Source organism: Polypterus senegalus, unplaced genomic scaffold (assembly GCF_016835505.1).
Source record: "Polypterus senegalus isolate Bchr_013 unplaced genomic scaffold, ASM1683550v1 scaffold_285, whole genome shotgun sequence".
Lineage (NCBI taxonomy): Eukaryota > Metazoa > Chordata > Cladistia > Polypteriformes > Polypteridae > Polypterus > Polypterus senegalus.
Window position 1 is genome coordinate 22,449 of NW_024386005.1, and position 72,089 is coordinate 94,537.

Below are 72,089 nucleotides of genomic sequence, written 5' to 3' on the forward strand. Positions count from 1 at the left end.
TGTCTTTAAATTCTATTTAAAAACACATTTTTACTCTCTGGCTTTTAACCCAGTATGAGATGTTGGCTCTCTGTATACTTTTTATTAAGAATCTCCTCAGTTCTTATGTGTTTATGTGTTTCTGTTTCATTTACCCTTTGGTTTTGTGTGTCTGATATGCTGGGTTTTAATTGTACAGCACTTTGGTCAGCCTTGATGTTGTTTTTAAAGTGCTTTATAAATAAATAACTAAATAAATTAATAAATACATAATTAAATAAATAAAATACTGACTCAAGTGTGAGAGAGCATTTTGAAAAAGATGGAGCAGAAAATGAGAATTAGTCAAAACACGCTCAAAACTGAAAATCAACTCAACACAAAAACAAAACTCAGAAATTGGAGTGAAATAACATTTGTGAAATCACAGAGCACAATATAAAGTTAAAATGATACCAGAAATGGTGCAAAATATTTTGTGCAAAAGTGAAATAACCTTTTTGTACAAAAATAATAAAGATATTTGGAATCTTCACAGCCAAAACTACTTTTCACTACATTGGAGAAATTTGGGTTAGGCCCGAACATTTGTCCATGGATCAAACTACTGTATACCAGTACAGAAGCTTCAGTTTGTATTAACAACATTAATTCAGATTACTTTAAAATAGAACAAGGTACCAGACAAGGATGCCCCTTGTCACCACTACTTTTGCAATTGCCATTGAACCACTTGCAATTCACTGTCGAAATGCTGATCAGATAAAGGGGATTATCAGAGAAGGACTGGAACAGAAAGTTTCACTCTATGCAGATGATATGGTACTGTAGATATCAGACCCAGAAAATTCTGTACCTGCAGTCTTAGCAGCACTCACAGAATTTCAAAGGATCTCTGGTCTCAGAATTAATCTGAATAAAAGTGTACTCTTTCCAGTGAATTCTCAAGCACACAGTATCATATTGGACATCTTCTCTTTTATCATCATAGATCAGTTTAAATACCTCGGGGTAAATATCACAAGTAAACATAAAGCTCTTTATCAACAAAATTTGCCTTCTGTATGGACAAAATTAAGCAAGACTTGCATAGATGGTCAACCCTTCATCTCACTCTAGCTGGAAGAATTAACACTGTTAAGATGAATATTCTTCCTAAGCTTCTCTTTTTATTTCAAAACATCCCAATATACATTATTTTTTTAAGCAATTAGATTCAACAATAACCTCATTTATTTGGAATTCAAAACATCCACGGCTCTACCTAACTTCCAGTTTTATTACTGGGCAGCAAACATACAAGCTATAAAAACCTGGACACAAATAGAAGAACATACACAGGCCTGGTCCACAATAGAAGTAAAGTCCCGCAGTACTTCTTTATATTCCTTGTTTTGTACCCCAATAAATACAAGTTATCACCAATATACTAATAACTCAGTTGTGCTTCACTCACTCAGAATATGGAGCCAATGTAGGAAGTATTTTAAAATAGAGAAGCTTTTATCTGTGGCACCACCTTTTTCCACCCTCTCAAATGTACGCAGTTTTAATGTCTGGAAAACATTTGTGATTAAATCACTTAGAAATCAGTACATAGATGCCAGAAAAATATTGATCAGTTTCGAGGACTCAGACACATTTCTGCAATATATAAATCCATTTTACACTCCCTCCCTTTCAAAGATCCAAGAAGACACTGAGACAAAGATCTCTCACTCAACATCTCAGAATAGAAGTGGAAGGTAGCAGCGCACAGAATTCACTTGAGCTCCATATGCGCAAAGCATACAATTATTCAACTCCAAATTATATATCGAGCACATCTGTCTCATTTATAATTGTCTGAAATGTTTCCAGGCCAAGAGCCACCCTGCGAGCATTTCAATCGAGCTCCAGCCTCACTGGGTCACATGTTTTGGGCCTGCAGCAAATGAACATCATTCTGGACTGAAATCTTTAAATGCCTTTCAGACAGCCTTGGTCTCACAATCCATCCTAACGCATTAACAGCTGTGACTGGTGGGCTCACAGAGGGGCTTAAAGTTGAGAAGGACAAACAAACTGTCATGGCCTTTACTACACTACTGGCACGTAGACTTGTCTCGCTCAAATGGAAGAATCCTAACTCTCCTCTGTTAAGTCAGTGAGTAACTGATGTTTTATATTATCGGAAATTGGAAAAAAATCAAATTCTCACTTAGAAGATCTGTGCAGAACTTCTTTAAAACCTGTCAGGATCTCATCAATAAGATTTTAGAACGAGATCTTAAAACACTGAGGAAGCAGATTCTCTGCCCTCTTTTTGTTTTTTACTCTATTTATTTGTATTTATTAATTTATCTATTTACTTATTCTTACTAGGTTAAAGTTTTACTCTGCTGGCCATGCTGTCTTTCTCAGGGGGGTGGAGGTTGATTTGTTTTTGATCCAAGTCTTGTAAAACTTTACTTATTTGTATGGAATGTTATTTGTTATTAAAATCAATAAATGACATAAAGGGAAAAAAATACTTGCAGACAGACGGTCAGAACTTGAAACTGATTGTAGTAACATACAGCATGTCTCACAGACTTGAATTTCTCTAACCCTGGCTGAGTGCACCATTGAGACTCCATGTCCTGCTCTACATGATATCTTCATCAGGCGGCACTTGGTCAAACCTCCCAGGATACTCAGGGACTCCAGCCATCCTAGTAATAAACTGTTTAAGATGCTGAAGTCAGGCAGACGACTCTGCAGCCTGAAAACTCAGGAGCCTTTACCCATATGCCATTAGACTGGTAAAAAGTGGAAGTTTGTAATTTTAAAAACACTACTTAAATTAATTAGGTAATGCAAAATAATCATGAAATAAATGTGTTTATTTGCACACCCTGCCTGGTGTCAGCGCATGTTAACATCCATTAAACATTGCTTCTGACTTGTTCTTGTTTCATTTCTGTGTGAAGGCCTCTATCTGCTCAACGAGAGGCGCTGGCCACATGAGAGTCGCTGTAAGTCTTTGATCGTTTGCCAAGCTGGTGACCTGAGGCTGCCCATTAATTGGTTGCTTTCTGTTTTTTTCCAGGGACACTGCTCTCTGTGCCTCAGACACTCTCACATTTATTGGCAGCAAATTAGTACTGTTTTAGTTGTTTTAATTTAATGGGACTGGACAATCTTGACAGACTCTTTTAAGTTCACGTCTATGGTTCGCAGTTAACAACTGCCATTAACGTAACTACAGATGAGCGAGCGCAACATTACGGCAATGGCAACTTCAAGTCAAACTAGAGAAATCAAAGAAAATTCTGTCACTTTTTTAATGAAATACTCCTTCATAAAACTTTCACTTGAAGAGAAGGAAATAAAGGAGCTTGGACAGGACCAACCTGACTTAAGAATTCAGTACTAGGTTGAGTTTTTACTCGGACGTTTTCCACTCTCGTTATGACAAACAGAGTTGGCTAACAGGGTGTGGTGTAAGTGATGCCTTTATTTGCTTTACCTGTTGTGAGCGCTGATCCAAACACCATCAGACAAACACCACTTCCTTATAAAACACACGTTTATTAACCAAATAAAGTCCGCACAACACACAGTGCTCCCAGCACCAATCACCCTCAACACGGGCCTTTCTCTCAATGTCCGTGGGCCGCCTTACTTCCTTCTGTCCCTAAAGCTTCATCCTGCTCCAGCTCCCGACTCTAGCACCTTGACTGTAGAAAGGCGGCCCCTTTTAAATTCACCCGGATGTGCTCCAGGTGTTTGATGACATCTTTCCGGTGACACTTCCTGGTGTGGCGGAAGTGGCGCATGAGCACCCGGAAACACTCCGGGTGTCTCTAGAAGGGCCTTCCCCTACCTTTCCAGGTGTGGCGGAAGTGTAGAGCTCCGGCTTTGGAGACTTGGGGTGCCCCCTGGCGGTAGCCACGGGTCCCTACAGGTTTGTGCCTCCTTGCTTCGCGGTCTTGGGGACATGCTGACTGCCTTCCCTTCCTTCCAGGCATCCTGGCTGGGTCTGGCCCCCAGCCTCATGTGACACTGTATTGCTGTTTCAAAGTGTTGGTACTGAAGCATTGTGGAAAATGATGAGGGTACGACACCTAAAACATATTTCTGAAAAATGCAAGCACCATGGAAATAGCCGCAGTCATCCAGAGCACTGCTTTTCAACCTTTGCGTCAAGGCACAGTGGTGCGCCGTAAGAGCCACCCAGGTGTGCAGAGGAAGTAAGAGTGTAGAGCATCTGGATCTAAATCTGAGAGGGACAACCCCCTTGGGTGGTCGAGACTCCTCTTGAGAGGATAGGCCTATCTGGAGAATCTGGCATAGAAGCAGCTAAGTGTTGAGAATTGGTCTCACCCAATGCGAGATACGGATGTCTGAAGTGAAGCTTCGCTAGCAGCGGTGTTATTTTTCATATTATTTGCTTATTATCCAGAGATATCCTGTATTTATTCAACCCGAGGGCCACTGCTACAGTATATGTAAGCAATACAGTATATGTATTCGAAAGAATCGAAAACTAAGGCTGCACCCAAGTTAAGATCAGCAAGCCCTAGTTCAAGATATGGCCTTTCAGAGACAGACCTGGCGATGGGCGAAAGTACAGACTCCTCGGGACCACGGTCTGCTACATCAAGCCGCCAGCTGAGAGCGAAAAGGGGAGCAAATGTCGATCGTGAGAGCAGACCTCGATAGCTCGCCGATCAGAGAAGATCACCTGAAACTGGAAAAGGCCTTACAGTTCGGAGCTTCAATTACTCCCAGCGGCGGGAACAGCGGGGACACCGGCTACAGTAGAGCCTGCCGCTTCACCTACGGTACAAGAAAGCACAATTGAAATGTCTGAACTGAAGGTGATGTTCGCTGAGCTCATGCAAGATATAAAGAAAAGCGAGAACGCAAATAAGAAGGCAAGGGTAAAGGCAAATGAGAAACTGAGACAGGAGTTGCAACAGGTAAATGAAAGGCTGCAACAGGAGCTGCAACTGTAGCTGCGACAGTTGCTGGGTAAAATTGAAGAGCACATTCAGGAAAACTCGCTTAAACTGAGCATGCTTACTGATCAACTGGAGGATCTCAAGGAGACATTCGCGACTTGGATTGAAATGGCCGAAAATTTAGCTGCCAGTGCTGAGGAAAAAGCAGTAAATGTCAGCTCCGAATGCAAAAAACTCGGAGACAGACTGGCTGCTTTGGAAGATGGAAGAAGAAGGAATAATGTCAGAATTGAAGGTCTGCCTGAGAATCGAGAAAGTTCAAACCCAGTGAAATTCGCAGCTGAACTTTTTTCTAAAATAATCGGGGAGGACTTTAAAGCAGATTCTGAGATAGCAGCGGCTTACCGCGTACACGGATCAAATACCGTTAGACCTAGATCTTTTAAGGTAAAAAGATTATCATTTAAGCTAGAGGTGATGGCACTCCTCAGAAACAAGCAAAAGATTATATATGAAAACAACCACATTTGTATCTTCCCTGACTTCTCTCCAGCAACAGCTACTAAACGCGTGAGCCTTCTACAACATAAACAGCCGTTTACGGTAAGCCAATGTCAAATACAGCCTCTTGTATCCGCCAAACTGAAAGTATAATTGAAGGGTCAATTCTATGTCTTTGCTAGCAAGGAAGAAGCAGAAAAGGAATTAAGAAAGCTGATCCCGGGACTATTCTGATACATAATAGTGAGTCATGGCCGTTAATGATATGCAAGGATTAATAATCTACTGTCTGATCTATTTGTTTAAAATACGGGTTTTATCATCATATATTCTCATTATTACTTATTATTACTAGGGCTATCTGTTGATGTTTTATTGTGCTTAATTACTTTTTCTTTTTTCTCTTTTTTTATTATCTAATTATTTTCTCTCTACCCTAAACGAGACTGTTCAACATCATACCCTTGGTTTATTGTTATTGCTATTACTGCTTTAAGACTTATTATGCTTATTCTGGACAAATTTCTAACACCATTCCCGGGCTTATTATCCGGGTGTATTATCTTAATACACTGAGATTGCTGAAGATTATATATATTTTAAGTGCACAATTTTTTAGACTATATTGGTAATAGATATCTCTATCTTTTAACCCTAAAATGCGCTGCATTGGGGCTTGTTTTGCTTTGAACGAGCTCTGTCTCTGGAGTATGTCAGAGCACGGGACTGTGTGAAGTGGGCTTTAGCCTCATGTGGGGGTTAAGGGGAGAGAAAGAGAGAAGGCTTGATCTATACCTAATCTATCCTTTTAATCTTTATAATTATAACTACCAACGTAATAATAAGCTGCATGGCAATAACTCTAGGGGAAATAGGAAATTAAGGCCGAAGCTGTCTCACTTCCAGTTAAGACTATAAAATGACATCAAAAACTTAGAATCAGTGTCTCCATGATGGGACAGTTAACTTCGTGAGCTGGAATGTTAAAGGCCTGAATCACGAATTAAAGAGAAAGAAAGTACTTTCTCACCTAACAGGTCTAAACGCTAAAATAGTATTTTTACAGGAAACCCACTTACTAAGCAAGGATCAGTTCCGGCTGCAAAAGACTGGACTGACCAAATGTTCCATTCTAGTTTTACAAAGAAAACTAGAGGGGTGGGAATTCTCATACATAGAACAGTACCATTTGTAGCATCAGATGTAGTATTGGATCCTGAAGGGAGATATGTAATGGTCATAGGAGACTTATCTAACTGTAAAATGATTTTGATAAATGTTTATGCACCTAATGTTGATGATAAGGAATTTATACAAAATTTATTTGCATCCATTCCCAATCTGAACACTCATAAAATTATAATGGCTGGGGACTTTAATTGTGTTTTAAATCCACTGTTAGATAGGACTTCTATAACAGGGGAATGGCATCTAAAACCGCAAAGATAATTACAAAGTTTAGAACTGATCACAACTTATCAGACCCTGGAGGTTTTAAACCCAAATTCAAGAACATATTCTTTCTACTCACCAGTACATCATTTCTTGCCTATGATTAAATCTTGCAAATACGATGCTATTGTTATTTCTGACCACGCACCTATGATCTTGGAGTAAAATTACTAAGCCCCATACACTCACCCCGCAGATGGCGCCTCAACCCGCTTCTATTAGCAGACGAGAATTGTACAGAATTTATATCCAAACAAATCAGTTTCTTCCTAGAGACAAATACATCCTCAAAGATTTCTACAGGAATACTCTGGGAAACTCTTAAGGCCTTCTTAAGAGGACAGATTATCTCATATCTTTCCCACAGAAATAAATTAGAAGCCAAGAAAGTAGCAGAGATAAAAACCGAAATTACTAGAATAGTTGAAGAACATGCCAGACTACCAAGTGAGACTCTACATAGGAAAAGGCAGGCTTTACATTCAGAACTAAACCTCTTGAAAACTAAAGAATCTGAACAACTAATTTATAAATCCAGACATCATTACTATGAACATGGAGAGAAAGCTAATAAGCTTTTAGCTCAACAAATTCACAAGCAAGAAGTGCGCAACGCAATCTCAGTAATCACCAATGCGAACGGAGACAAAATTGTCGACCACAAAATATAATGCACACTTTCAGAGACTACTATAAATCCTATATACTACTGAGTTTAAAGAAGACAATACACAATCTAATGCATTTCTGGATACATTACAGATACATATTAGTGTGGAGGAACTTGATAAACCTCTGCCGTTATCAGAATTACTAGATGCTATAAAGTCACTCCAAGGCGGGAAAGCAGCAGGCCCTGATGGCTACCCTGCAGAATTTTACAAGAAATTCTCCGCTCAGCTAGCTCCCCTCTTTTACCAACATTTACAGATGTCAGAGATAACCAAACTCTTCCTCAAACTTTTCGCCAAGCACTAATCACTGTTTCTCCAAAACAAAATGAGGACTTATTACAATGTGCATCATACACACCAATTCACTTCTGAATAATGATGTTAAAGTACTCGGTAATATCACAAGACCAAACTGGATTTATTAGGGGCCGACACTTATCTTCAAATCTTCAACACCTGTTTAACACTAGAATTACCAGAGCCTACGAAAAAACTCGTAATTCCGTCCCACCTTAAACTGCTTCTTAAATCCCTTCACACCTCTCCGCCAGCGTCCTTTGTTCTCTAAATGTGCTGATAAAGAGAAGCTAGGAGCAGCCGGCTATTCCATCCCCCACCAATTTAGAGCGTGCACGAACTTCTCTCAGCTCATGCCTTGATTGAGTATCTGGGAGTGAAGTGGAGTTTTAGAGTGGAAATAATAGATCGTTGTTTGGAACACACGCATTTCATGTCTGTTCCGTTTCTACAGTAATCTGTGTCAACACATTGTTAAAACAGAAACGTTTTTTATATTCTAGTAGTAGATGACAAAATGTAGGCATAAACTATATAGTGTATGAAGCCTGAAGTCCAAATAGCAAAGAAACATTTTCACAAGAATAACACAATTGCACTTTGATTCAAAATATAACTGCAGAAACAAAAGCAGCCTTAACATGCGACATTGACAGCAGTTTATTGTAACTGCCTCCGTGAGTTCAATAGACTCAGCCCCGCTTGGGAATCAAGAGGTCACAGTTCGATCCTCGCCCCTCCGTTTTGAGAGTAAACTGCTCTTAGTCTTACTGTTTTAGAATAAAAAGCATACATTTGATTTCAGTCTGTAACAGCCGGTGCAATTTATGATCCTTGTAAAGGTTAGCTTTTTTTTTTTTTTTTATTCACTTTTCATTCTCTCAGTCGCGTTCAGAATCAATCCATACAACCCCATCTGACACGGCTGTTTTCACTAAAGACGCGCTATAGCTCTGCAGTGTACCACGATGCATACTAACGACCCCAAGGGTTCTGACACACAAAGCGCTGGAAGCTGCCTTCTTAAGTATCTCACCGTCACTTGCTTTTCTTTTTATTCAGTTTTACTGAGTGTTCCTGCCAGTCCCCGCATGTTGCTGTATGCTGTTTCTTTTGTACTCCAGGACATGCAGAGGAAAGAATGGTAAAGACCAGTAACTTCGCTATATGCAATCATCAGACACTCCCCATCTGCCCGTGTCGTTCAAACACAGGAACATATATTGGTGTAAAAGTATAACAAAAGTGCACTTTTATTCAAGTGCACTTTTTCCATCGCTTTTCCTGTAAGATGCAATGTACACACTTCTCTCTATGCTGTGGTTTCTATTACACACCTGAAAGAGACAATATATGTGAAAATATCATGCACTAATGCAATATTATTTGAAAGCGAACAGCGTCAGATCGGTGTGAATTTATGCAGGAACTGGAAATTCTCTGATCGGACCTTCCCTGGGAAGAAAGTACAGTGTCAGGTGCTCATTCAGTGTAATATGAACCATAGCACAGAGAGTGTGTACTGCGGCAACAAGTACCGCGTGTGTCGTAAATGTAGGAAGGACGGTCCTTGGGTGTGTGGGAACTGTTAATATTTGAATGTGATGATTTTATATAGCACAGAATGAAAATCAGCACTTCTTAGCATTGCACCATGCAAGCTGTCATATCAATCGCCTACTGTAACTTGCTTTCTTTTTTCTTTGGTTATACAGGTAGTCTTGAATAAAAGTGCACTTGTTTTGTTTGCGAAATAAAGTGTCTGTGTGCACTTTTCGTGGCATTACGTGTATTTTTGAGCATGCCCGTTTGAGCAGTATAAAAAGTATTGAAAAGTATAACAAAACAACGGGCAGATGGGGAGTGTCTGATGATTGTATATAGCGCCGAAGTTACTGGTCTTTACCATTCTTTCCTCTGCATGTCCTGGAGTACAAGAGAAACAGCATACAGCAACATGCGGGACTGGCAGGAACACTCAATAAAACTGAATAAAAGAAAATCAAGTGGCGGTGAGATACGAAGAAGGCAGCTTCGCCAGCGTTGTGTGTCAGAACCCGGGATCGGAGGGGGTTGGCGTAAGTATGCATCGTGGTACACTGCAGAGCTATAGCTCGTCTTTAGTGAAAACAGCCGTGTCAGATGGGGTTGTATGGATTGATTCTGAAAGAGACTGAGAGAATCAAAAGTGAATAAAAAAAAAAAGCTAACCTTTACAAGGATCATAAATTGCACCGGCTGTTACAGACTGAAATCAAATGTATGCTTTTATTCTAAAACAGTAAGACTAAGAGCAGTTTACTTCTCAAAACGGAGGCGCGAGATCGAACTCGTGACTCCTTGATTCCCAAGCAGGGGCTGAGTGTATTGAACCACGGAGTCAGTTACAGTAAACTGCTGTCAATGTCGCTCATGTTAAGGCAGCTTTGTTTCTGCAGTTATATTTTTGAATAAAGCGCAATTGTGTTATATTTGAACCTTTTATGAAAATGTTTCTTTGCTATTTGACTTCAGACTTCATACATTATATAGTTTATGCTTTCTACATTTTGTCATCTACTACTAGAATATAAAAATGTTTCTGTTTTAACAATGTGTTGACACAGATTACTGTAGAAACGGAACAGACATGAAATTGCGTGTGTTCCAAAAACGATCTATTATTTCACTTTAAACTCCACTTCACTCCCAGATACTCAATCAAGGCCTGAGCTGAGAGAAGTTCGTGCACATTCTAAATTGGTGGGAGGATGGAATAGCTAGCTGCTCCAAGCTTCTCTTTCAGACACATTTAGAGAACAAAAGGAGGCTGGCGAGAGGTGTGAAGGGATTTAAGAAGCAGTTTAAGGTGGGGAATTACGAGTTTTTCGTAGGCTCTGGTAATTCTAGCGTTAATGTGATATACTCACCAACTAAATCAAACACCCCAGAAATATTATTATCATTGGATGCAGAAAAAGCATTTGAATGATTGAATGGAAATACCTTTTTACTACATTGGAGAAGTTTGGGTTTGGCCGAACATTTGTGCATGGATTAAATTACTGTATACTAACCCAGAAGCTTCAGTTTGCATCAATAACATTTGCTCAGACTACTTTAAACTAGAACGTGGCACTAGACAAGGATGCCCCTTGTCACCCTACTGTTTGCAATTGCATTGAACCACTGGCAATACATTGTCGAAATACTGATCAGATAAAGGGGATTAGCAGAGAAGGACTGGAACAGAAAATCTCATTATATGCAGATGACATGGTACTGTATATATCAGACCCAGAAAATTCTGTGCCTGCAGTCTTAGCAGCACTCACAGAATTTCAAAGAGCTCTCTGGTCTCAGAATTAATCTGAATAAAAGTGTACTCTTTCCAGTGAATTCTCAAGCATATAATATTAGATTAGACACCCTACCTTTTATCATTGCAGAACAGTTTAAATACCTCGGGGTAAACATCACAAGTAAACATAAAGCTCTTTATCAACAAAATTTCGCCGTCTGCATGGAAAAAATTAAACAAGACTTGCATAGATGGTCAACCCTTCATCTCACACTAGCTGGAAGAATTAACACTGTTAAGATGAATATTCTTCCTAAGCTCCTTTTTTTATTTCAAAACATCCCAATATACATTAATAAATCATTCTTTAAGCAATTAGATTCAACAATAACCTCATTTATTTGGAATTCAAAACATCCACGCATCTAAAGAGCGACCTACAAAGACAAAAGGCAGAAGGCGGCATGGCTCTACCTAACTTCCAGTTTTATTACTGGGCAGCAAATATACAGGCGATAAGAACCTGGACACAAATAGAAGAACATACACAGGCATGGACCGCAATAGAAGTAAAATCCTGCAGTACTTCTTTGTATTCCTGCTCTGTGCTCCAATAAACACACGTTATCGGCAATACACTAATAACCCAATTGTGCTCCACTCACTTAGAATCTGGAACCAATGTAGAAAGCATTTTAAGACGGAGAAGCTTCTATCTGTGGCACCTCTGCAAGAGAACCACCTCTTTCAACCTTCACAAACATATGCAGTTTTAATATCTGGAAAAATTTGGAATTAACTTGCTTAGAGATCTTTATATAGACAACGTCTTTGCATCCTATGAACAATTACATTCCAAATTTAACATTCCAGCTACACATTTCTTTCACTATCTTCAAATCAGGAACTTTGTTAAACAGAACCTTCCAGATTTTCCTCATCTTGCACCCTCATCCATGCTGGAAAAATATTGCTCAATCTCAAAGACTTAGACTCCATCTCTACAATATATAAAATCATTTTACAATCCCTCCCTTTCAAAGATCCAAGAGGTCACTGGGAAAATGATCTCTCAATTAATATATCAGAAAAGGAGTGGAAAGTAGCAATGCAGACAATTCACTCGAGCTCCATATGCACAAAGCATACAATTATACAACTCAAAATTATATATCGAGCACATCTGTCTCGACTAAAACTCTCCAAAATGTTTCCAGGGCATGATCCAACCTGCGAACGTTGCAATCAAGCCCCAGCCTCACTAGGTCACATGTTCTGGGCCTGCACCAAATTAACATTATTCTGGACAAAAAATTTTAATTACCTCTCAGACAGCCTTGGACTCACAATCCCTCCTAACCCATTAACAGCTGTGTTTGGGGTTCTTCCAGAGGGGTTTAAAGTGGAGAAAGACAAACAAATTGTGATCGCCTTCACTACACTGTTGGCACGCAGACTTATTCTGATAAACTGGAAGAACCCAAACTCTCCTCTTCTAAGTCAGTGGGAAACTGATGTGTTATATTATTTAAAATTGGAAAAATCAAATACTCAGTTAGAGGATCGTACAGACTTTTTTCAAAACATGGCAGGATCTAATCAGTAATATTTTAAAATAATCTCATAAAGCACAGAGAATTTATTAATTTAGGTATCTCTACAGGTCTTAAATTTCATGCTGTTTGGCTTGTTCTCTCTCTCAGGGGTGGGGATCGATCTGTTCTTAACTTAATTTTTCTTCATGTAAAACTTGATTGATTTGTATGGAATGCAATAAAATTATTCAAAATATAAAAAAAATAAATAAATAAAGGCTGAGGCGGACCCAGCAGTGGTGATGTCACGGTGGCCCAGCCCCTTGAGGTTCCACCCATAAAACATGTGAAATATCTGGACAGTTAAAGGCAAAGTATCTGTTTAACAAAATAACAGGAATAACATACAAAAATAACAAATAATCATTTACTATTATATGTTGATATCTATATATATAAAGCAATAGGACTTGTGCCTGCGGAGTTTGTGCCCGGCATAATGTTGTCTGACATCCACAAGAGTGCAGGAATGTCCGGCAAAGAAAGGCAATAAGAAGCACAAAGAAAATGAGATGGAAGGGTCGGCAAATCCAGTGAACAAAGGTTCACAAATACAGGACACAACAGAAACAGACTGACTTACCATCGTACCATTAAGTCCGTTTTAATAAACGATATATGCATGAGTGTGTCCTATGTTAGCCATTCAAGGGCAGCTCCTGATGCTGCTGCAATGTCCCCTGGTGTCTCATAGCCTTTTACTGGCATAAGTGACTTCACAAAATGGCAGGATGGATGGATAGGTGATTAGTATTGTAATATATTGTCTCTTGGTGCTCTTGCTGACTCTAGTTGGACCCCAGGCTTAACAATAACAACATTTAATGTAATTCAAAGTGCTTTACATGATGAAGAAAGAGAAAAAAAGACAAAGTAAGAATTAAAATAAGAGAATACTAATTAACATAGAATAAGAGTAAGGACCAATGGCCAGGGAGGACAGAAAAAACAAAAAACAAAAAAACTCCAGACGGCTGGAGAAAAAAATAAAATCTGCCAGGGGTTCCAGGCCATGAGATCACCCAGCCCCCCCGGGCATTCTACCAAACATCAGTGACCTCAATCAGTCCTCATGGTATTCAGGGTTGTCATGGAAGGACTTGATGACGGTCATGTAGACTTCTGGCCTTCAATCCATCAATGGAGGGACATCACAGTGGTTTGATCAGGTGGTGATGGCGCAGGTCACCACCACAGAAAAGAACAGAAGAGAGTAGGGGTTAGTACGGATTTGAGAGCCAACATACATAATAATGATAATTAATTGAAGATGCAGAGTATCATGATTAAATTAAAATGAAGTTATGAGAAGGCCATGTTAAAGTAATGTGTTTTCAGCAGTGTTTTAAAGTGCTCTACTGTATCAGCCTGGCGAATTCCTATTGGCAGGCTATTCCAGATTTTAGGTGCATAACAGCAGAAGGCCGCCTGCCTCACCACTTCTTTTAAGTTTAGCTTTTGGAATTCTAAGGAGACACTCATTTGAGGATCTGAGGTTACGATTTGGAATATAACGTGTCAGATATTCTGATATATAAGATGAAGCAGATTATTTAAGGCTTTATAAACCATAAGCAGTATTTTAAAGGTACACTTCCTCCAAAGATGATCCACCTCAACAAAAGGGTAAGTGTCTATCTGTGGCATTTTATTATTACAAATGGTTGTGATTTGCCATCTGTCGGAAAGGCAAATGAAATGTATTTCATTACTAGTGGCATTAAAAAATAGACTTCATTAGATGGTGCACTTTAAATATTAACACTGAGGTCCACGTTGATTATTTAGATTTCAGTCATCTTAGATGGGCAGCACAGCTAGTACACTGATATCTCACTGAAGAAATCCTCCTGCTTTGAGAATTTAGAACAAAGAGACTAATGTCAGGCTGTTGGTGAATACGTGAGGTGTCATTCAGGTGTCGTAATGTACTGAGACATAACACGTGTTCTGTTTATTTTATACAGTAATCTGGGTCCTGAAGTTTGTTAGATGCGTTAACATATTTGATGTTTTTCTATCAATATTTCACACAGCGTGAATAAAGTTGAGAAAGTGAGTATTCTTAAGAAATAATTATGTTTTTATTTGTTTAATATTTTACAATCATGAAAGAAAAAGCAATTATGCTTGAAATTAAGTGTGAGCTGGAGGGCTGATCGCACCCAAGAAGATACAGACGCCCGTGGGAAAACCCCAACCCCTGAAACACAGACTACCCTCACATTGCTCCTTACCTACTCACTTGCGCTATAACGCGTAATAAAGACCTTAAGCGTAGTACTCCGTTTACTTAAAAGCCTTGTGCAGCAGCGCCTGTCAGCTTTGGAATTGATTGTTTTGCTTTTATCTCTCTCTCTCTCTCTCTCTCTGACGTTCTCTGCTCCTAGCAGAACTGTCATCTCTGACTTGTCATGAAGCGTGTTTAAGCTTTTGAAAAGAAACAAATGTTTGTTTGCAGTGTTTGATTAAAATTCCTGTTTTCTACAACCACCTGTGTCTCTGTGCAAATCTGTGACCCAAGCATGATATAAGATAAAGATTATGAAGCACATACAGATGGAGCCACGCCAAATAGCGCGGCCGTGTGAATGGCGACGGCTGCCCTATGCACGCCGTGATCCCCTCCCCTCTACTGACAGAAGGCGTGTCAAGATTTCACAGTAAACACGCCCATTCATGCCCTATTTATTCATTTACCTGGTTCCACCACTAGATGGTGCTTTGTTCTCAACAACACGCTTAACACACGCCAGCAATTTAGCTGCGCTAAGTTGCAATCACGTGATTTTAACAACCCACCCCCCCCCCGCCGAACTGACGCTACCAAACTGCACTACAGAGATTAAGATGGCGGCTTAACAATAGAATTACTAGAGCCTACGAAAAAATTCGTAAATCCGTCCCACCTGATATCGCTTCTTAAAATCGTTCACAGCTCTACACCAGCGTCTTTTGTCATCTAAATGTGCTGATAAAAATCAGGCTGAAGCAGCCGGCTATTCCATCCCCCACCGACTTCTCCCAGCTCATGGCCTTGATTGATTATCTGGAAGTGAAGTGGAGTTTTAGAGTGGAAATAATAGATCGTTGTTTGGAACACACGCATTTCATGTCTGTTCCGTTTCTACAGTAATCTGTGTAAACACATTGTTAAAACAGAAACGTTTTTATATTCTAGTAGTAGATGACAAAATGTAGGCATGAACTATATAATGTATGAAGCCTGAAGTATCAAAGAAATAATTTCACAAAAGATACAAATCTAACACAACAATTGAGCTTTTATTCAAAAATATAACTGCAGAAACAAAAGCCCCTTAACATGCGACATTGACACCCGTTTATTATAACTGCCTCCATGGCTAATAGAATCAACTGCCGACTGTGAATCAGAGGGTCACGAGTTTGATCCTGCACCACTCTGTTTTGAGAAGTAAACTGCTCTTAGTCTTACTATTTTAGAATAAAACATACATTTGATTTCAGTCTGCAACAGCCGGTGTCATTTATGATACTTGTAAAGATTCCCTGCTGGGGAGAAAATGTATTTATTTTAACCTTCGCCGTTCTGCCTGCCTGAACTCCTGTCTATCTACTATAGTAATAACAGTCATTTTATTATTATATAGGAGCTTCCCTGTCTGCCTATCATATAGTGCCTTTCCTTCCTACCTATCTATATATCTATCCCCTTAGCTGTTTTTTATATATCTATTATACAGTGCCTTCCATGTTTATTTATATATCTAGTGCCTTCTCTGTCTGTCTTTCTGTCTGATTGCATATAGCGCTGAACTTACTGCTCTGTACTATTCTGTCCCTGCATGTCCTGGAGTACAAAAGAAACAGCACCATACAGCAACATGTGCGAACTGGCAAGATCTGGGAAAAACACGCGTCACTGATTACAAACTGCAAGATGAATGAAAGAGACAATATATGTAAAACATCATCAGCACTAATGCAATATTATTTGAAAACGAACAGCGTCAGATCGGATTTGAATATGCCCGATGTGACGCTGTTCGATTTCAAATAATATTGCATGTGCTGTGTTGAAACTGCTGCACTGAATAAGCTGACTCCTTCTGTAACAGCGCCAGCGTGTATTCAAACCCGATCTGACGCTGTTCGTTTTCAAATAATATTGCATGTACTGAACTATTTTAGAATAAAAACATACATTTGATTTCAGTCAGTCTGTAAGAGCCAGTGTAAATGCATGATAATTGTAAAGGTTAGCTTTTGTTTTAATTCAGTTCCATTCTCTCAGTCGCGTTCATGATCCCCCACCCCCTTCTGATACTGCTGTTTTCACATAAAGACACGCTATAACTCAAATGTGATTTATTTGGAGACGCGCTATAACTCGAATGTGATTTATTTGGAGACACGCTATAACTCAAATGTGATTTATTTGGAGATGCGCTATAATGAATGTGATTTATTTAGGGAAGAAAGTACAATGTCAGGTGCTCATTCAGTGTAATAGGAACCATAGCACAGAGAGATGTGTACACTGCAACAAGTACACATGTCGTGAATGTAGGAAGGGTGTGTGGGAATTGTTAATATTTGAATGTGATGATTTTATATAGCACGGATCGGAAATCAGCAGTTCTTAGCATTGCACCACACAAGCTGTCGATCAACCGCCTACTGTAACTTGCTTTATTTTTCTTCACTTATAGTCTAGAATAAAAGTGCACTTGTTTTTATTCTTGTACACCAACATATGTTCCTGTGTTTGAGCGACATGGGCATGCTCAAAAAATAGATGTGTAATGCCATGAAAACTGCACGCAGGCACTTCAGTTCGCAAGCATTGGTACGAGAATGCAGTCACAAGTACGCTGCAGAGCTACAGCGCGTCTTTATGTGAAAACAGCATTCTCAGATGGGGGGTAGGGAAGGATCCTGAACACGACTGAGACTGAGAATGAAAAGTGAATAAAAAAAAAAAAACTAACCTTTACAAGTATCATAAATTACTGGCTGTTACACACTGAAATCAAATGCATGTTTTATTCTAAAATAGTAAGAATAAGTGCAGTTTACTTCTCAAAACTGAACCATGTGGGATCAAACTCATGACCTTTGGATACTAGTCAGTGGCTGATACCATTATGCTACCGTGACAGCTGTAGTTTGGAGCTCCTGGAGGAGCCTGATCAAGCTGATTGAGGGAGCTGTAGGAGGGATGACGTCACAGTGCAACAGCTTTACAATGATGTTTGGTCAGGTCTATATTCTGAACATAGAATTGCAAAACGTCTGATACTTTGAGGGGAAACAAAGACTTAAACTGTTCCGTCTTTAATAGTTTTTAAATTTGATATTTTAATATAAAAGAACCAGATAGAGACTGATAAGTGGCTGGTGTTATTCGGGTATTTTAATGACCTTTAAGCAAAAATAAATAAAAGTATTCATGTTTTGTACAAATTACTGGTTTTAACTTTGACTAGTTTTGGAAGAATAAATTTGATTTCTAAAGTCGTGTGTGCGTGTTTTAATTGTTGGGGGATTGTTTGGGCATTTAAAAAAAATTTACTTGAACCAACTACTTACAATAAATGGGCAAAAATGGGAGACGCCTGTGTTTTAAATAGTCAAAGAGTTGGGCTAACAATAATAATTATTATTAATATTATTACTGGTCATAGAAACAAATGAAAACAACTTGATCATATGTATCTGTGCTAGTTTGTGTTTGTGATTATGTGACCCATAATCATTTTTTCTCAGTATAAATCATTTTTTGGTTTTAAGAACTCCATCAAAAGAGCAAAGACAAACTTAGGAGTGGAAGGTGAGAAACCTCAGTGGAGAATCCTGACTATGACACGCTGCTAATTGCTCTGTGTGTGTTTTATTGGCGGGGTTCTTTAGACCTGTCTGCGCAAATGTGTTTGTGTTAAAGCCAACGGAGAAAATGCCAGGAGCGCACACACACACACACACACACGCACACACACGCACACACACACCTCTCATCCACAAATGCTTTAACTGTTGTCTTGTAAATTGTTGATTAAACCTATGAACACAGCTGTTCAGCAGTCCTAAACACAAGCGCATGGTCTATTTTTGTCCTTAATTAAAAGACATCAATACGTTAATAATTAACACAAAGATAACGTTGTTTATTTTGCTGAATAAGGTAATAAGCTATATTAAAATAAAACAAATCAGGAAGTAAGTGTTTTATACATTAAAGTATAACCAAGTGCCTAACAAACAGCACCAGCGTACAGTACAGACAAAGAGTGCGTGTGCTGGTGGGGATTGGAAGGTGAATTAGGAGACCTCATTTACAAGACAAAAGACGGTCTGAGGTGTGAATGCGTAGCTCCGCTTTGCTCTTCGGTGTGTGTGTGTGTGTGTTTTTAGGTTACTAGGGGTGCATTCTTAAATTCAGTCTGTCTGAATCTTTATAAACGCCAAGTTGGAAATCATGTTTTTATAAAAATATTTTTCTTAGTTTTCTTAGAACTTCATTAAAAGACAAACTTAGGAGGAGTGGAATGTGAGAAATCTCAACGGAGAATGTACTGACTTCTCCTTATTACTCACTGTTAGATGGTGCTAAAATGGTTTTTCATCCTGCCGGCATGCAAATGTGTTTGTGTTAAAGCCAGCTCAGACAAACCTGACGAATGCCGGAGCGCATATACACACACACACACACACACACACACACTGGTGGCACTTTAGCGTTAGTGCTTCAACGTTAAACGAAGCCCGTAAACTTGATCCTGAACAGCCACGGACTGACTTGAACAATAATAGTTGATTGTTTTATATTTATGTTTTTGTATATATTTTTAAATGTTCAAATGAACGTTTCAGAGTATATAATTTCTTGTGTCATCTGTTTACTGTGTTGGCTGATTTTGTGATTAAGACCCATGGGTTGTTACATTGAAATGTTTTTTATTATTAGTAGTGCCAGGCTTTAACCGTGCACAAATCACAATATAAGCCCTCTCGCACACGCACTCTCTCTCTCACTCTTTCTTGCACACACACATACACACACACACACACACAAATATATGATATTGCGTAAAACCAAATGAAACTATGGCAAAATATATAAGCAGTGAAAAATACAGTAGTATCCTGTAGGTGATTCCTGTCCTGAGATAACAGGCGCTAACCCTCTGGAAATGTTTAGTTCTGTTAGTATTGTTTTCAAGTGTAAATGTTTATGGGGATTTAATCTGTCTCTGCTGCCGCATCTATTCACAGTTGTGAGAAGTGATTAATGGCCCATCAGATCTTTGTTGGGGAACGTTATGCTGGTTAAATGACTAAAGAAATAATGATCCGTATGGACAGATATTTGTTCCAGATATTAAGCATCATTAATTGATTTGTTATGCCATTTTGACTATCAGCGAAAAAAACATCAGCGAAAACATCAAAAATATAACAAAACCAAACCCAAGCAGAAGTTACATTTAAGCTTTACTTTACAGCAAAATATTATCTACCAGTGTATTGAACAGAAATAGATCAAATACACCATAATGTTAAATACTGTACATAGCTTGTACACTTGTATTCCGTACCTACAGCGTCGGTATAGATAAATTGCAGATGTTACCAGGTCTTTAAGGATTGTTAACCCAGATAGCACACACACGTCGTGGAGATGTCTATGCAACGTCATCTTTCTCATCTGGCAGATGTCTGGCAGAGGGCGTTTGTTCAAAACGAATGTGATGTTTACCAGATGATACACTCTTTAGCAGACGTCTCCGCGACGTACCTGTGCTATCTGGCAAGGATGTCGTGAAAAATATTTTACTAACTAGTTTTATTAATTAATTAATTAATTAATTAAAAATAGCATGAGCATCATGGGTTGTGTATTGAGTGATTTAAATCTGTTTAATTAATCGTTTTTCCCTTTTTTACCACATCATCTATTTATGAAACTATGTTAACGTAAGTTATTTTAATTATTGAACTTAGTAACCGGCTGCTTGGACACTACTGAACATTACAAAACTGCCATGTCCCACAATACAGTGCATCTTTAATAAGACATGTTTACAATAGAACAAACCAGGACATACGTGTTTAATGTCGAATGACAAAATGGAACAACAGCTGGTCCAAACCAAGGTAGTGGGGCCGTGTGAGGGTGTGCTGGCCCTAAAGACTCAGCTGGAGGCTATCACCCAGAGACTGGAACAGCTAGAAAGCGAGAGAACCCCCATTCCTCCGATGTGGCAGCAGCTCACCTCTGCCCCCACGCCCCTCTTGTGGACGTCAGCTATTTGGGTCTCCAGACTCTGATGAGGGCAACGCTGAACTGACCATGTCACCAGCATTTTTAACTTCTACTTCAGCCTGCCATCAAAGCATCAGCTTCAAGAAAAGCACACACCTTCCAGATGTGCCTCTTAGGCCTCTGACTGCTGAAAGGGAGGAGACATTTTACAAAGAGTGTTTCCAGCGAGGAGAGCGTCGCCCAGATGTATATGCAGCGTCTTTATGGCACTCTGTCCATTTGAGGCCTACCAGAGCTGGGCAAAGCAGGTGAACTGGAGTGGGACAAACGGCAAAGCCAAATTGCCCAAGAATTTAAAAGACAAGGTGCACGAGACTGTCATGTAGAGATTTCCGGATCTGACAGCGGACCACTGGTTCCGAGTCAGAAGTAAAATCAACGAAACACTGAGAAGCCCTCGTAAACTTGACCCTGAACAGCCACGGGCTGGCTTTAGCAGTAATTTATGGTTTTCATTTTTTTTGTGTGTATATATTTTGCAAATGTTCGAATAAAACTTGATTTTTAGAATGTATAATTTATTGTGTCATTTGTTTACAGCGTTGGCTTAATTTGTGATTGAGACAAATGGGTTTTAATTGAAATAATTTATATTGGTAGGAGTAAGCCAGGCTCTAGCGACCTTGGACAAATCACAATATACTGTACTGTAAGCTCTCTCGACCCTCTCTCGCGTGCGTGCATGCACAAATAACACATGAAATTGCATAAAACCAAACGAAACTAGATAAAAAATATAAGCAGTAAAAAAATCAGTAAAAATACATTGGTATAACAGGCGCTAACTTTTTTACTATTGTTGCCAAGTGTTTATGGGGATTTAATCTGTCTGCTGCTGCATCTATTCGCAGTTGTGATAAGTGATTAATGCCCCATCAGATTTTTTGATGGGGAGGCATTATGCATGATTAAATGACAAAAGAAATACTGACCCATATGGACAGATATGTCTCAGGTTGCATGCGCCATTAATTGCCTTTGTTATGGCAATTTTTGACCATCAGTGGAAAAAAAAACATCAGCGAAAACATCAAAAAATATAACGAAAACAAACCCAAGCAGAAGTTACATTTTGAGCTTTACTTTGCAGCAAAATATAATTTATCAGTATATTAAATGGAACTAGGTAAAATACACCGTAATTTAAAATACTGTACATAGCCTGCATTTGTATTCCGTACCTACAATGATCGGTATAGATAAATTACAGACGTACCGTGTCTTTAAGGATTATTAAGGATGTCTTAAAAATATTTTACTAACTAGTTTTATTAATTCATTATTTAATAATAAATAGCATAATCATCATGGGTTGTGTATTGAGTGATTTAACAAATCTGTTTTATTAATCGGTTTGTTGTTGTTTTTTTTACCACGTCATCTATTTATGAAACTATGTTGACAATACAAGAACTGCCTGTACAGTATATTAAAGATACGGTATAGGGCTTCCTGGACACTGCAGTTAACTGAAGCAGTCAATGCTCCATCTGGCGGGATTATACAGCATTGCAACCATCTTTTTAGAAAGCGCATGGGGGCGTTTATGGGGCAGGGCATCGTTAACTGTGTCATCGCGGGGGATCACATTCCGTGCACGGATCGTGCATGGTCCTGTCATGGACCTGTCATGCTCCAGGCGGCTGTTTGACGTGGCTCCCACTGTATATTTTATTTCTTTTAGTTTGTTTCTCACCCATCCATCCATTTCCTGGACCTTCTTTTCTATTTCACATTTTCAAGATATTGCAGTTTCTACCAGCAGCAGTGGGCTCAGAGCAGGAAAATACAAACCCAGGATGGCAACCCACAGGGTGACGTCACTCACGAGTCAGGGTCTGGTTCTTTGAGAAGAAGCTTAAGAGAACTTGGAGATGGTCATCAGGATAACACACAAAGAACACGCAGGCAGTGGCTGAGGCAGCAGTGAGTGGACATGTGAGGTGATGGCACCACCAACTCAGAGGACTCTGTGACTTGAATATAACGCTCACATCAGATTTAAAATCAGTTCTAAAGTGACTATAAATGACAATTTAACTTTTCTGGGCATATTAAGACTGCACATTCCCACAAACACTTCACTTTACATTTATTAACATTAAAACTGACCTGACTGCCATGTGAACTGCCTCCTTGATGTTTTTCTTTGCCATCACTTCTTGTCCCCATGAGTCAGTGACCCAAGCTGATGACGCCATCGTTGATGTTGGGATTGTATGGCACATGGACTGTGTGACTGTGTTCAGTGTGTCCCCTCATGTTTGATATTTCATGTCCCACAGCTAAGTGAGGTGTCATCCACTCCACATAATGAATTCAAATTTGATCACAACACAAAGTGACCTGAAATGTCTGACAGCGAGTGGGACATCAGCCTGGTTGACAAACATTTCTTTATTTCTTTTATTAAATGCTAACTGTTCTGTTCATCTTTTCTAGAACATTCCCTACTGGTGCTACCGGTCCCAGTGCTCTGACTGGTGTGCTTGTAAATGTGTCACACTGCATTGACTTTCTAAAGACACCAAGAACACAGACATGAGAGTCCGTGTGTGATGTTAACGTCTCTTCAAGTCACCAGCAGAGCTGTGGATTGTAAAAGTGAGTCCAACACACTGGAGACCACCTGCCCAGCCGCCAGACACTCATTACAGTTCTCCCCTGCGTTAGTGACGCTCTGTGCCATGTCTGTAAGAGAGGACAGTGGCATCAGTGACTGAGCAGTGACATTAACTCTGTGCATTTAAATAAAGTTCACAATGCTAAAGGATCTGCAGCAGGCTGAGGAGCAACAAGAGACACACTGAGTGCGCTGGAGTGACAAAGTCACACTTCAGATGGACCAGCTGACCTGCACGCACGACCATTCTGTGTCTTATTGTCTTTAAAACTAGATAAACTATAACAATAATGGCATTTAACAATCAGACTGACTTGAGTGGGTGGCGATTTGTCAATGTCAATGTCAATTTATTTATATAGCACATTTAAAACAACATAGGAATGCTGTGGCCAAAGGGCTTTACAATAAAAGAAGAAAAACATACAATTAACAAAATAACATAAATAGAAATAAAATAAAAGAACATCAATAAAATACTGTAATAAATGACCAAACAATAAGAACAGGAGGACAGGCCATAGAAGAAGACGTCATGAGAAATGACACAAGGAGTCTCATCACAAACAGCGAGAGGCAAAAGGCGACTGAGAGGAGAAGAACGCGTGAAGCAAAGGTGTGTGAGTCAGCTGAGACAGACAGACATGGACAGAAGAACAGACACAGTGTGACATCCTTAAAGCAGCGGAGATACAAAAGGGCTGTGGGAGGCCAAAATCTGAGCAAACATTCAAGTTCAGGTTTACTGACAAGTGTGCAGATTACAGGAAACTCTGACTTGTCTGCTTGACAAACACGAACATCACGTTTAGAGTTTCATTAACATGTGAGAAAGTCAAAGATACAAACAGTAAGACCACCGACATGTGTGTGGTGTGCAGACGAGAGCAGTGACTGTGATTAGTGAGAGGAAGAGCATGAAGATCACGCTGATGACACGAGTTTATCTACAACTCCAAAGTCACTCAGCAAATCTCATCAGTGACTCAACTTTCATACTGCAGGCCGACGTGTATTTATAGAGGCTTCTGTTCAACAAATGTAACTTTAGTATTATTATTATTATTATTATTATTATTATTATTATTACATTAAACCCCCCAAGTGGCCCAGTGCCTCACAACTCTAACATCAAATCCCATCATGCTCAGCGTCTCTGTGGAGTTAACGTGTTCTCCTGGTGTCACATGACTCTTCTCCCAGTTCTCCCAGTTGCACATCCCCTGGTCACTGGTAACACCAGACAAACACACTTGCAGCTCTGTCCCTGACTCTATTTGAGTTCATTTATAAATGACAGACAAAGTGACATTTCTGAGTCTCACATACGCCTTCACACTCAAATGCACAATAAATAAACTGATTCAGACGAGGACTGGATTGATGAATTGGAGTCCATTTTGAATTATTTTAATTACACTTCATGACCACAAGAGGTGCCATTCACACACAATTCTGTATTCTGTTGTCATTTTTAATTGTTCTGATTTGTGTGAAGTCGTCCATTTTTGAATTCTGTTTCTTCAGTTCTTTTCTCACGTCTAGCACTCTGTTCAGTAATTAAACTTATTATTGTCATTTCTGTCACACACTCCGACTCCAGCACTGCAGCAGACCACCTGTGTGTGTCACTGAAATGACGTCGAGTCTGCCGGAGGTTCAGGACTGTGAGGTGGACCCTCAGAGAAGTTCACGAGAAGCCATTTTCTTACAGAGGACAGCGCCGTGTCACCTCACTGATGTCGATGATTTCTTTTTGTAATTCCTGCCTTTCTTTATTTCATTTGACGTCCCTTTCTGTTTTATTTCATTTCATCACAAACTCATCTCAGTGTTGATGAACTTCTCAGCAGACTTACAGTGTTGTGTATTTCAGTCCACGTTTAACAATAGAAGTATATAACGCTAGATAGGAATTCAGGTTTGTCTGATCGGTGGTCTCGTAGTAGCACAGTGATTGGTGGTCCGGCCTTCAGCTCTGGTGTCACAGGTTGGTTCTTATCCGTGTTGCCCCCACATTGACAGCCCCTGTGACCCTGAATTAGATAAGCGAGTTACAAAATGGACGGTGGTCTCGATATTCAGGGTCTCAGATTTCTTCTGCTCAGCTCACACTCTTCATGTCTTTTAATGTCACAAAGTGGGCACCTCAGGGTCATCAGGACTGACCACCAGCAAGTGACGTCACACAACGACTGAAGAAAACCAATCCAGTGCTGTGGAGAACACGACCATCTTTGTTGAATTCCTCTTTGAATGTCAAATTAAAGACGCGCACTCAGGATTTCTGTTCATTCTCAGACCCTCAGATTCACATTTGATGATGGAGCCGATGCTTTGATCCGACGCCATTTAAAAATCCCAAGTGTTCAGTCCTGATGTCTCATTAAAAATGAAAATCAGACGAGCAGCAAACAGCAGGACACCTCAGGGGGGCTTTGAGTTCGGTGGTCTGATGTTAAAGAAAGTCTCCATCGGCTTTGTGCTGCTCAGAGATGGACAGACGAAATTAATACAGAGGGGTCAGTGTGTGCGCAGGGGGCAGATGACCAGAGGGGCCGGTTTTTACCACCGTCATTAAGACAAGGACTGAAGAACGGATAGAGGGGCTCAGTGAAGGAGTCTGTGAAGGTGTAGAGGTGAGAGCGGGACTGGGCATTGTAAAAGGAGACCTGACCTTCATCATAGTCCAGAAAGACCCCCACAGTCTGCGGCTTCACTCTCAGGGGGAGGGGGATAGGACGGCCAATGTTAGCTGCGTACTTGTTCTTATTCATCAGCCCTACAGTCCAGTATCCATAATATGGGATCAGTGTAATCCCCCTTCCTGTTGGCCGACTCTCTGGCGACTCCTAAATCCCACGCAGTCTTCCCCCGACCTCCACCTCCCAGTAGTGTCTCCCTGACGTAAATCCTTCTCTGGCCAGGACATTAACACAGTGGTTAAACCTCTTTGGATTGTTCGTCACTCTCTGCCATGTGTCTGTGTCTCTCACTTCTTTCCCATCTTCAGACACAATGAGACATGGATGTGCAGTCTCAGGGTCAAAAGTGACATCAGCTGAGGAGAAGAAGAAGAAAAGAGGAAGACGTCAGGAAATCAGGGGACTTGAGGAAGACAACAACACATTTACACTCCTTGAAGGACCTGAACATTAAAAGACAAAGACGTCAAACAGCACGTGTTCAGTTCTCAGCCCACCAAGCCCCTCGTGTGTCTCTCTGTGTCACTGCTCGGCCCCCCTGTGTAGTCGCACCTCTGACCTCCTCCATTTTATCTTCATTTAACCCTAAAGAGCCTGATCACCACGCTGTGAACATTTTAATAAAAGACGAATCACACAGCGAGGATTTGTTAAAGACACAAACAAGAAGACCACCAGTGAGGCCTGGCACTCGTTCACAGACTCACCAGCAGCTCTCAGACTTGTCGTCACTAACCTGAGGGTCTCATGTCCCCCCTGGCCTGTTGTCCTGTTCCTGTCATTCCTGTCCACTTTGATTCATTTTGCTCTGCTCTGCTCTGCTCTATTGGTGACTCTGTCACTTTTCTCGTCCTTACACTGCGTTGGTGGCCTTTTATTTAGCAGACCCCCCACTTTATGTTTCTCAGTTCCTTGTCAGAAGTGACAATGGGGGGCACTGAATTTATGACCCTGAATCTAACAACACAAGATGGCCGCCTGTCAGTGATGAGGATGAAGTGTCACAAGTCATCAGTCAGCAGAGACACCATGTGACCAGTCAGTACAGGTGAGGGGGGCTTTAATAAGGAGAGGGGACGAGAGGACATACAAGGTGACAACACTGATAGTGATGACAAAGGACAGGACAGCAGGACAAAACACAAAGTGGCACTAAAGAGGGGACAGGACTGGACACTGAGGGGCTGAGAATGGACAGCGGGCCCTGTGAGGACTCAGCAGCACTCAGTTTACTTTAAAAAGAGCAAACGTTGGGAGTGAAAACCTCAAGTGTGTCCTCAGTGTTGTCATCTCACAAATACTTCAACATCGACATGCTGGAAATCATGGGGCCTGAGAAAGGGTCTGCACTGAAACACAAGAGGGTCCTAAGTGACAGAAGGGACATCATGGAGTCTTTAAGTAGCAGGATTAGTGACAATGACACGCAGTGCTAATCGGTACGAGACCACCGAATCAAAATGACCTTCTGAGAATAAAGTCTACAAGACAAGAGCGTCCTTTGTACCGAGGAAGACATCTGAGGAGTTGTGTCTGCACGAGGAGGGTCCGGTCTTTAGTTCTGTCTTTACTGACTTGTCTGACGTTCTTGAAACACAAAATAAAGTAATGTCCGCCTGCCAAGGAGAATCCAGCTGTTTATGACAGAGGACTGTTTAGTGAACTTCATAGGAATAAGAGAACTAGCGATATTCAAAGAGACCACCAGGGGGCAGTAGAGGCTGAGGTCTTCCTGTTCCTTAACTAGCAGCTCATCTGCCTTTAAACACACAGAACAAGCAGCCATCCATTGTCATAACCTGCTTATCCAGGGCAGAGTCGAGGGGCAGATGGAGCCGATCACAGCAGGCATCAGGGCAGGGCAGGAACAACACATGGACGGGACGCCAGTCCATCAGCGGGCAAACACTCAGACACACATCAGGGCTAACTGAGCGTCACCGGACCACCTAACCTGCATGTCTTTGGAGCACACGGAGGAGACCCTCACAGTCACAGGCAGAACATGCAAACTCCACACAAGGAGCCCCCAGGATGTGAACCCCAGTGTCCTTACTGGGAGATGGCAGTGCTACCACTGTGTCACCATGTCACCCACACAGAGGGACCTCAGCCATTAACTGAGACCTGGGGGACAGTCACAGAGCTCACAAGGTGCTGCTTGTCATGGTCATGAAGGTGACACGTTTAACATGAAGACACAAAGACTACAGACACAGAAAATGAGAATTTCATGAGCAGCTTATCAACCGTACCTGCTGAGCTGCATATTCTCCTCCATTCTGTAAAATAAGAAATAAAGAAATAAACTTAATGAGTCCAATAAAGAGTGAGACTTGAAAGACCCCCAGTGACCCCCAGTTCAAATATTGTACCTGCATTGGTGACGCGTTGTGACTTTTCTGCAGAAGAAGAGAGCTGCGTTACTGAGTGAATAATCAGGTGGGTCAACTTAACACATCATCTCTTCAGTTCTCACTCGCTACTTTCATTTACTTTCATTTTCCTCTTCTGAAGTCTTAAAATATCTTTGCATTTCAAATTTCCCTTCATAAAGACCCCTTATAATAGACAGCAGAACAATGGACATGACAATAGCTGGAGTGCCAAGCACAGACTGAAAGTGGATTTGCAGAATTAACAGCCTACTGGCCTTTGGCTTTGAATCTGCGTGACGTCTGATGAAGAAGGAACAGAATTATTTATGATTATTAGGAGTGGAGGTCCTACTGTGAGACTTCTGACCGTGTCCTCGTGACCACAGAAACACAGAAATGAACGCTGCAGGTGTAATTAGTGTGACTGCAATACAATAAGACACGTGCCAGAAGACCCTCGTCTTGACCAGTTTGTCTCCTACTGATGGCCTTGCTATTTGTCTTCTCCATTGTCAGTTCAAATGGCTCCTCAGTGCCAACTGTCTGAGTGTCGGTGACCAGAAACAAACTGCTGTGTGACCTGAGACATCAGAGTGACAGTGGAGGACTGAACTTCTATCAGGTGACATGTGATGCCCACTTCACGGGGTCCTGCTCACTCTTAGGGGTTCACAGTTAAAATAATGTGGTGAATCCAAATGTGAGGACAGAAATCCAAATGTTTAATAATCAGACTGAGTGGAGCAGACGGAGCTTTAGAATAAAAACAACAGCAAACAAAGGATAAGGAGGACTCTTGTGTTGTGTCCAGTACTACTGAGGTAGGGTCTGAGCCCCAGGACCCTCAAACTGATGGACCAACGATAAGAAGAGTGGACTAAAATAAAAGAAGAAGATGAGAAGAAAACACAAGGCACCTTACTGAGTGGCGTAAATAAGATACGAGAGGACAGCACAGTGGGCACCTCAGGGTGTGTGTGAGCTAAGAACGTTCAAACAGTTCTTATAAAATACTGATTCACTCTCAGACATGGAATCAAATACAAATCATATTCATAATAATATTATCAGGAAAGCATCCTTAGACTCCAGAATGTTTCTTAGCAAAGTGCCTCTACTTGGACTTGTCATTTCTAGCACTAATGTTTCACGTTCTTATTGTGTCCCTTGAATTACTAAACTCTCTCCCTCCATTTAAATCTTTAACAGTTTTATTTTGCATTTTAATACAAAGAAGAAAAATCTTTTCTTACCAATTTCCTTGTGCAGGAACCAAATAGGAAGGAATCCAACTGTAGACACAAAGAGAAGAACAAAGTGAACATTTGAGAAGAGAAGTGGGACTGACAACACCAGTCTCTCCATGGATGAAGGACACCTCAGATGAATATTTATATATACTGTATATTGTGAACGTCATACGGATGGAGTGGCGTCCCAACTGGGGTGAAGGCTGATACTTTGTCCAGCTGGGAGGCCACAATGAAAGGCTGTGCCACCTGCCCAGGATGGCTTTTGGTTCTTGTCCTACGTGGTGGAAATTTAACAGATGGACTGGATGAAATATCAAGGACAATACAGCCTACAATATGAGAGACGGCAGTGATCCACTGGCTCAGTTCATATGACTTGTAGTTCAGAAGGGCAATCCTGCCAGGGTCTGTGTCTGCCACCAGAGGGCACTTCCATAAGAGAGCCTACAGTACCTGATCATGTGACCCCCATATGTGCTTTCAGAATGCAATGTCATGACACCAGAAGTACACCAGGGTCCAACATACAAGAGAGCGTCTCCTTCACTTGGAGAGTCAGAGTTGGGAGGAAGAGGATGACACTCACTAAGGAGGAGCAGAGGGAGACAATAAAGCACTTATTTGACGTATTGTTTAAAGTAAGAGTTGTGAGGTGTTGTCATGTAATAAAACATGTTATGTTATCCTCCGTTGGTGTCTGACGTGGTTGTATCTGCTGTTCAGAGCTCTGGGGCACCCCTAGTGGCCACAAAATATACAGCAATATGTCTGCTTCTGAGGTTGACTAGGGACATTGTCACAAGTGAAGACTTTTCAGGTGACATACGTTACATACGATACCATATTTATATGTAACCTTTAGGGGAAATGACAGAGATGTACGATTTAGGAGATCATTGTTACGCAGATGACACTCAAATCCATATTGGGGTAAACTTCCACCACTACTCTCCTCACAAACTGACTCCATGAAACAAAGTCAAGGGTGCAACAGACGTTCCTTCAATCAAATTGCTTAATGACTGAGGTTCTTTAATGGGTCCTTCTTCTTCTGTACAAAAAATAAATCATTTGAGTTCATCTGTTGATAGAATTCTGTTATCACCTACCATTAATGTCTGTGACCTTGGAGTTATTTATGACAGTCAGCTCACGTTTGATGCACACATTAAAAACATTACCAAAATGTATTTGTTTCATCAGCACAAGATGGCAGGACCCTGAATATTTCTGTTACTATCTGCTTCTGAAAAGAGAATTCATGTCTTCATCTAAGGCCCTTCATCATTGAGATTATTGCAATGCTCTTCTCTTTGGTCTACCAGCAAATTCTCTTAAGAAGCTCCAGTGTGTGCAAAACTGTGCTGCTCAGACTCGTACCCATACGTCACTGAACCGTCACATCACCCCTGTACTGGCGTCACTGCACTGGCTCTCTGCTCACAAACACGTCACATTTAAAACTCTCATTCTAACACACAAAGAAGTCCACGGCACAGCCTCTCGTCACATCTGTGGCCTCGTCAGACCCTCCATTCTGCTGGCTCTTTGTCCCTGCAGGAGGAAACTTCAAGTCATGGAGGATGAGAACTTGATTTACAGAATCTAATGACGTTCTGTTTGACTCTCCTGCTTTGTTTGGATTTATTACTGGATGTCACAAATTGGTTTTTACTTTGTTATTTACTGCTTGTGTAGTGGGTTGGCGCCCTGCCCGGGGTTGTTTCCTGCCTTGTGCCCTGTGCTGGCTGAGATTGGCTCCAGCAGACCCCATGACCCTGTAGTTATAGCGGGTTGGATAATGGATGGATGGATATTTACTGCTTACTTTATACTTTTTATTCTTCTGTTCTTGCTATGCCTTATTGCACTCTGGTTCAAGAAAAGTGTGTTAGAAATAAAATGTGCTTTTATTATTATTATTATTATTATTAAGTGAAGTGAACATGCTGGCACAGAGGTTGACAGTGCTGCCCAGCCCAATCAGTGTCCATGCTTCTCTACTGTCTTCGTGGCATTATCTGCTATTCATTCCAAAGAAGAACAATAAATATGTTAAGAGTATTAGTGTGTGTTTGAGTGTTTGAGTGTGTGAGTGTGTGTGTGTGTGTGTGTGTGTGTGTGTGTGTGTGTGTGTGTGTGAGTCACAGACTGGCACCTTACAAATGGATTTCTACTGTCGTGTGTCAACTCTCTGCTACCGTTAATTGGAATCAGATAACAGATGAATGAATTTTAGATTCAAAATCATAAAATAAATTTAAAAAGCTGTTTATTTTTTATTGTTTTTGTTTCCTTCTCTATTCACACATGAAGCACCAACACAAAGGAGACACAGAAGACTTCACTGAACGTGGTGGGCCACATTGGCTCAATGCTGACCATTTTCAAATCGTCTCCTCTTCACATTCAGGCTGGCCGGCCTGATCTCCCATTTTGAATTTCCTGACCAGTTCACGTTTATTCAGTCACACCAAGGCCTTCACTAATTGAACTGCTCAGATATTCATGGACTCTGAAGACCCCTGAGAAGCCACCTCACCATCACAGGAGACAGATGAGCAGTGGCCAAGTAGAAAGAGGTAAATCAGCACAAGTCGAGCTCATCAGACCAGTCCTTGATCAGAGTGTCTCATATCTACAGCCCTGTGCTGACTCACGACTAGAGAGAGGACTAAATGTGTAATGGAGGAGCCATTTGGCACTCAGAGCACACGTGACGTTAGGTTTGTCAGCCCACAGCACTCAAACTCCAGGTCAGCTCCTGGTATGATGTCTCCAGTGGACAGTCTGCATGTCCTTCCATTGTCAGTGGATTTCCAATGTGGACTCCTACAGCCGCTAACTGTGAATTGTGTGATCAAAATACAAACTGACTGACACGTCTCAGGATTCACCGATGACAGTAAAAGCCACAAAGTAACTGAAATCAAACTGTACTCACCTATTGAATCATATCTGGTGTTTGTTTCTATGGAAGACAAAAAAGAATATAAAGATGAATTATTTATGAATAACTTTACCATTTACTGAGCAGTCAGTCTGTTCTGATGTCGATGTGAGATCTTCTGTCCTCACCTCTCATTCTTCTCCATTGAATGACCAGCAGGGGAGTCACCACTAAGCAAAGAACCAACAAGACGCAGAAAGCCACCAACCAGCCAGAGACCCCTGGGGAGAAACCTGCAAAATGAGAGGAAGACGTGTGAGTCTGTGAGACAGGAATGAGGTTCAGGTGAGGAAAACACAGAAGAATCCATCAAGTGGGACTCCTTCATGCTAAGGGGAGCATCATGAGACCCTGCATTTACACCACAGATGATGTGCTCCTGTAGCTGGAGCCTGGGACCAAACACACCTTCACAGCCATGTCATCAGCGTGTCCATCAGCCCTCTCGTTCTCCATCATTAATTATCCAGTATCTCACCTCCATTAATGTCCACTCAGTGTCGTTCTCCTCCAGTGTTTGTCTCCTACGTCTTTTAATCTACAAGTTTACTTTTCATTTCTTTGAATCACGTGACACAGATATATATGGAGGTCCACTCCTAGACTGAGTCACAACTGAATTTTCTATTTTTCTATTTTCACGATGGCCTTGTCTCAAAGTCGCACTGCTAGCCAACTGTACCTGACATTGTAGATTTGTTCACGTGTGTGTGGTGATGTGAATTCCTGTATTTCAAAGTTCCAACTCTTATTCATATTTCATTTCCACTTATGGATCTTTTCTTTTAATGTGCATATGGCACATCGTTTAACACTAAATTAGTTACTACATTGATTTTCCAGGTAATTAGTAAATGGGAGCCTAGCTTTTAGAGCTGAGCTACAAATATGTGCTTTAGTGCCACATTCTGTGTAAAAATAAAGTGTCAATGCTGCTAGTGCCACACTATTCAATGACGTACTGTAGATGCCAAGTCCGGAGTGCCAGTCTGGCTTTGGTGCTTTACTTCTCATCAGACAGCTGAACACGTTGTACTCCTCCTTCACCGGGAGGACGCTGCTCACTCTCAGAAGACCCTCGGAGTCCCGCTCTGACTTTATTGTGGACTGTGACGTCACGTCTGCCCCATTCATGTCCCTCCAGGTGACTTCTGGTTGGGGGTTCCACTTCTCAGCGCTGCACTCCAGTCGGGTCTTCTGGCCTTCAGTGGAGCTCATAGAAATGGAGGGCTGAGCACCTAAAACTAATGAAACACAAAAGAGTGGAAGATCAGTGAAGAGAAGAAGAAGAAACACTTTAACATCAGCTGACATGGCATACGGTTAGGAATGAACTGCTCAAATAAAGGAATTTGGTTGTTTTAGTTTGGAGTGCAGGCTTTGATTTTATTTTGTTTGACTTGTTTCTGATCATTTTATTTATTGCTTATATTTAATGAAACTTGGCAGAGCGTCAGTTTGTAAATGCTTGGGACCAACTGAGGTAAGTTGGCAGGTTTGGAGACTTTGAGGACATTTCTTTGAATGTCTTCACACTCATAAATAAAGAGACCAGCTATTGAAATATTACTGGCCTGGACCTGAGGAGTTTGTCACCTCAACAGTCCTACAAACCAGAGGAGCAGCACCTTTGACCTCTGGACTCCAATTCCTTGGCATGCTGTCTGTGCTGGGAGGCTTCTCAGGTGACCTGCTGTCCCACTTGATGTCCCACCTGATGGCGTCCAGTGTCACGTTTTAGACAGGGTCTTAACCCACTTTAGGTGTAGTTTAACCATCTGTGATCTTCTGGTGATTTTTAAATATTATAATTGTGTATATTTCATTGTTTGTGTCCTTATGTATGTTATGTTTATAATCTTGCTCTGTTTATTACTTACCTGTTATGTTTTAGCATATCTAGTTATACACCTTATATCATTTATAGAGTTTCAGGGCTGCAGGACCACCTGAGATGATGTTTGTTTGTATCACACAATGTTACTGATTCAAGGTTTTCTCATTTTTAATGGTATTTTTGTATTTTATTCTGGTTTGTCAACTTTTATTTTACTTCAGTTCTTTGTATATTCTGTATTTGTCTTTATTTAGTGTTTGTTTCCAATGTCATATATTCCCTGTTGTTCTTTCTGTGAAGAGCTTTGATAAGGAGGAATGTACGACATGAATAAATTGTTTCATTATTATTATTATTATTATTATTATTATTATTATTATTATTATTATTATTATCTTCCTTATCTCATCATGGGACCCGGTCACTCATATTGGCCGACTTTAACATCACCAGTTAACCCAATTCATATGTCTTTCGATTTGAAAGGAAAATCAAAATACTCAGAAAAAAGTAAAACCTGATGAGGAGGTAAAAGTGCAAACTCTACACTGACAACAAGTGTTCATGGGAAGTGGACATGGACTTCATCAGGCAGTAGATCTAGCCACTGAGTCATTGTGCCATCCCATAATACAACTAGAAACAAATGCACACTGACCTTCAACAGTGAGTGAGACCCGAGTCTCATCATCTCTTTGTCCTAAGTACACATAACACCTGTAGAGTTGATCATCAGAAACACGGACATTTCTGATTATTAGAGACACGTTGCCATTCTTGAGGTTGTCTCTGCTCAGAGTTCTTCTTGTGTCAGTCTGTCTCCCGATATTGTAATTGGTGTATAACAGCTCTGGTGTCCTGAAGTCCGTTGTAAACCACCTCACTTCAAAGGCCTCAGCATTAAGAGCTGGTGAGAGGGAGGCTGGCAGGACCACATCTTCACCGACATAAGTGACGACGGGCTTAGAAGGACCAACAACGATGAAGCTGTCTGGAAAGGAAACCACAGGAGTGGAGTGACGACCAGGATGTGATTTGTAAATTAGAAAAAAATGACAAAAGTTAATGAAAACCATGTTAGCCTACTCATAAATGTTTCATTATCATTTCATCTTTCTGACTTCTTGTAGAATAAACTGTCCTTAAATTATTTTTCAAGGTTTAAACTATTGCAAGCCATAAAACAAAAACAATTAAATTCTTTCTCTTACTTTTCTTTGACAAAAAGCTTACAAATAAAAATAAATATTCTTTGTAAAGAGACTTGCTTCTGCTGAACTTTGCTATGAAGAGAAATGTGTAAATAAAGAGTATGAAACATTTAGCACACCTAAAAATTAACAAAATATAACCAGCCATCCATCCATACCTGCCCAGGAGATATCTGTGTTGTGTAGAAACAATAAGATAAGAAGAGTCCATCGCATCTGAAGGTTCATGGCTGAAACACAAAGAAGAGCTCATTGTACCTGTGAAGTCAGCTCCTCTGACAGACTGGTGTGTAAAACAACTCACAGATAAAACTTCAAATGACAGGAGCAGAGACCACCATTTATATCATTTGTGTTTACGTGTTAATAACCCCGGGGCTTTAACTGACATTCTTTAGCTTGATTTACTGCCTGAACACTTTGGTTGACATGAAGCTTTTCGACTCGACTCTCAGCTCTTTTATTTTAATATTTTCATCCTTTACCTAATTGATCTTTACAATAAGCGCACTTTCTCATCCCAGTGAACTCACAGTTCTTCACCTATCTAGTTCTACCACAATGACACAGGAATGGCACTCTGTCATCAAACTGGCAGACATCAGTGGTACAGCTGTGGTCTGTCACCTCCACCTTTGTCTTATTGTAGCCCCCAAAACACAACTGCATCAGACTGGCCCACCCAGTGGTCACCAACTAGAATTTGTTCTCTTTTTCTGTTGTTATTGTTCTGGACTGTTGAGTCCTAGAAAGTATGAGATTCACTTTAGAGAGATGACCAGGAGATGAAAGAGGAAAGTAAAGCAGTTCTGAATGTAGGAGGACATTTCCTAAATAAAGAACTGAGGCCAGAAGAACAAAAAAGGGAAATGGAAAAAGTTCATTAGCCTAAAAACAAATGGTGCCTACTTCGGCTATACGGTATTAAAAGGTATTTGTGAAAGGTATTCCTTTGCTCTTTCTACTGTAATTATAATTTACAAGCTGGACACCATTATTTTATACCAGAAGAATTGTGACATCGAGTGACATGTCACCAGTAGTCATAGAATGGACAATGAAAATCTGCTGTCAACACAACATGGTGGTAATCAGGCCAAAAATGATACAAAATATATAAAAATAAAACATTGAGATAAACAGTATGGACAATAACTAAACCTTTGAAAATGTAAAATTGATGGCCTAAATTCAGGTAACAGTTTATTAACTATAAAGGTCTACCTTGGGTTGGTTGCCATTTTGTCATGAAAGTCACAGACATTGCAGTTTCTCCAGAAGTGACAATCCTGATCTTTTAAACGCCTCTTTGAACTCAGACAGGCCTTCAACACTCGACATCTCCAGCGTCAGATCACACAGCCTCTTTGGACGGGCACAACTGGTTCTCTCTCTTAGTGATTTCTCTTTCTTATTTAAAATACATTTTCAGCCAATTCAGATGTAGGCTAACCTACATCTGTAAAATCCTGATCAATGTTCATAATGTTCATTAATGTTTGTTGTGGTGGTCTTGACTTGAGTTACTTTTACTGGTGAAAACTCAGGGTGGACAAGCTAATTGATGACAGCACCCTGATCTCATATGAAGGCCTTCTGCTCTGCTCATGGCTCCTTCATTAAACACACACTTCATCTGCACGACCTCAATGTAAACTTGTGTAGCATAAGCCAGTTACACGTTACTGAGTGAGTGAGCCTCCAAATTACAATTCTTATCACTCACAACCAAAGGATTCATTAACAACAGCAATGAAATAAACGTCCATAATGTCTCCACTTACCTGCTTTCACTTTATTTTCTCTCCACTTTCTCCACGTTAGAGCTCACACATCACGAGGATTTGTCCTTCATCAGCGGTCTGTGAACTTCATGCCCAATATGTCAGTCTTTCATGTTCTTAATGTCTTATAAGTCTGTAGAAGGAGAAGATAGCGTGCAATAAAATAAAAGGAGTTGTATAAAGTGTTCCTCCTCGGATTACCTTCTCTTTCGTTTTTAAACGGCAGCCTGCCAACACTGACACGCCTGAGTCTTAAAGTGACAGAAACACATTAAAATAAAATGGCCTGTGATCTGACAATAAGACCCTCAGCTTTTATCAGATCTCATGAGAATTCTGTGCTTTGATGATCTTTTTAGATTTTTTAACAAAGCAGGGCACACACTTATCACCCTTTGTTCAGATTAGAAGCAGACTTGTGGTGTGAGGATCACGTCAGCCCAAGGAAGGAGAGGAGACCAGCAGAAGAAATCAAAATGGAGTCAGGGCATGCACTTGATTTATTAGAGAATAAAATACATTGCTGACCTCCTCAAATGGTGCAAAACAGAAACACAGGGAATAAGAAAAAGATGAGGAAGTTACAGTCTGTGATAATCTGATTAAATCCAAAGCCAACAGGATATCTTCAGTGGGCTTCTTCTCAAAACTGGAAGAACAAAATGTATTCATGAAATGCAACAAAAACAAATAAAGTTGTAGAAAAGAGAATCTCACCTCCTGCTGGTGAACAACATCTCAATAAGCGTTGGGTTTGATTTGACGGGACTCACGTCTATGCTGTGAACTCAGAAGAAGTGAAATCAAACTTAACACTTCTAGAAAATCAGAATCCACAGAATGACATCTAAAGACGGCAGGAGTTTGTTAGCAGGTACAGGTTAGGGTTGTGAGGTGGACTGTCACTAAAACTGGAGAACTTCACTGGTAACACTGAGGATGTGTGAGAACATGTAAGCAGTCGTCATCTTTTACACTCGTTCAGTTTCAGTGCTGATATTATTTTAGATTTGTTATTAACTCTGAGGTTTCAGTTAAAGCTCAGTGTGTCCTGTGGTCACATTCTGACTCGCTGGTGTCCTCCATTGCCTTGCAGCAATTCACATGCAGCCTTTATTAGGCATAATAACATTATTATTATTATTATATTATTATTATTAATAATACATTTTATCTATATAATACCTTTTCCATGTTCAAGGAGTTTTCTGTTAGAAGTTGCTCTGTAGTTGTGTCTGAAGGTTGACCGTTCTGAAATATGCCTCAGTTTATATTGTCAGACATTTCAGACGTCACTTCCATGAGTGCCTTTCCACTTCAGCACACGTTCTCATCCTTGATATGAAGACCTTGTTGGAAGTTGTCGGAGTTCACTAAAAAATATTTTAGGAGCATCTTTAATATTCACCAGGAGATGGAGGACACCAAATGGGGCAGAAGAAGAACCTGCAGAAAATACAAACAAATGTTCTCAGCTAGAAATGAAAACCAAACTGAGTAACTAAACACGAGAACACACCAAGAAATAAAGTCAAAACAAATGAGGTAGAAAGCACAAAACCCCAAACTGTGTGAATCAACACTAACAGCTTTGCTCCAACACTGGGATACAGAGATGTGTGCTCTGACATCTTTAATTAGAAAGCAAGAAGACGATGACCAGTGTTGTGCAGAATCCTCTAAAAGAGTATTTAGATACTGTGGAAGACTGCCGGCTTCGAGGCGTCCGCACCCCAGGCCGACAGGAGGAGCTCTCCAGACAGCGGGATCGTGCTCCGAGGTCCAGCAGGGCCTTATGGACTCTGTGGTGTGTATACACAGCCCTGCTGGATACCTTGGGCGCCACCAGGAGTCGCTGTGGGGGACTTATGGGCTCCGTTGTGCCTTATGACCGGGAGTACGTCACGGTCATGTGACAGGAAGGTATGGCGTGCTCCGGGTTGAAGTAATGGACTTATTGCCCTGACCGGAAGGAGTAGGGAACTGTGGACTCCTGGGACAGGAACACCTCCGGGTCAGGGGCTATAAAGGACGCTGCCTCAGTCCAGACACTGAGCTGTGCTGGGTGGGAGAGGAGCAAAGTGTCTGGGCGAGGAGGAGAGGTTATTGTGTGCTTATTGAGTTTATTAGAGTGTGTGTATTTGTAGTTAATGAGTAGTGTGGAAGGTGCTTGGTGCACTAAAGAAAATAATAAAAGAGTCTTGGACTATTACCTGGTGTCAGGAGTCGTACCTGAGGGTTCGAGGGTGCACTACTGCCCCCTACTGCCACAATACTGAATATACAGTATTCAATTACTTCAGATTTGTATTCTTATTGCATACTCAAAATATGTGATTTATTCTGAATACTTCATGAATACTTTTTGAACTTACTGTCAGGAATCGATATATAGCCTAGCTCAGCGTTTCTCAACCTTTAAGTATTTATGACCAATTTTCATAAAAGTTTTAATGGCCCCGAAACACTTTTTGAAATGTAGATGCATATTTTATTATACCTACTTAACTTTTATCGACATTTATTTAACTCTATATTTATTGTTCTAGTATCAAAATGTTGTTTAAGTTAATTTGTTTTGGTTTCAACAGATTTTTTTCATATTTTTGATTTTTGTTTTCTTTTTTCATATCTTGGCACCTAGGGGCCGCCCCACAGGTTGAGAACCACTGGCCTAGCTCATAAAAATGATATAACAAGTCAAACATATTGACATTAACTTGTGACCTGAAAATGCACTTCAGTCATTGCCAGTCGAAGCCCATTTGGAGCCCTAGGTGGAGTGGACAGACATGGCCTCTCATTGTCCATAGCAGGTACTAGTGCTGGGCGGTATACGGTTCATACCAAAAACGTTTTTATTTTTGTTTTATGATATGGATTTTTCTTATACGAAACACCGGTTTAAATAGCCTAAACAACGTTCAGAATGTGGCGCAAGAAACTGTTTAAGGGGACCTTTTTCACTGCTGCATCGTTAAACGAGAATACAGCAGAGTACATGCGTTAGTGGAGGTATTGAGCAGTGAAACCTGACAGAGAACATTCCTAAATGGAAGCTGTAGCAGGCGATAAAGTTGAACATGATGTTGCAGAAGAACTTTTGACGAAGAAAGCTGCCATGTTTGTTGTCTAAAGATACTTTGGTTTTAAAAGTTTGGATGCAGACTATTATGTTCAAATGTGTGAATATTGTTTCTATACTACTGGATAATACTGCAAGCCAAGTTGTACTTGTTTTATTTTCTTTCAATACTATGTAATGTACCTAGTTACTGCGTAATAGTGTGACGATGCCGGTCCCCTACAGACTCCCTCTTCCCACATGGGAGTCTGTTGAACCAACACCGTCGATAGTTATGACTGAGATGAGCTGAGAAATCTCATTGAAGTCAGGTGATGGTGGAAAGTGCTCAAGTGCTTTTCTTAAAACAGTCAAAAGTAAAACCAAAAGTGTCCATTGTGCAGTGTTCAGAAAAATACAGCCCCAAATAAATAGCAAATCCATAAAACCAGTGAAAAGTGGGGATAAAATCCATAATAAATAAATCCGTTAAAATAGAGGTTAAAATGCAGTCTCTCTCCTGCCTGATCGCAGCACACCACCTTCTGTCTCCAAGTGCTCACCCTTTATGGGCGTTGCTGGCGGAGCCTTTGCAGCATGAACTGCTTTCTGCCAACTCCTGTCTTGGCTGCCGCCACACGGCGCAGCCAGACCAGTCCGAGATCGACACACCTCCTGTCTTCCTTTGCGCTCACTCAGACACTCCTCAGATGTCCTCTACACGCTTAGTCAGTGGGATGAACCAGCCCCTAGATCGCCCCATCTCATGCTGTCTTCACCTTCCTGGTGTCTGGATCATCTCCCATGACTGCCTTTTCCTTCTTTAACCTCCTTGTGTTCTATCATTTCTTTTTGCTTCCCCTATTCTGCCGGCCTATAAATATACATCTCTGTTGGCGGAGCACCTTATTCACATGCCGCAGTAAGTCGATGAAGAAATAGAGAACGATCAGGTGCGACTTGCCCTAATCACCTCATCGGTGGTGCAATCGAACCCACAGAGACGGACACAGCAAACTGGATTTAAAACAGACGCTTTTTTTTTTTTTAAGCCGCGGACCAGAGATGGGGACTCGAGTCACAATTTTCAGGACTTGAGACTTGCTTGATTGAAGTAAGAAAATGACTTGACTTGACTTTGACTTGAGAGTAAGTGGCTTGAGACTTGACTTAAAGTGGAAGACTCGACAATGACTTGAACTTTTAAATATAATTTGTTTAATAAAATAAAATAATTTAATAAAATAATTATGACTCAGCAGCACCATAATTGGCGCCTGCGCCTTAACACTACACAACTCTTAACGTTACCAAGAAGAAGAAGAAGAACGCTGCACAACTCAAACCGCGCCAAACATGGCAGACAATAGTCGAGCTCCTCATATAGTCACGTTTGGCTATAAGGACTTTGAACTAGACCGTACTAGCAAAAAAGATTTGCCAGATGCAGAGAATGCAACGTGAGAGTATCAGACACCGACAACCACAACATCAAATTTCATCCGTTCTTCAAAACCACAAGGAAAGGTAAGACTGTCGAATTCTTTATAGTCAATTTAATAAAACGATTACTAATTAATTAAATGAATCTTTTCTGTTTGTCATAATTTGGCCTTGGTTGTATGTTTTTTATCAGAAATGTGATAATCATCTCATAAATAAAACGCTATAACATTACCAGTGACGTAGCCACATTTTGATATTGAGTGCAACTTGAAATGAAAGGGCTTCTCGATATTACATGTAAACTATAATGTCTATATTAAATGTGCACATTTTCAAGCGTTTGTATGGACTGACCACGTGTGGTTAGTTGAATGGCAGCTCGTGTAACGTTATACTGCATGAAAATCTAAGATGAAAGCGTCGGTGCAATCACTTCTCCTTCAATAACTCGTTCAAAACGTTTTGGTCATACAGACAAGAATAATTTCATTGTTCGAATCGGTTACGTAAAGTGTCTATAATTTTTGTGTACACTCACAATAACAACAAAATGTTGTGTGCTGTATACCAATGAAACCAGTTCAAATAGAAAACAAATATATCAGATTATATATTATGTATGAAACATGTATATTCTGGCGTCCACAGAGATGGCGATTAAGCTTCATAACTTCATCACTGGGCTATATTAACATACATTATATTTATATTCTGCTGAAATAAAAAGATCCGTTCATTTTAATTAACTGAGATTCATCACTAACGTTAGATTAAAAAGAGTGGATAAATCTCCTACTGTGCCTTAACCCTATAATGCAGAGTGCAACGTTTTCGTAACATTTAATTAAAACGTATCTGGTGCGAAATTATAAAGCTTTTGGAGCCGACGGCGATATCAACGAAATCGTAGCACTTCACTAGTACAAATGCATACCGCTAGTGACGCATTTTAGCAGCAACCTGCTTGAATAGGGGCACATGTTTTGACCGATTGTGCGCTTGAGGTTAGTGGTCGTTGGCATTCAGTGCATTTTACGATAATTTTCAATCTAGTGAAGTTTTAGTGTTGATATTTTTTATATATGTTCATAAAACTGTAGTTTTTATGTCAAAGGTGTAATACGCATAAAAAACATTATATTTATTATATATTTCTGCTTTTTCAAAACGTAACGAATTCGTTACGTTCGTCTTTTGAATCGACGGTGACAAAAATTATCACAGCATGGATTGTGGTTTGTTTTATGGGAAGCGCGAATTTATGACCTAGATGGAAGTGGTACAGACTCAGACAAGGAACCAGATGCTAATAAGGATGAAACTGGTAAATAAAATGTGTATTATATTTAAATATTTTGATTTTACTATATAAAATTTTATTTATATTGCTATTCAAACTATTTTGATAACAATATTTATTTTATCCCATGATAGGAAGTGAATATACACCCGAATATTTTGATTTGGATGAATTAGAAGACCTCGTAGTTAGTAATGATAATACTAGTGAAGATGAGTTAGAAACTTCAGTTGTTGAAGTTGAAGAATCAATTCCAATAACTACAAGTTCAAAGCCATCTACATCAAAAAAGCAAAGAATTCCTGTTTGGCGACACATTTCTGGAGACGGTACAGCTAGACCTGTGCCTGAATAGTTAGGACAAATAGATTCTTCTGGGATACTAAAACGTCCTGTTGAATATTTTAGAAATTTTTTCTCGAAGGATATCATTACTCATATTGTTGACCAATCAAATCTTTATGCAATCCAGCAAAATCCCAATAAACCTCTTGCACTGAGTAGCCAGGAACTTGAGCAATTTTTGGGTACACTGCTTGCTATGTCGATGGTGAAGCTCTCAAATTCACGTTTATATTGGAACAGCAAACTAAACTGTCCTATTGTATCGGAAGTGATAAGTAGAGATAGATGGGAAGATATAAAGTCCAAGATTCACTTCAATGATAATTCACAAATTCCCTTACCTAATGAGAAAACAGATAAATTATTCAAGATCCGGCCTTTGATAGACCATTTACAAAAAAAGTTTCGGGAAATACCAATGCCCCAAATGCTATGTGTGGATGAACAGATAGTTCCATTCAAAGGTAGATCAAGCATAAAACAATATACACCCAGCAAACCACACAAGTGGGGATACAAATTGTTTGTTCTTTGCGATGACAAAGGCATCATGTATGATTTTTTCATATATTCAGAGAAAATTAAACCGGTATTAGGAGAACCCGACTTGGGAGCTAGTTCAAATGTAGTACTGAAATTGGCCCAATCAATTCCTGTTGGATTGAACCATTTATTATATTTTGATAACTGGTTTACGTCACTTCCTTTGATGACAACTTTAGCAATGAAAAAAATATTTAGCTTGGGAACTGTTAGAATCAATCGTTTGCCTGGCATCCCACTAATCAAGGACAAAGATTTAATGAAAAGAGGCAAAGGGTCCCATCAAGAAGTGACTGCTCTAGTTGAAGATACTGAAGTACGTGTAGTGAAATGGGCAGATAATAGAGTTGTAAACCTTATGTCAACTTTTGCCTCGGCAGAACCAAAGACCAACTGTGCGATATGACAAAAGACAAAACAAACCATCACAATCGATTGCCCCGCTATTGTGAAAACCTACAATCAGTTTATGGGAGGTGTTGATTTGATGGACTCGCTAATTGCACTGTACAGAATTCACATCAGATCGAAAAAATATTATCACAAATTATTTTTCATTTTATAGATGTGACTGTTGTGAACTCTTGGCTACTTTATCGTAGAGACTGTGAGAGCCTTCAGTTACCAAAAAAAAAGATCCAAAGTCTGCAAGAGTTCAAAATGAGCATCGCCGAAGCTCTTCTTCTTGAAGGAAAAGTAATAGACCAACAAAAGAGGCAGACCTTCTACTAGCTCTACTGATGTTGAGTTTGCTAACAAAAGAGAAGAGGTCCTGCCACCAAAAGTATCCCTGGAAGAGATACCCGTTTGGATGGTCTTCACCATTACCCTGAGGTCACAAACAGAGGAAGATGCAAAAATGTAAATTGCAAGAGTGCACCAGTATTTGTCTGCAGCAAATGCAAAGTTCATCTTTGTATCACAAAAGAAAAAATTGTTTTGTTCAATTTCACACTAACTAAAATTATAAACAAATACATTTTGTATTATATTTTATAAATAAAATAAGTTTTCAGTTTGTTTTTTTATTTAATAATAAAATAAGATGAAAAATAACATAGAAATGAAGGTGCATTTTTTATTCTTGTATTATCAATCCATGGACGAATGTGACAATTTGGTTACATTTAAAAACATTGCAAATTTTATGTTTTTAAATATATTTTGTTGTTATATATATTGACAACTATGAAAGTAAAGAATAAAAACAAAAAAAATTTTTCCTGAAATTAAAAATTCAGGTGTTATAGGGTTAAAATGGACAGCATAAGTATTAAAGCATCATATATAAAACATTTCCTCGATCATTAAGAAATTGTTTTTGAGGAAAACATTTCGGATTTCTCTCTATATAATGGATATGTATGGCACCGAAGTTTGAATTTCCAAAATGCAGTTTAAATGCAGCTTCAGAAGACTCTAAACGATTCCAGCCGAGGAAGAGGAGTCTTATCTAGCGAAACAATCGGTTATTTTCTAAACAAATGGACAATTTATATACTTTTTAACCTCAAATGCTGGTCTTGTGTTGTCTCTGCGCAGTCTGTGTGATTTGGGTAAATACAGTCTTAGATTGCAGCAAAAGTGCAGACCCAGTGTTTACACAGTTAACATGTATAGAAGCTCAAATGCCCTTTACAAAAAAAGGTAAAAACAGCATTGCAGGATGTTTTTGACATTAAAGATATAAAAGAGATTGTTGTTTTTTGACATCTATTAACTGTATTTGCCCGAATCACACAGACTGCACAGAGATGAGACAAGACCAGCATTTGAGGATAAAAAGTATATAAATTGTCAATTTGTTTTTAAAATAACCAATCATTTCGGGCTTTCTGAAGCTGCATTCAAACTGCATTTTGGAAGTTCAAACTTCGGGGCGCCATACATATCCATTATATATAGACAGAAATCCTGAAATGTTTTCCTCAAAACAAAAAAAAAAAAAAACAATTTCTTTATGACTGAGGAAAGAAAGACATGAACATATTGGATGACAAGGGGTGAGTACATTATCTGTACATTGTTGTTGTCAAAGTAAACTAATCCTTTCAGATTGAATTGCATTATACATTTTAGACTGGATTTCTTAGTTTTAAACATTTTGTGTAAGCAACACAATTTTATTTTCAGATATTAATGTAGCACAGATATGCATATAATTTAAATATAGCAATGCAAATAAGATACATAATATATGTATATAAGTTCATCTTTTCTGTAAAAATTTTTCTGTGCAAAAATAAACGTATCGAAAATTTAACCTCTGTTTTAGTACTGCAACTTGACTTGACTTGGCTTGAAACTTATCAGGACTCGACTTGACTTGCTTAGGGTGAACCCTTGACTTGACTTGACTTGCTTGATTTGTCTTAACTGTGACTTGAGACTTGACTCGAGACTTGATGGTTAACACTTGAAACTTGCTTGGACTTGATCATATGTGACTTGTCCCCATCTCTGCCGGACCCACTATGCCACAAAAAGCATTTTAAATGAAAGTTGCAGTTTTATTATTTATGTATGTAGCTTAGCTTGAAGCAAGGTCCATATTAATGCAATTTGCCTTAATGACGGTTCAGCTGGTAAAGATGTCATCACCAAGTTGCACTTGTTTTATTTTATTTTTATTTGGTGAATACTGTGTAAGGTACCTGGGCTTGAAGTCTTGAAGTAATAGTATTATTACTGGAAGTTGCACTATTATTTATTTTATTGTTATTATTTATTAGTTTAAATATTATGCAGTTTAATGATGATAAAGTTGTTTAAAAAGTCACTTTAACGTGTCAGTGGACAGAGATTGTTAACATTAACAGAAAGTGTAGTTGGTTTACAAAAATATTTACTATTTATTCCTTTTCTAAGACATATTCGGTGCAATACAATTTTTGACAAGCACTTCTGGATATTTTACTAAGTCTAAATGCCTCTTTGGATGGTTGACAATATGTTGTCAAAATTTTAGTTTAAGTTGTTTGCAAATTTTTTCAATAAAAGGTTCTATTTTGACTGCAACTGTCATACAATGTGATTACTTCTCCATTAGTGCCAACTCCTTGAAAACTTATCACGTTATGGGGCCATGTAAATCTGTATTAATACTTGTGTGCACATTAAAATGTTTTTTGTACAATGAATAATTCTCATGATAGTGGAATAGGTTATACTTAGGCAGTCTACTGAAGTAATTGCAGTGGAAAATGTGGTTAACATCCACTCATGCATGGGGAAAAAAATGCCGTTGAATACTGTGAAACCGGGATAATTTAGAAAAATACCGTGATATAGAATTTTGGTCATTCCGCCCACCCCTAGTTTAGGGTACTTGATATTATTAGACTCAGAAGACTTGTGGGGGGAGTTTCCCTTGGCATGCACCCCATCAGTAGCACAAACGGTGCCCCCTTCTGTACATCTCGTGGACTTTAAGGAGCACATACCCCTTGTTGTGCACACCTTTACATTCATGAATGGCGCCAGCAGGTCACAGCGCTCACTCAGTGCCATCTGAATTCAAGGAGCAGCTTCCTGTTATTATCAGGAGCACACGCTCTTACACTTTATAGATGGCACCCTTCAGATGGCTGCCTATGATGCCTACTGGACTGACCTGCTCTGACGTCAGTCGCACATTAAACACGAGCTCATTTCTTACTGTTTATCAAAACAATGGAGAACAACAGGCAATAAAAGATGAATAGTTGAATAAAAGCATTGCTTCCTTTCTAAGGTCCATCCTTATAATAAGAACACCTCTGAGTCTGTCAGACAGGGAGTCGTATCATTGATAAAGTTTTATTTAATTAACTTTCAGAAATGCTTAACCATTCACTGGTGTTTTATGTTGTGGATTTTAGTTTCTTTTTTCTTCACATTATTCTTCACAAGATTGTCAGAGCTCTCGGCCATGGCTGGGCTATTATATGATCATTGGTTTCAGCAGCGCCTTGGTGCTCCACGCTTTCTGACTGGTCAGGTTTCTTGACTCCATTGGTGAATCTGGGGGTCAGTTCAGTTACCACAAGTTAAATATGGATGCTCCCTGAAATCCAGTATCCCTCGGTGGATAATTTCAAGTAAAAGATTATCTTTTATTGAGTAACAGTCTGTAGTACTAGGGTGTGGCACCATGTTAGCCATTATGGATGTGGTGAGAAGTTAAGCACAATGACACCTATTATGGGCTAACTAGAAAGATTACAATATGCAGGCTTTCGAGGTAACTCAGGTCTCTTCTTCAGGCGTTGTAATCAAAGTGTGTGTAATCAATGACATCTCGTCTGAAGAAGGGGCCTGAGTTACCTCTAAAGTCTGCATATTGTAATCTTTGTAGTTAATAGATAAAAGGCGTCATTTTGCTTAACTTCCCACCATATTGTATAATAGTTCAAGGTACAAATCAGTCCAAAATCAGGCCGTTACGTGTTTGATTTTAGTTCCATTGATTTCTGTTTTGTGTTCTCATGTTAACGTCTCCCAGTTTAGGTGCTCACAATAATCCATGGGACCTCGTTCTTCTCAGTTGATTGTATTTCAGCCAGTACTTCTCTGGCTGGGTTTGAATTCTTCTTTTAAGTCTTTGTTGTTCATTTTTGAGTCTTTAATTTATGTTAATGTCACCTTCCTTTATAATTTGCTGTATTCCCTATGCCTGTGTTATGTTCCTCGTGTTTTATGAGTGTTTCCTCCACAGGCCCATCACAACAAGAGACTGTCCTCAGCCCAATAAAGCAGGGACAACCCACAATCCCTTGCGGTTCATTTGAATACGCTTAGCAGTGGTGAGTTTCTTGGTTTTCTGATTTCTTGTTCCTATTCTAAATTTTCTGGATTTTTGACCTCTGTGCTTTGCACTTTCAGTTATTTGAATTTGTGATTTGGACTTCAGTCAATTCTTCTTTGTCTTTTGTGTTCCGCTGAGTTTGCCTTTTGTTCAGAGCATTTTTATGATGAATAAATCTTTTTCATTTTAAAGATTCTGTGTTTGCTGTTTTTCTTTGTCGCTAGCCGAGTTTGATGGTTTCCCTGTCTAGTGGGCAATGTTAGGACTTTTCAGGACTTAACATACTCTGTAACTCTTGAGATTAATTACATTTAAAGCACCATTTGAGTTTTTAAAGAAATAGACAGCCAAACGCATCTTCCTGGTGTTTGTCTCCTCCTAGGTGTTCCACAGCCAACCTCCACTTCAGCGTTAAAACAAGACCACCAAGATGCTTCAGTGGTTTATGACGCCACTCTCTACTCAGGCTCTTCAGTTCTTTTTGTTACGCGTGGTTTTCTTCTGATACCTTTATTGACTGACTATCCTGTTTCTTATAATGAATCAAAACATTTTTCATGCCCACCTATTTTTACCGATAGCCCATAGCTACATCATACTAAAAGGGTGTTAAGATGAAGATATTGTTGATTTCCACTTCAGGACATTATGAATACTTAGTAATACCCAGTGCTTCAGCCAATACCCCTGACATTTCTTAATCTGATGTACATTTTGGCCTTGTTTTTAGTGATGGACACTCATATTCTCTCGTGATTGTGAGACACACATAACTCAAAAACATCTTAATATATTTAAGAAGAAACACAATGTTTGCAAAGTTAGAGAAATGTGTGTCTCAACAATCTTCTGTTTTATTTTGGCATATCAGACTACTCATCACAGACTGAGCATGACTGTTACCAAAGTTCAAGCCTTTATAAATTGGCCAATATCAAATTTAGTAGGTCAGCCACACTTCTTTACGGACTTTATGGTAATTTATAATAAATACTTCATTAAATAGTTTTAGGTCCATTGCTTCCCCTATCTCCAAAAACACAATGAAAAACTTTAAGTGGACACTGGCAGCTCTAGAAGCTGTTCATGATCTGAAAGTACCGACTGAATTAGACGTCGACGTGTCCTGAGTAGAGGTGCTCCAAATTCTGTTAAAGTGTTGTCCTGACACGGCTAAATGACCCCGGTGCCTTTAACTCTCAAAATGTATAAACTGCTGAACAAAATTATGAGGTAGGAAATAAGAAACATGTTGTGCTTCTGCTGTTTTAGACTCATGGAAACACTGCGGAATGTACAGTGATGACATTTTACATTTCTATTGTTCATGAAATCTTAACTTACTAAAAGTGACAAAACGTTTGAATGTCAGACAGGCACATTTCACCCTGTTGTTTAGATGGTTCAACTTTCTGTTCCCATACAAACCTGGTAATTAAACCAACAAGGCTGGCACCTTATCCTATTTATATTAGAAAGTTAGCCATGACCCATAATCCACCTGAAAATATTTTAGCTGTTACTGAACTGAATTCTACTAATATCAAAAAGTTATTGTTATGATCAGGGAGAACAAGATTTCCACCTGAAGGGGTCCTTTGTTTCTGTGATGATTAGGGATGAATTTCAGGGTCTAATTGCTTTTTCTGTATTAGACGCCATTTTATGTAAGCGCCATTAGTGTCACATTCTGTGTTTCAAAGGACTTGGTCTCCGGGTCGTGAGCTTCAGTTCATCAGCACAATAGGACAGATGGTCAGACATTACACCAAGTTTGATCTCATCTGTGGATAAATCCTTTAAACACAAACAAATGCTCTCTTTGCTGTTAATCTTCATGTCTTGCCTGATTTCAACCTTCAGGTTTTGTTGCTTTTTTATATTTTATTTGATTTGTTTTGCCTTTTTTGCATCTCCCGGTTCATCTGAATGAATTAGCCAAGCCAGGACAGTTATATGTTTCTTGGTCAGTTCATCCACAAGTTAGTATTATTTTCTTATAATCAACAATATTTCTATTCATTCCTTTTCCTTAATATTGATCAGATTATCCCCACTTCTACCACTTTGAAGCATTATGAATAGTTAGGACTGCAGTACAGATTTTCAAATATCCACCTCTTCTTCCAGTCATCTCTCCACAACATCTCCATAATGTTTTTGGTGTCAAACTGGCAGACTGAAGACCAGCAAAGTGAACTAACCAAGAAGTTGTAAACCAAAAGGGTTTGTAACCTGAAAGACAGCCCGCCTTGTGACAAAGTCAACTCAAAAGACAAAGTTCAATTAATAAATCGATTAAACTTAAAATTAAGTGAGGAAATTTAAAATGAACGCTGAGACAGAAGTTCAGTATGAAGCCATAAGGATACGTTCCTCTTTTCTGGACTGTACAGTACTTTTGAACTAAGATATTTTATCATCACAATACTTTGCTTTTGACATAATTCACATACAGTATATATTGTAAATACAAACAAGAGACCAAAAGAAGATTTGAGTTTACAGGCTGGTGATCCCCATTGAATGAGACTCTTCACAAAGTAAAGAAACACAAATAGCAACAGAAAGTTCAGAGCTTCACCAACATGGCGTTTTAGTGCCCTCTAGTGGGCTAAAAGAATCGCTGGCTCATAGGCTCAACTCGGCTCTGCTAGACAAATAAATGACAACTCCAGCTGACTTGGTGCCAGTTTTATGCTGTTTGGGCAGAAGAGGCGGGGCTTGAGGAGGAAGACACATTTTTCCTTCATTTACTCTTCTGCTCCACAGTTTAAAATCACAAATCAGACAATTCAGATGTGATTAAAGTGCACATTGAAGACTTCTCATGTTTGGCACATTTAGTGTCACAGGTGTTTGTGATTCCTCAGGTGTGTTTCATGGCTTCATAAGATACCTCAGCTTACTGCTGCCCTTTGGAGTCTGTAGCTGCCATTGTTCAACATGAGGACAAGAGCTGTGCCAGTGAAAGTCAAAGAAGCCAATATGAGGCTGAAAAACAAGAACAAAACCATTCAGGACAATCGTAAAAACCTTAGGATGACCGAATCAACTGTCTGGAACACCATGAAGAAGAAAGAACACACTGGTGAGCTCAGTAATCACAAAGGGACTGGTAGGCCAAGGAGGACCTCCACTGCTGATGACAGAAGAATCCTCACTGTGGTCAACAAAAAGCCCCAAACGCCTGTCTGACAGATCAGAAACAGTCTTCAGGGGGCAAATGTGGATGTGACAGAGATGACTACCTGCAGAAGACTTCATGAAGAGAAATACAGAGACGACACTGCAAGATGAAGCCATTAGTGAACCACAAAAACAGGAAGGCCAGATTATAGTTTTGAAAAAGACTTCAGAGAGCCTGCAGAAGTTTGGAATAAGGTCTTGTGGACAGATGAGACAATGATGATCCTGCATCAGAGTGATGGGAAAGCAAAGTTTAGAGATGAAAATGCCCTGGTCAAGATCCAAAGCTGACCACCTCATCTGTTAAACATGGTGCTGGGGGTGTTATGGTTTGGGCATGTGTGGCTGCCACAGGTCCTGGTACACTTCTCTTCATTGGTGATGGGACTGCTGACGACCGTGGCACAATGAATTCTGAGGTGTACAGAGACATCTGATCTGCTCAGGGTCCAGTAAATGCCCCAAACTCATTGGATGGCGCTTCACCCTACAAGAAGATAATGATATAAACAGACTGCTGAGGGAAGACAGGAGCTTTTCAAGGCTACAAAATGGTAAATTCTTGAATGGCCAAGCCAGCCACCCGATTTAAATCCAACTGAACAGGCCTACCATATGCTGAAGAGAAACCTAAGGGACAAGCCCCCCAAACAAGCAGGAGCTGAAGATGTCAGCATTAAGGCCTGGCAGAGCAACACCAGAGAAGATCCTCAGCACCTGCTGATGTCTATGAATCACAGACTTCAAGCAGTCATTACATGCAGGAGATATGTGACAAAGTCCTAAATGTGACATTGGCTTTAATAGACCTACCATTGCTGTGTCCAAACATTATGGTGTCCTGAAAGGGGACCATGTAGACAAAGTGCTGTCTTTTATACAAGGCGTGACCAAAATGTCTGTAAATCTCCTTAAATGAAAGTCTGCAATGCGCACCTCAGTCACATCTGAATTGATTTATAATTTAAACTGTGAAGCAGAGGAGCAAATCAAGGACAAATGTGTCTTTGTGTCAGACATTATGGAGGGCACTGTAAGATAGATTGACCGATTGTTTAGCCCGTGCGATGACGTTGTTCTGATTGTTAGAAACTAAAGCAGCCTGATTGGGAAATCTAAGGTACTTGAAAATGAATCTAAGAGGACAGGTCTACAAATCTACGAGGACAAGACAACATACACGATACATAAGTACAGAGAGTGCGTAAGATTTAGAAATGTAGACACGCTGACCTACGACAATAAAAATTACTGAGGGTGAGTGACTTCAGATACTTAGGAGTCATTTCTAATGAACACTACGTGGTACGTTCTACAATTAGAGCAAGGCTAGCTGCGATAAACGACAAGCTTTATTATGATTTACAAGGATTAATGACATCCAGTCTGTTGACCTGAAAACTAAAGGAGCAGATTTATCAAGTCATAATGAAACTAGCATTTCTGTATGAGGCTGAATGTTGGACATTAACAAAAAGTGAAGAAACCTGGGAAAGAAAGGTGTTGGGGAAGATATGTGGGCCTGCAAATGAAGATGGCACATGGAGAATAAGGACTAATGCTGAAGTCATGGATGGAGTTACAGTATGTGAGAACATTGACCTGGTGACAGACGAGAAAATCAAAAGACTCTTGTGGCTGTACCTCTGTGAAATATCACAATAAATACATAATAAGATTAAATATGGGAGTTTACAACATCTCCCGTTTCCTCCCTCAGTCCAAAGACATGCAGGTTAGGTGCTTTGGTGTACTAAATGTGTGTGTGTGTGTTCACCCTGCGATGGACTGGCACCTGTGCTGACTGGGATAGACTCCAGCAGACCACCAGGACCCTTTACAGGACTAAGAGGGTTTGAAAATGACTGACTGACATAAAGGAATAAGGAACAAAAGGCATATTTCATGACCCATTTCATTATTTAGACTTGCATTTCATGTTGTTATTATTTATTTGTGTCACATTTCACAATACTTTTATTTATTTATTTATTTATTTGTGTATTTATCCATCCATCCATCCAATTTCTAACACACTTTATCCTGTGCAGAGGTAGAGTCACACAGAAGATGTTGCCTATCCCAGGAAGCTTAAAGCTCTTTTCTTTTCTTTTGTCTGTGCCAATTAAATATCACATAAATCTCATTCATCAGATTACAGTGTGCCAACTCTGCCAGTCAGTATGACTCATGTAACCATGTTGGGGTAAGAAAAACTCGAGCTGAAATTTTAAAATGGCATCCATCTGGTCACAAAGTTATTAAAATTAGGGTGGCCCAGTGCCATTTAAACATCACAGTGAAACCCATTCATGGATATGGCAAGTTTGCCAGACAATTTGACCCATGAACTCACTTTGGACCAGGCAAATCTCAACTGCAACATAAAAATGGGAATTTGTCACAAAGCTATGAAAAGAAGGGTGGCAAAATGATGCCTAACCCTCTACAGCGCCAGTCAAACATCAAAGTTAATCCAAGTCATTGAAAACTGGACTGTGACAAATATGCCAGTCAGTGTGAGACAGGTGGTCACACTGGGCTGTGAAGTGAAACTTAACAAAGGCATCTGTATTTTCTCAAAACTAGTGTAGCCCAATGTCATCTAACCCTCTGCAATGCCCATTAAACATCTAATTCCATTCACTAGATATGGGAATGTTCCAACTTTACCTGTAAATTTGACCCATAAAGTCATCTGTCTTGTCACAAAGCCGTGACAGTGAGGGCTGCACAACATCACCTAACGCTTTACTGTGCCCACTAAACATCAGAGTACATCTTACACATTAGATAGGACAGTGTGCCAAGTTTGTCATTGAGCTGGGCAAAACTGAACTGCCAATTAACAAAGGCACCTGTCTTTTCATAAAACTTTGAAAATTAAGTTGGTCCAATTTCATGTAACTCTTTTGTATCAATCAGGTGTAAAATGTGGGAAACTGATTTATTTTTTTCGACTAAAGGGCCCATCTTAGTGATGCACGTTAATTTCTTTTTATGCTGTAGAATATTTTGACTTGATCTTAATGTTGAATAAGTAACTGCTTTGCACAAGTTGTGTAAGTAAGAAACTCTCTGGAAACGAATAACTTCAGGCTCAAATGAAACGGTCACGTTCTCCCCATATCTCCGTGAACTTTATGCCAGACCTCCTGGAGACTTCGAAGGTGAAGTAAATAGAGGGTCCAATGGTGCCCCCATTATGGATTAGCATCACAGCCAGGGCTGATTGCCCACGTATGTTCACTAAATGCTGCTATGGAAAACTCTGGTCAATGAGCTCTGCAGTGAGATCACAAACACACAACACCAAGATGGCAACTGAACCAACGACCAAAGCTGTAGCCCATTAGAAGAGAGTAGGATCGCTGTCAAGAACAACTCCATTGATCCACCATTGTGGCACATGCATAGTAACAAGAATTGATTGTTTCTACTTCAATAGAGAATGCCTCGTTCATCCAGTGATGTATTTTTGACAATAAGTTCACTTGAGATTTGTACTCGTAATTTTCAAAACCAAGCGTAACTTTCAGAAGCACAAGCGTAATTTTAGAAGCAATTGTAATTTTCAAAACACACGTAACTTTCAGGAGTAAGTCCTTAATTTACTCACTTTATTTAGAGAGACTCTTTTCCTCCATTAAATACACAGTACCTTTCACATTGGGAGTTACAAGTGTTTCTGTGTCCTTTATTTCTTAAATGGCTTACCTTCCAGTGGAGCATCTCATTTATCTGTAGTGCTGAGATTGCAAGTTCCTACAGAGGATTCTAATGACAGCGAGGACATCATCGGTGTGTCTCTCCCTCCATACCAGACACCCACAGCACACACAGCCTCCGTCTAGCATTGTGCCTGACGCCTCACACCATGCATACGGGCTCTCTGAGCTCCTGCCATCTAGCAGATGGTATCACAGTGTCCATGCCAGACTATCCAGTCTGTTCAGCAGTTTCTTCCACCACGCTGTCTGACTTCTCAGTACCACCTCACTATGACCTGTGGACTCTGAACTTTACACATTTTAAACAATTGTATCAATCAAATGCACACATTACAGTTTATCAGTGATGAACAGTTACTACATTCCAGATGTTCATTTCTTATCTGCTTATATTGCACTTTTTAACAATAATGTTGCTACTGTTAAGCTGTCACTGGTCCAGTTAGGCCTGATTTGCTGGACTTTCTTCTACTGTTGTCGTGTCAATTTACTGCACACTGTCTTGTCAGAGTTAGGTGCCAAGCTGAGGAGCAGAACTGACAAGGTAGTCTTCTCCGAAGTTCTGCCTGTGCCACGCGCCAGTCCAGGTAAGACTGAGGAGATTAGAAGGCTTAATGTGTGGCTCAAATCTTGGTGCAGGGTAGAAGGGTATAGGTTTATGGGGCATTGGGACTCCTTTTGGAACAGATGGGACCTGTTAGACTGTGATGGGTTACATCTGAACTGGAGGGGCACCAATGTATTGGGGAGGCGTATGTGTAGGCTAGTCGAAGGATTGGGGGGGTAGGGAGTTTAGGACAGGCCAGGTTTAGATCTATACATGGAAGAACAAACAATGGTGTAGAAATAAAAATGCATAGTAATGTAAATTCTAAGCAAACACGTAAATGTAGAAGGAGTAACATATTAAAAATAGCTTGCCTTAATGCTAGAAGTATCAAAAATAAGGTAAGTGAGTTGGAGTTGTATGTAGCAGAGCATAATTATGATATTATAGCAATAACGGAAACCTGGCTAAATAACAAAGATGGGGATGAGTGTAACATAGAGGGATACACATTATTAGGAAGGATAGACAGAACAGAAAAGGAGGTGAGGTTGCTGTTTATCACAAGCAGAGTTTAAATGTAAGTCATCTTCAGTTGGATGATGAGCCCCATCTTAGTGAGGACGTGTGGCTTCGCCTGGAAAATATTAGGGAAAGAGGTCTTATTTTAGGAGTGTGTTATAGACCACCCAATTCAGACAACAACAACAACAAGATTTATTTCTATAGCACATTTTCATACAAACAGTAGCTCAAAGTGCTTTACATAATAAAGAATAGAAAAAAGACACAATAAGAAAACAAAATAAATCAACATTAATTAACATCGAATAAGAGTAAGGTTCAATGGCCAGGGGACAGAAAAACAAAAAATATTCAGACAGTAACTTCAACACACATCTTTAGTAATATCAAAAAGGAAAGTTTACAGGGAGATCTTATAGTCATGGGGACTTTAATTATCCAAATATTAACTAGGATAACCTGATGGAGGAGCACAAGAGCAGGAGTTTTTAGAAGTAATCAGCGACTGTTTGTTAACACAGCATGTTAAAGAGCCAACACGGGGTGAAGCCTGTCTGGATTTAGTATTCTGTAATAATCAGGATAGAGTTGAGGGTGTAGAGGTGATTGGACCACTAGGGTCACGTGACCAGAATGTCATACAATTCTCAGTATTTTGTAAGAGTACAGATGCAAAGACTAAAATTGTGAAGTTGAACTCGGTAGGGCTAATTTTGAGCAGATGTGACAAAGTCTAAGTAGGATAGACTGGGATAAGCTTTTAAATGTGGAGACAGTCGAGGAGCAGTGGAGCAGGTTTAGAAATGGAATGCAGGACAGATACAGACCTAACTGTGGAATTAATAGGAAACTAAAAAAAAACTCCACAGTGGATTAATAAAGATTTAAAAAAGAAGTTGCAAAGGAAAAAACAGACAAATAAGGCATATAAGACTAATGACTGCAAAGAGAATCGTAGCATGTATGAGAACATGAGGGCAACCATTAAGAAGGATATCAGGGAGGCTAAAAGACAGTTGGAGAGGAATATAGCAGATAAGGCGAAAGAAGACCCTAAGAGACTCTTTCAGTTGTAAAGAAATAAAGTTACACAAAGTGAACTTTTGGGGTTTCCACCCTGGTTTACTTGAACTTAAATAGAGTACCGTCTCCACAATACAAAGTAAATGGTCACACCAGACAAAATTACAGAAAAATAGGGGAACATTTATACAGAGGGATAGGAAATTGAATCAGGGATGCTGGGAGAACTCAAATGCATGCTGGGCTACTGACGTCATCATCTTGGGATTGGAGGGACGACAGGAACCCGGATGTATGGCTTCTTTTGTTTACCCCGGGCTCTCTTATGGCAGCGTTCTTGTTCTGGCTGATGAGATAAGAAAGAAAGGTTAGTCGCCGCCTCTGTCCCTCGGCATGGGTTGTCGCGATGCGAGTCCTTAAACTGCTCCCCATGCACTCATGCGTGACACAGTATTTTAGTAGTAAAAGAACAGTCAAGGAGGAGGTGAAGTGCATCAGCAATAGTTAAGGGAATTAAAAGATACAGACAGTGAAATAGCAGATGCCCTAAAGTTACATTTTCTGAGGTCTTCACAAGTGAGCAAGTGGATAACCTCAGAGCAGTAACAGGGACTACTAAGGAGGGTCTGAGGGATTTGGAAATTGTAGAGGGAGAAGTGCTGCTCAGATTAAATAAGATGAGATCACACAAATCACCAGGCCCAGATAATATTTATCCTCGGGTTCTTAAGGAGGCTAGTGAGTACAGATATAAACCCTTGACACATGTTTTAAGAAGTCACTGTGCACTGAGAGATTCTGAACGACTGGAAAATAGCAAATATCATGCCATTATATAAAAAGAGTGACAGGGCAGATCCAAGCAACTATAGGTCAGTAAGCAACATGAAACATCACAGGAAAATTAATGAAAGGAATTATTAAGGACAAGATGGAGCAACACATGGCAAGGACAGGAGTTATTCTGAACAGTCAGCATGGGGTCAGAAGAGGGAGGTTGTGTTTTATTAACATGTTGGAATTCTATGAGGAGGCAACAAAGGATACGATCAAAGTGGAGCTTATGATGTTATTTATCTGGACTTTCAGAAAGCATTTGATGAGGTGCCACATGAGAGGTTGGGCATCAAATTAAAAGAAGTGGCAGTTCAGGGTGATGTTTGTAGATGGGTGCAGAATTGGCTCAGACACAGGAAGCAGAGGGTGATGGTGTGAGGAACCTCATCAGAACTGGCCGATGTTAAGAGTGGTGACCAGCAGGGGTCAGTGCTAGGACTGCTGCAATCTATACTGATAAAAGGCAAAGCCCTCACTGACTGTCTGACTGACTCACTGACTGACTGACTCATCACTAATTCTCCAACTTCCCGTGTAGGTTGAAGGCTGACATTTGGCAGGCTCATTCCTTACAGCTTACTTACAAAAGATGGGCAGGTTTCATTTCGAAATTCTACGCAATGGTCATAACTGGAACCTATTTTTCTCCATATACTGTAATGGACTTCAGCTCGATGGCCGTGGGGGGCGAAGTTGTGTGTGACATCATTACGCCTCCCACGTAATCACGTGAAATGACTGTGAACGCAGTACGTAGAAAACAAGGAAGAGCTCCAAAGAGCGCTGAACAGAAAACGCCATTTCACAATTGAGAAGGCAGCAAAAGATTATGAAGCGAGTGACGCATACAAGCATATTCATAAGTGCAACTACTGCGGAAACAAAGCACGGTGTGAACCGTAAGTTTAAATTAAATTTATAGACACACTCCCTCTGCTGTTTGTCATGCCTACGAGGAATGTGGTATTCACGAGATACAAGTTTAATGAAAAGACACGAGGTATAAACGAGACTTTGGATCACTTTGTAACGGAGTTAAAATTGCTGTAGCAAGAAACTTTTAAGTGTCGGGTCTTAGCTAACATGAAATAAACCCGTTGACATCGCGAGATCGCGACGAGATAGCACGAGCACAGCTGAGAAGCTTCGATGCATGTACTCCGAGCGGCTCACGTCAACTGACTTTGCAGGACTGGAAAAGATTAAATTAAGTTCATACACACGCTACCGCTAAATGTTCGCAGGCAATTTCCACAACTTAATCCCGGGAATGCCTGTTGAACATCTTACATTCACGAGTACTGATTTGGGTGGTGAACACTTCGATGAATGAAACCTGTTATCTTTACAACGGTTGACACACACGGAATATAACTTGAACACAACACATACTCCAAATAAGAACCTGATTACAAGAAATAATGATAATCAAATCCTTGATGACAGCAACACTCATAACGGTCACAAAACTATTACTTTGACAATCATGTTACATTATTTTTAAAATGTTTCCTTTTCTTAGCACAAGCACAGCTGAGAAGCTTGATGCATGTACTCCATAGCAGCGTTAAAAAATTAACGCATTTAATCACATTTTGCATTTCAAGCAAAGGGAACTTTTGTCAATGCAACAACAACAACATTTATTTATATAGCACATTTTCATACAAACAGTAGCTCAAAGTGCTTAGGCTTAGGGTTAGGGTTAGGGCTAACCCTAATGCATGATTACTGGTACATGATTACATTGATGCACACATCAGAACTACAAAAATGTGAGAGTGGAAGAAAGTGCGTTGCTAGGACTGATCGGAGGCAAATTTCATTTCAAAGACTACCTGACAGAAGCCTTGATAAAAGTGTGGTTTTGTGCAAACTGAAAAGCAAGCAAAATTACATGCATTACAGAAAGCGGACTTTGTGGCTCTTACTGGGATAATTGGACTTCGTGACCGTTAGTAATTCTAATTACATCTAATTACAAAATGTTCAATGATCACACTGTTTTAGCCAAATTTACAAAATAATTTTGGCTAATGTTACTAGAGTTTAAAGGTGAAGCTGGTCAAATTACCTTTTATGTTTCTGCCTTATTTTTTAAGAAGAAAAACTGCACTTTATGTTGAATTTTTGTTATTATTATTTAAAGACAATACCATTCTGAACATCTACTTAAAGTACTTAAACTACCACTTTATTTTTAAGTCTGCCCAATTTTAGCAAGGGATGATATTTTTGGTTCTGTTTTAAATTCAAATGCAGTTTAAAAGCTTTTTTTTTTTCAGAAATTAAAAGAGCTTGAGTTTACAATATTCATGTCCATGTCTATTATTTGATTCTGTCGCCCACTAAAACACTTTTAAATAAAAAAAAAATTTGCGATTTGGGGCAAATTTTCATGTGTGATTACATACGATTAATCAAGATTAATTATTACACAGCCTCTAATTAATTAGATTAATTTTTTAATCTAGTCCACCCCTAATATATATATATATATATATATATATATATATATATATATATATATATATATATATATGTGTATATATATGTGTGTATATATATATATGTATATATATATATATGTGTATATATGTATTTATGTATATATATATATATGCCAGCAACACTCATGACAATGACAACACAATTACATTGTCAATCATGTTACTTTATTATTAAAATGTTTCCTTTTCTTTTTCATTACTTCTTTAACACACTACTTCTCCGCTATTTTGCTAGTTTTAATAAATATAAATAATTTAGATTGGAATATAAGTAACAAGCTGGTGAAGTTTGCAGATGATACCAAGATAGGTGGGTTAGCAGATCATTTGTAATCCGTTATATCATTACAGAAGGACTTGGATAGCAGACAGGCTTGGGCAGATTTGTGGCAGATGAAATTTAATGTCAGTAAATGTAAAGAATTACACATTGGAAGTAAAAATATTAGGTTTGAATACACAATGGGCGGTCAGAAAATCGAAGTACACCGTGATGAGAAGGATTTAGGAGTCATAGTGGACTCCAAGCTATCAACTTCCCAACAGTGTTCAGAAGCCATTAAGAAGGCTAACAGAATGTTAGGTTATATAGCGCCTTGATGTGTGGAGTACAAGTCACAGGAGGTTCTACTCAACCTTTATAACACACTGGTGAGTCCTCATCTAGAGTACTTTGTGCAGTTTTGGTCTCCAGGCTACAAAAGGACATAGCAGCACTAGAGAAGGTCCAGAGATGAGCGACTAGGCTGATTCAGAGCTACAGGGGATGAGTTATGAGGAAAGATTAAAAGAGCTGAGCCTTTACAGTTTAAGCAAAAGAAGATTAAGAGTTGACATGACTGAAGTGTTTAAAATTATGAAGGGAATTAGTACAGTGGATCGAGACTTGTATTTTAAAATGAGTTCATCAAGAACACGCAGGGGGACACAGTTGGAAACTTGTTAAGGGTAAATTTCGCACAAACATCAGGAAGTTTTACTTTACACAAAGAATGACAGACACTTGGAATAAGAGACCAAGTAGTGTGGTAGACAGTAAGACGTTAGGGACTTTCAGAACTCGACTTGATGTTTTCTTAGAGGAAACAAGTGGATAGGACTGGCAAGCTTTGTTGGGCTGAATGGCCTGTTCTCGTCTAGATTGTTCTAATGTTCTAATGATCCTGAAGACACACAATTTAGTTTCAATCGGAATGACAATAACTTGTACCTGAACTTGAACTTGATTTTAATTCTCTTATGGGACACCAGAGGTGCCATTCATGCACTGTTATGTATTCTGGGGATTTTTACATAGAGACTTCAGTGAAAGTTTAAGGGTTTTATTAAGTCCTGTTTACACAGTAAAATATGAAAATTGCCTTTTCAATTGTATCCAATAACGGAAAAAATGAAATAAAACAGACAGAGACATGACAGGTTAAAACTTGACACAGGATATTTAAGGTGTTCACGAAATTTGGAGACTGGATTATCTGCTCACTACTTCTGACAGTTTGATATGTGTTTTACCTGAAATGGTTACTTGATACACCAAAACAACTCTACACTTCTGGTAATAACGGCTGGGATCTGTTCAAAACTAGGGCTGGGCGATTAATCAAAAAGTAATCGAAATCGACATTCAGAACCTATAATCGATCAAATTTTTCCAGGTCGATTATTTGATTACTTTCCTTTAAAAACACTACGCGTGTGGAGTCACGTGACCCGCTCCGTTACGTTACACGTTATTCGCCGACATGTCGAGCATGGAGAGCTTAAACACTGACACAACTGAGCAACAAGAGCAGGTTGTACCAAAGAAAACGCAGTCTCCGTCATTTGGACACATTTTGGCTTCAGTAAGGATGACATCAAACAAAATGAAGTCTGATGTAGACAATGTAGAAAAACAGTTTCGACACCCAAAGGTAACACCACCAATTTGTTTCAACACTTGAAGCACAATCACGTTACTGAATATGATCAGTGCATGGCTCAAAAAACAAAAGAGACTGACAAGCGCCCAGCAACAAGTGCCTCCCAAAGCAGATGTCGATAACACAAGCGTTCACAAATGCCACACAGTATGAGAAGAGTTCAAGAAGATGGAAAGAAATAACTGACGCTATTTGTTATTACATCGCAAAGGATATGACTCCCTTGGCTACAGTGGAGCGAAGCGGGTTTAAACACCTCGTTAAAACTCTCGACAGAAGATACACTGTGCCATCGCGATCACATTTTTCTAAAACTGCGCTGCCAGACATGTTGTAAAATGTAGCTGCTGAAATGAAAAATGTTCAACACTTTGCAGCCACATCTGATCTCTGGTAAGTAGGACGATGGACCCATTCTTGAGCCTTACTATGCACTACATTGACTACAATTGGAAGCTGCGCCAGAGATGCCTTGAGACGGCATATTTTCCAGCTGATCACACGGCAGATATGATTGTGCAAGGTCTGAAAGATATGCTTTCTGAATGGGACCTCGGAAGAAAAACTTTCAGCCATTACGACAGACAACGGTGCAGAGATGAGCAGCTATTTGGTGTCCCCCATGCTGGATAGTGAGGCAAATCCACTGGACTGGTGGAGGAAGCATCATGTACACTTTCCCACTCTAAGTAAGGTGGCAAAAAAGTATCTCTGCATACCAGCTACTAGCTCCCCATCAGAGCGGGTTTTCAGTTGAGGGGAAACATTGTTACATGCATTGGTCCTGCCTGAAACCTGAAAAGGTTAACATGTTCGTGTTTCTTAGTAAGAACTTAGAGTAAATTCATGTTCATATAGTGACATGACAAGATCGCTAAGATCACCTCATGCAACAGTGTTTAGAGAGTTCGATTTTCATTACAACAATCTGTTGTTTACATTGATACATTGCACATTAAAATATTTGTTTACAGAAGATGCAAGAAATGCACTGTTTAAAATATTATTTACAGGATATATAAGAGTTATTTTATTTAGAAGAGATACTGCTTATTTTCTACTTTTAATAAGAAAAACATTGAAAATAATTTATTTTGTTTCCAAAAGTGCAAGTTATTTATTTTACTTTTTATAAGAACAAAGTGACTGTTCATTTTAGGCAATGTGTGTTTTAATTTCAGTTGTTCAACATTGATGTTCAATAAATAATCACAAATAGTGGATAATGTGTTTCCTTCAATTATTTTAAAATCAAGTAATGCACCATTCATTCAAAAATCTCTCACTTGTAATATGTGAGCATATTTACTGTACAAAACTTGTCAGTGAACTATGAGGGCAAAAAATAAAAATAGATAAATAAAATAATCGTTCATTAATCGTGTCGAGTTAAAATGTTCAATTAATCGAGATTTTGATTTTAGGCCAAATCAAGCTCAGCCCTATTCAAAACTGTTTAAAAATATGGCAGGATCTAATCAATAACATTTTAGAGTAAGCTTCTATATCGGAAAAGGATACTCGTCCTTCCCTGCTGCTTTAAAGATTTGCTTTGTTGGCGGTTCACCTGTCTTTCTTTAGGGTGGAGGTTAAACTTTGGTTCTGTTAAGTTTGATTTGATTGTATGGATTTTTATTTGCTTTCAATTAAAATTAATGATAAAAAAATTGGTTGTGGCACCGTTTTATGGGGGACAAACTGAAGCAACACATATCTATTATATAGTGCCTTTCATCTATCTATCTATCTATCTATCTATCTATCTATCTATCTATCTATCTATCTATCTATCTATCTATCTATCTATCTATCTATCTATCATATAGCGCCTTTCACATCTATCTATCTATCTATCTATCTATCTATCTATCTATCTATCTATCTATCTATCTATCTATCTAGTCATTCCCGTGCTCTCATGGTCCTCATCATAGGTGACAATGCCCATCTTGGCCTGGCCAGTACCAGACTCACAGAACAAATCCAGGCTAGAATGTATTATACTGTGCTGCCCAATCTGATGCCAGCTTTCCCATTTTTCTGTGCTCCCAAACGTCAGTCTGTGACATCCACAGTCATTTTAATCTTCCCATAATTTTCCCTATAGATGTGGAAAGGAGTCTTGTACTTGTCTTGTACTTCATCCACAGGAGAAGCCTAACCTAAACCTTATTCTATTTTTATATCAGGATGACTGTATTTCCTTGAACATATATTTTGCCCTTTTTTCCTTCGACCCTGAAATATTTCTCAGTTACTTTCGACCTAAATTGATTTATTTCACTAAGCCCCAAACAGATTTAGCGTCATGCTACGGTCTAGATCATTGTTTCCAAGCCTTTTTTCTGTATTGGCACACTTTTTGTAACCAAAATCATCCCAAGGCACACCACTGTACTAACCACAAACACATATACAGAATATCTCATACACTTGCTCAACATCATGAAAGGTGAAGCGACCCCGAAGCCTGTAAGAAAAGCAGCTCTGAGATCAGCGTTCCAGACATAGCACTTAGGGAGCTCTTTGGTGCCATCTCAAGCTGCTTCATCCCTTTTCCCAGCCCTCTTTCCCTCAGAGGCAACTCGTATGCCCATCATCCACCAGCAAAGTGAGGCTTGCTGGCAACCACACCAGGACAGATGGACTCTAGTAGCCAGGAGACATATCCAGAGTGCTCTAACATGGTGATCGTGGAGCTGCTTTTATGCCAACTTCTCTAGGTAGTCCTATCCTCTTCAGACAAGTCTCGACCACCTATGGATTTTGTCCCTCTCAGGTGAGCTACACTATTATTTCCACGGCATGACACACCTGGGTATCTGTCACGGCACACCGTGATGTAGATGACTGTGGCTACTTTCATGCCACTTCAATTTTTTAGAAAGCGGTTTTAGCTCTACCAGTACCCCTGTTGTTATCCGCAGCACTTCATTACCAACATTTTGAAACAGCAAATAGGGAAAGCAATAAAAAGGCATTACTTACACCACACTCAGTTAGCCAACTCCGTACGTCTTAACAAGAGCGAGATAAAGTCCATCTGTAAGCTCGTCTTCTCTTTTCTTCACATGAACAATTTTAGAAGTGGTGTTTCATTAAAGAAATAACCAATTTTTATGATTTCTGAAGTTCCACTTAAGTTGCCATCTTCCTAAACTCGTGCTTGCTCATCTATAGTTACATTAATGGAGGTGTGAATGTGAACCATTGAGATGTACATGAAGTAGTGTGTCGACGATTATCCAACCACATTAGATGAGCAGACCTCAAACAATCCTAATTCACTAGAAATAAATGTGCAAGTTCTCGATGCACACAGAGCTGCGTCCCCTGAAAAATCTGAAATCAAACAATTAAAAGGGAGCCTCAGGTGACCTGCTTGTCAAAGATCAAGTGCTTACATAGACTCTCAGTTGGCCGCAGACTTTCACTCCCAAAGTAGAGGAATTCACAGAGAATTTGTCTTTTATTCACACAGAAATTAAACAAATACAAGTCAGAGCCAATCAATTTCTAATGGATGTTGGCGTGTGCTGACACCAGACATGTTGTGTAAGTAAACACATTTATTTCATGATTATTTTGCATTACCTAATAATTAATTGAAGGAGAGTATTTATAACGTTTGGAGGGGGGCTGACACCCCAACACTCCACATTATAAACTGCCACAGACTTCTAGAAATGTTTTATTATTACACATATTCCTTATTAAAAGGCATTATGGCGTTAGGAAGATACAGATTTCTGGGCGGTTTGTGTGGCTCCTTAGCGCCTCTCCATCCTGATTTGCTGAAGTTCAGCTCTGTGTGGAGTTTCTCTCTGTCATCATCTGACATGATTTCCAGTTTTCTCAACATGGCCTTGTGACACACAAATTCCCTACGTTGTCCCAATCACTTGAGTTGCGTGTTTGGTCGTCTGCTTGAGGCGTTTCACATTTTGTTTTGTCAGACCACTAAAGCAGCCGATGAAGCTGAAAGTCATCACAGATGAAGCTGCAATAGAAAAATAACTTGAGGTTCTCGTCCACTTTAAGTAATCTGAGTTTGTGGAGGAGAAATAACTGCTGATTTCACCTAGAGTAGATGCTCTTTGTATTCATTTTCCAATTCACGATTATTATGTCGGGTAATTCCTACGTATTTTGTCCAGTTTATATATGTTTTTCATTTTGTTATATCAGGAACTATACTCATTAATCAAAAATACTTGTGCCATTTCTGTGGCACTTTACATCTTTATATGTGTGAGAGTCCCAAAGCAATTCCTAAACAGTTACAAAAATGCTCACTAGAGAAGGAAACTGTCAAAAACTTGAAAATAACACAAAGGACAACATAAAATCTTAATAAATGAAAATATGTATTATTTATAAGTTCTGTAGAACAACAAGAAGCTCCGTGAAGCACAAGAGGCACACAGGAGTTGCCTAAACAGGAAGGCAATACAAAGCAAACAATTTCCCAATAAAAAGTTAAACGGTAAACTCAAAGCACAGAACAAAAAGTTCCAAAGTTCCAAATATCCAAAGAATGAAAAGAGCAGCAAAACGCAAAGAAACTCAACACTCACATTCAAATGAACTGCCAGCAGCTGTGGCAAGCTTGGTTCTTATTGGGTGATGTGCAGGTGCCCGCCTCTCGGGGAACCGCCCACAAAACACAGGAACATAACAGGCGCAGCTTACACACAAAGAAACTGAACAATACCCAAAACTAGTAAAATTTATACAGTAACTAATATCACATTTCTAGCATAATTAACAATATTAACATAAAGAAAAGAGTCAAACATGAACAATAAAGACACAAAAAGGAATCTGAACACAGGACTGGGGAACCCTTGCTGAAATACAACACATGTTAGGGCATCTAAAATGAGTCCATTACAGGCTGAAGAGGCTGTGCTGGCGTTACAAAGTGGCATTTCAGACTGGTAACTGTGGTCCTTATTTCATTTACCAGACACTTCAATCCAAAGGGACTTGCAGATCCTTGCTTACCACGTAGTTTCCTTATAATACTGGCCCTTCCCAGAAGGATGATCCCAGTTCCGTTCTTCATAAGGGGCCTCATGTATAAGCGGTGCGTCGCACAGAAAGCGCTAGTAAGAACTTTTCCATGTTCAAATCGCGATGTATAAAACCTACACTTGGCGTAAGACAGGCACTTTTCCACGTTACCTCATACCTAGTATGCATAAGTTCTCTTTCGGTTTTGCAGACATTTATAAATACACGAAACTAACCGCATATTGTTTATTAGTGTAATGCATCTGATTGTAATTAACTCTTAACAATATAATGGTCCAGGAACAGCCATAGTATTCCAAATACCATAACTGCTTTAGCGTTGTTACTCTCACTTCTTCTTCTTTCAGCTCCTCTTGTTAGGAGTTGCCACAGCGGATCATCTTTTTCCATATTACTCTCACTGCACCACTCGGAGTATTTATATCACTGTATCTGAGTGTGAATCACATCAGCAACTGATCAGAAAGGAATTATCGGTATACAGCTTCAAGGACACGCTGTCTCAGCCACTGCAAAATGTTTTAAAGCCTTTCCTGTACGGACCTCGCTGTTCAGAAACAGAAACGATATCATTTATAAGGTGAAATTCAGCAAAATATGTTTATTAAATTATACAGATAAAACTTTAACTTCATTTAAATAATTTATATTCTTCACTGGGAGTGTCGTTAGGATAGAATAATTAAACATGTACTACAAGATATTTCAATGTTCTTTAAGCGTTTTGAAGAATCGGCGCTAAGCTTACAGATGGCTTAACGTGTATTACAGAGCTGATTGTGTGGCATCGGTTACTTGGGAAAGAAAAGCACTGACTGCAGTGACGGCTACGCCAACATATATTGAATATAAAACAGAAAGAGAAAATAACAACACAGCTAAAACACAGCGACAAATTTCGCAAAAGTTAAATGCTTGTGTCATGAGCACGAGGCGGCTATGCAGTGTCTACAACGGACGAGGCCATCCACTGTGCATAAGCTACCTTACTGACGGCGGGCGGAAGGAGCCACCGATTCTTCCTCTGCCCAGTGCCACCACAAGCCTAGAGTCGCCCCTGAGTACTGCTGCAATAAATTATTTCATCGAAGTGAAACACATGTTTAATAACGTGCTTTAACTCCTATCATCATGAAAATGACATCACGTATACATCTCAGTATTTTAGTTATTCAGAGAGCTGTAATATCACGAATGTAATGGACTCTGTGTCCAGTTGGAGGAAGAGAGTCAGTTTAAGAAGCAAATAGTGATTCACACACACATAGCACATAGAAGATCAAATACAAAACAAAGCATTTAACGTGCTACTTTAATTACAATGTGATTTGAGAAACTGGTTAATTAAACGATTTTAAGATGAAGTTTATGATGTTCTACTAAATGACAAAATAAACTACGTGATTAAAGTGGAAATGCCGAGATTGAAGTTGACATTTCGTGCTTTTCCCCACTGTGTGCCTTTTTCTCTGTACCTAATAAGCTTTCATATGACACTCAGACAGTGGGCTACAACTCTTATTTTCACGGCGACTTTGATATGTGACTTCTTTTTATTTCCAGCACTGTGCGATTTGTGAGTGTGAGCTTTCAAGTTTCTCCAACACGCTATGTCACTCGATCAACTTCCTTTTGTTGATTATCCCACGGTTTATTTGAACAAATAGTATGTTTTTCCTTTGCCTCCACTTGGTATTTGCTGAAATTCTTATATTTTCCCCCGTGCTTTTCCCATTGTCTTTTCACAGAAGGCTGCGCTTAAGGGCAATTTATATTGATTTGCATATTCAAATAGGCGTAATTCTGGGAGGAGTTGGGGCGTTACATAAAGTGCGTGCCGCAGCGTTAGTTTTCACGCTGATCGGGATTTATGTAGCGGAAGAGCGTGGAAGTTGGAGTACGCACAGATTCCTGCATCTGGATTTTTCTGTGCGTAAACACATTTCGCTTTTGTGCTTACGCCATGTTATAGTGCGAGTTCTACGCATGGCGTTATACATGAGGCCCCAGGTCTTTTCATATTCTCAACCTGACTCTATTTTGAAATGTTCCTCAGTAAATGACAGCTGGTCAGAATACAGCACATGGATTTTGTATAGAAAATGCTTCATTGTTCAAACTTTTAACGGGTTCTCTTCCTGCAGGGTTCAGAGTAACAGGAGAAAAGTAGAAAACATTTTGTTATTCTTGAACTTACGAGGATTGGCGTCAGGCACCTGTTCTGGGCTGTGTGTGTGCAGCATGTTCTCTGAGTGAATGTGTGTGTGCAAGTCAGGCGCACAGCTCCTATGTATCTGTGTATCTTGTCATATGTCCCATGAGTTTTGGGTGGTTACCCAAGAGGTGGGGCTCATCACCACAAAAGCGGGTCAACTCACAGTCCTTTGTGGTTCATTTGAATTGGTGGGTAGTTGGTGAGGGTCTCTTTTGATTCTGTGATTCTTCTTCTGTGATTTACTGCCTTTTTGTTCTGTTTTTGACTACTCATTGAATTTGGTACACATTGAGACTTTGTTCGCCTGGGATTATCTTTGCTGACAACTCCTTTTTCCATTTTTTTGGCTCAATGAGGCTTCATGTTATTACTGAGCATTTTTAGAAAGAATAAGATCCTAGCTAGAGTTTGTAGGTAATACCCCCTCTAGCGGACACGTGAGTATCTTGTGTCTTCACGTGCTGTGGTTCACTCGCCATGTCAGTTGTGTTACTCACATGTCATCTCCTGTGATCCTGACCATCACAGGTCCAAAACATTCAAAAACAGCTGGCAAAGTCCAAGAAAAACTGGAAGGCCATTCCTTTGAGTGTGAAACTGGAGGTGACAAAGCCCAGATAAAGGCTCAATTAAACATTTTTTATGAAGGTCAATGACGTGTTGGGGTCTAATGTGATTATTAACAAATTCTGTCAATTTTCAGATATTCTGGTGCTATTTGAATGAAAATAGGGGCCATTCTTGAGCCAAATTAAAAAAAGTTTTGCAATTAAATTAATTGTAATGAAGTTATGATAATCCATTTTACAAAGGATGAGCTCCCTCTTAAAGACTGCAGACCTCTCCGATCAAGCCTTCAATCCAAACACTTGGCATTTTCTCCATTTTTTCTAGTACAGTCCTGTGTGTGTCAGTTAGTTTTGATGCATTGACATCAATTTTGTATGGACTTCTTCATTTTGTCTGATTCATTTAAGGTAGTTTTAGAGTTGATTGTTTCAACACCATTCATGCTACTGGATTGCACTTTTTCTCCTGCCTCTACAGTGGGAGCCACGTCAAACAGCCGCCTGGAGCATGACAGGTCCATGACAGGACCATGCACGGAATGTGATCCCAGCGATGACACAGTTAACGATGCCCTGCCCCATAAACGCCCCCATGCGCTTTCTAAAAAGATGGTTGCAATGCTGTATAATCCCGCCAGATGGAGCATTGACTGCTTCAGTTAACTGCAGTGTCCAGGAAGCCCTATACCGTATCTTTAATATACTGTACAGGCAGTTCTTGTATTGTCAACATAGTTTCATAAAT

The 72,089-nt window shown here is 39.6% G+C and overlaps 1 protein-coding gene across 1 annotated transcript; it reads right to left on the reverse strand.

Annotated features, from left to right (window-relative positions):
- Nucleotides 1-26,489: 26,489 nt before the first annotated feature.
- LOC120522514 (butyrophilin subfamily 1 member A1-like) lies at nt 26,490-37,951 on the reverse strand. The gene is made up of 10 exons (XM_039743423.1): nt 37,756-37,951; nt 36,130-36,201; nt 35,419-35,751; nt 33,886-34,167; nt 33,052-33,156; nt 32,918-32,944; nt 29,974-30,012; nt 28,718-28,744; nt 28,598-28,624; nt 26,490-26,698 (listed from the first exon to the last, which is right to left on the reverse strand). The coding sequence occupies exons 2-10, from the start codon at nt 36,197-36,199 to the stop codon at nt 26,490-26,492; spliced, it is 1,119 nt and encodes a 372-aa protein (XP_039599357.1). The 5' UTR covers nt 36,200-36,201; nt 37,756-37,951.
- Between the last annotated feature and the right edge of the window lie 34,138 nt (nt 37,952-72,089).

What these genes read in the sequence shown, in the direction of transcription:
- LOC120522514 (XM_039743423.1), bottom strand. Translation starts at nt 36,199, where the DNA reads ATGAACCTTCAGATGCGATGGACTCTTCTTATCTTATTGTTTCTACAC. An exon ending in TCAATGGAGAAGAATGAGAG is followed by an intron (nt 32,945 to 33,051) that starts GTGAGGACAGAA and finishes TGTCTTCCATAG; the next exon opens with AAACAAACACCAGATATGAT. An exon ending in GTTCCTGCACAAGGAAATTG is followed by an intron (nt 28,745 to 29,973) that starts GTAAGAAAAGAT and finishes CTTCTTCTGCAG; the next exon opens with AAAAGTCACAACGCGTCACC.